We start from the raw sequence: 72,089 nt of genomic DNA, 5'->3' as shown, positions 1-72,089 counted from the left end.
GGGATTCATTTACCAACTGATTTTTTTCTTCCTTTTGAGTTTATTTCTATAATTCTTTTAGTTTCTTTGATAGGTGCAATTGCTATGGCTCGTCAGTAATAAATATCGAGAAAAAAGAATTATTTTGTTCTATCTTAGCCTATCCATTTTCCTTCAATTCCGTGGTCAGATTTTTCAGGTATAAAATGTAAATTTTTTCTTTTAGTTTAATCTATTACCAATATCTTCCTTAGTTCTGTACTTGTTAGATTTGAGTCAACCAAATTAGTTCAGGTTGAATTTTTGTTCATATTGAAATTAAAGAAATTCAGTTTGAGGAGGGTTTGATTAATGTTGCTTGAAATGCACTTGTTTTGAGTACCTATTTATTTTCTATTGGCATTTATGGATTGATCACAAGTCGAAATATGGTTAGCGCACTTATGTGCCTTGAGCTTATATTGAATGCAGTTAATATGAATTTCGTAACATTTTCTGATTTATTTGATAGTCGTCAATTAAAAGGAGACATTTTTTCCATTTTTGTTATAGCTATTGCAGCCGCTGAAGCAGCTATTGGGCCAGCCATTGTTTCGTCCATTTATCGTAACAAAAAGTCAATTCGTATCAATCAATCAATCGAATTTGTTGAATAAATAATGGTAATTAAATTAATGTGTTAATCATATAAATAACGAATAAAATATTTATCAATGCAAATTAATATTATATTCGACAGAAGCGACTATGTTTGCTAAAGAGTAATAAATCAAAGTATCTTGGCCCCCTCTCATGACCAAATATATGAGTTAATTTTTTTTAAAACAATTTTGGTTAATGTTTGATTCGTCTGGTGTCTATAATATATGATTCCGTTTTTTTACTAGATCGAAAATTTATGATGTTCAAAAAGTGGATAGATCCAATGTTACATTCAGTAAAGATTTATGATACATGCATAGGGTGCACTCAGTGTGTACGAGCCTGCCCCACAAATGTATTAGAAATGATACCTTGTGACGGATGTAAAGTTAAGCAATAGCTTCTGCTCCAAGAACAGAAGACTATGTGGGTTGTAAGAGATGTAAATCCGCTTGTCCAACAGATTTCTTGAGTGTCCGAGTTTATTTATGGCATGAGACAACTCGTAGCATGGGTCTAGCTTATTGATACGTTCCAGAAAGCTTAACTTGAATCCATTTTTTTATCTTTACCGACAAAACCCCGTACTCGAAATAGGCTATTTCTCGAGTACGGGGTTTTCTGGTCAAAGTGTGTGTAGATAAGTAGGAAATATTATAAAAATTACGCTAAACTACTAACTAACCTAAATAACAAGAAAGAAAGAAGAAATCTACTCATATCTAGTCCAAATGTGGACTAGATCTGAGCAGAGAAGGGTTGTTTTTGATGGTGTTGTTGGAGAAGAACAGATGAAAGAGAGAGAGGAGGAGAGAAAAAAATAATAATAACGATTGTTTTATTTAATACTATATATACATATATCTAGTTGTATACAAATCTAACCAGGAGATCTGAAAAAATCAGACCAAATTCGGAAGATTTGAAGTACAATGGAAAGAATCTGATAAAATTTAGGAAATTTGAATAAGTTTTTGCAGAGAGGAAAAAACGATTCGGGAATAGTACCCTCAACAATTATTATATCAAATCCCTATATTATTATTTTATGGCATATGTGAACTTTGGGTCTCCCTGTGTGTTAATTTTTTTAATTTATGCATGGATCTGTAGTTGAGAGTTTTACTTTCACTTTTAACGTACTCCCCCCGTCACTTTTATTTTTCAGGTCGAGATTTTCTCTTTTTTTTTTGCACACACAACATGTATAGTCAAATTTTGTATTCGGATCAAAATATCTTAAGTCTTTCAGAAATATATGGCAATAGATTAAGGGAAGGATCCGATGACATGGTTAGAATGACATTATCATAACATGATGAAATCTTTTTTTTTTTTACAAAATCTAAACGATGATGAATTTAAAGCTAATTTTTTGGTCTCATGTTCCTTTTATAAAATTCTACATTCCAACAAAAAATGAGCACATTCCCGTAGGTCTATTACCTTATCTTTCCGAAAGAATTAAGAGATTTGATCCAAATGCAAAATTTGATTCTCCATGTTGCGTGCAACACAAAAATCCACGAATTTGGTATCAGTGTATCATCTGCAAAAAAAAAAAAAAATTGTGTGCCCCAATAGACTATTCTTGCTAGCCAGATCGAAACACGATCTGCTACCACACTGGAAATTAAATGCGTAGAAAGCTTCATGTAGGAAACAATGCACAAAAAAAAGATTACACAATGATGAATCTCAAACAGCTAAGTCGCGGACTAAGTCGCTATTTTTAAGGCGTTTTGCGACTTTCCCTTTTGATTATGCTAGCAGTCAATTCTTGTCGAAAACCCTATACGGGATAAAACAACGGATAACTCTCTTGTTCGATTTCTCTGCACCTTGAGAAATCGAACCAACTCTTACTCTTTCTAACACTTGCTCAGAACACAAATAAATGAAAAATGTTGTATCTTCATCTTCTCCTGAAACTTATCTTTTATAACTCAAAGAAAATCAATACGATTTTAATGAAAATAAATTTTGCAATAAGTGTCTGCTAAAAATCTTCCATAACAGCCATAAAACGGCAACAATATAATTACTAAATTAATATAATTAATTAGATAATATTAAGTTCAAACACCGTTTTGAAAATCAATAGTTAAAACAGCAAAAAATTAAGTTTCTGGATCAGCAGACTTCCCAAGACCCGCAAAGCCCCGCTCTCCTAAATTTTAAATACATATAGATATATACATATATCTAGTCAAAATTTTTGGGGTGAGACTTGAATCCAAGTCTTTAGTGTGGGAGTCCAAAATGATACCACCACACTATCTCTTTAAATTTATTACAACATTACAAAACTATGTTTTTAAATATATACCCGGACACTTCCTATGTCATTTTGACAATTTCTATCTTGTAAAACATATGTTAGTTCATTCACCAATTATTTCCCATTATTTCTTGCGAGAGGTCATTAGTCTTTCTTTCTTTCATGGTTAAAAACTTAAAATGCAATTTGACTGAATTTGCTTCAAATTTTTTCCTCTTATTCTCTTCCTGTTACCCATAAAACATTTTAGGGGATGGTCGAGTTGGGCATTGAAGAGAAACACAACATGTACCTATTTCCAGGGTTAGTTTTGTATTACTCTTTATGAGCGTACAACATCTTGTATAGGACCTCGCGTTCCAACATATCACTTGTTTCATCATCGGACATCTCTTAATTGGTACACTCTTTTAAGAATCTCTCGTATAGTTTCTGTTGGCACGCTACACGGCTACAGGCTGCGGCTGAATGATTTATCTAAAAACCTCTTTTCTTGTCAACTAGTACCAACCCAGCTGACGCTGGACCATAATAGATTGATATTTTCAAATTTGATGCATTTTCTTCTGGGAAGCATATATTACAGATAAAGAGGTTCTCAATGGGACTATTTTTCCATGTGTCTCCAGGTAAGTTAACAAATCCTATTTCACATCTCTTACATCTACAAATCCTGCTAGCACTCACTTAGATAATATTCCCTTTGTCCAAAATTAATTGAGCTATTTGGTTTTAGGCTTTGTCCAATAAATAATTGAGCTATTTCACTAATCAAGAGGAAATATGTATAATTTGATAGATATGTTTATACTCGTTATATAGGTGTTTTAAAATGCTTTCCAACGGTATAAAGTATACGAAAAACCGTGGTCTAGTTTATGAGATAAATCATTTCTAAGTTTTACTTTCCTCCTTGTCTTAAAATTTGTGGAAACTACAAATAGCTCAATTAATCTTGGACGGAGAGAGTATCATTCTTCATCCTTCAGAAGAGATTGTGCAGGAAACCCTTCAAAGATCTCAACACCTAAATAGACAGATTGTAAGAATTAATGAGATTCATAATACAATGGACTTGATCATGGAGGAAACAAAAAAATGTGGGAGCAAATTTTGGGCAGCATGAAGGGCAAGTCAGAGCATTACATGCATAAATTGTTGTAAAAATTTCAAACAGTATTAGCCTAACATCTCTAAAACTACTTCAGTGGAGGTGATTGTTCCAATTGAAGATACAATTGAAATTATTACTGAAGCAAATAACATCTTTGAAGATGCAGTTAACTTGGGAAATGATGGTCTTAATGGATATTAAAATCCTGGTATGGAACATGAGAGGATTGACAGCTACAGATAAATTGGATGGTCTTAAGGATCTCATAAGAAAAATCAAGTCAAATATATGTTTAATACAAGAAACACACATGATGAAAATGATTGATATATTGGTGGATCAAAAACATTTGGGGCAATGAGCATCATAAATGGAGAGACATACCATCTCAAGGCTTGCCAGGTGACTTATTGTCCATCTGGGATGATAACTTGTTTGATTGCATAGATGAAGTAGCAGGGCCTAATACTTTGTCTCAAACGCTCAAATGAAAATCATATAATTATGAGTGGTTTATGAAAAATGTGTATTCTCCTTGCACACATCGGGAAAGACGGGAATTTTTGAAGAAATTGAAAATTTAACTGGATGGGCAACTGATCATTGGTGTATTGGAGATGATTTTAATGTTATTAGAAGAAGAAGGGAAATAAATAAGCTTGGTGGTTCTAGAAGAAACACAAGCTTTTTCAATGATTTAGTGGGAGAACATGCACTGCTGGATTTGCCCCTTGATGGAAGATCATATACCTGTAGCAATATGCAACCAAATCCACTACTCTGCAGGCTGGATAAGTCATTGTTTCACCTCAATTTGAAGGTAAATTTACTTTCATCACTCAAACTGTCTTGACTAGAGCCTTGTTTGGTCATCCTCCTATTCTACTCACAATATCAAATATCAAATGGACCCATCAACAAACCACCTTTTAGAGTAAAAGGCTTTTGGCTCCCACATCCAGATTTCTTCTCAAAGCTTACTTTATGGTGGAACACTATGAAGTTTCCATGGTCTTCTAGCTTCATACTAACCTAAAAACTTCAAAACCTATTTTTTTCTTCTAAAATCTTGGAACAGAGAAACTTATGGTCAGGATGATACTGAGAAGTCAGAGCTTACTACCCTTATAAGAGATATAAACATACTCGAGGATAGTGTGGCTTTATCTACATTGCATTTTAATGAAAGATCTGAATGAAAGGCACAACTCAAGCAAATAAATTCTGATAATGCTACAAAATGGTTGACTAGAGCAAAAACACAACACTTTAAGGAGGGAGATGTTAATGTTAAGCATTTTTATTCTCTAGCCAATGTAAGGAAAAGAATGAATACCATCCAAAAAATGATTATAAATGGTGCAGATGATTTTTGTCATGAGAACATCAGGGAGGAAATCTCAAATTACTTCATTAATCTCTTTCAAGACAATCATAAAATTATACCACAAATGAACTCAAAATTCTTCACCAAAATCACTGTGGAGGAGAGCATGGATCTAGAAAGATTAATCACTAAAGAAGAAGTTTGGGAGGTTATTCAACACTTCAAGAACAACAAATCTCCAGGACTAGATGGTTATAACATGGAATCCTACAAGGTAAGATGACAAGTGATAAAATCCGATTTCATGGTAGTGATCAATGAATTTGAAGAATCAACTGTTCTTTTATCAGTCTAATCCCAAAAAAAAGATCAAGTAGGTACACCTCAAGAATTTTGACCCACTAGTATGGTAAGTAGTGTATACAAAGTCATCTCAAAGATTATCATACAAAGACTCAAAAAAGTACTTCCCAAATTAATATCTGAGAATCAGTGAGCTTTCATTGAAGACAAGCAAATTCTGGATGGTATTCTAATAGCAGGTGAGATGATTGATTCTAGATTTAAGTCAAAGAAACCAAGAATTCTTTGTAAATTAGATATTCAAAAGGGTTTTGACAATGTGAGTTGGCATATTATCAGTAGTGTACTTCAAATCTCTGGATTTGGTGAAAATGGATCAGCTGGATTGAATTGTGTGTTACTGCATCTCAACACTCTTTGTTGATAAATGGCAGTTCAACCAAAAATTTCAAGCCACAAAAAGGTCTCAGACAGGGTGATCCATTATCACCATTTCTGTTCATTCTAGTTGCAGAAATATTCTTGAAAAAGCGGGGTCTAACAACTACACCCAATATTTCGTTCGTCAATCTGTATGGACTAACTTCAATATAATTCCGTGAGAATCAACTAGACATTCAGGATCAATCAAGGAATTATATCCAAGAGTTGTATCTTTATTTCTCAATTGCAATCGAACGGATAGAAATATGTGAGCCCGATTGATATGATAAATAACTTGAACGGTATCAAAAACCAATGTTCAAGTATCAAGCAATTACTACCTAACAAACAAGGTCGTATTTCCCAATTGATTGAACTACGTACAACTTGTGATATTTCAATTATATAAACAAATATAACACGGAAAATAAATAACACAGACACTAGAAGTTTTATGAACGAGGAAACTGCAAATGCAGAAAAATCCGGGGACCTAGTCCAGATTTGAGCACCACACTGTATTAAGTTGCTACAGACACTAGCATAGTACAAGTTAACTTCAGACTGGAATGTAGTTGACCCCTAACCAAGTCTCACACCGATTAAGGTACAGTCGCGTTCCTTACGCCTCTGAATCCCAGCAGGACTCTACGCACTTGATACCCTTAGTTGATCTCACCCGCAACTAAGAGTTGCTACGACCCAAAGTCGAAGACTTTATAAACAAATATGTATCCCTGTTTGAGGGTGAAAATGATTTCGGGTGTGTGGGTGAGAAACGAGTTTAAACCCTAAACAATGTACTGCAAGGGAGTACTTTAGATTCGAGAGATCAATCTGTACAAATCCGGCCTAAACCAAGAAATGGTCGTTCCATACTTGCTTCGGTCACAAAATGAAGGATAAGGGTTGGTTTTGGGGAGGGAAGCGAAGAGAGTGTTGAGACCAGAATAGTTGATTCTGGAAGAATAGTTGTTTCACGACTTGTATCAGAAAGTGGGAAGCTAACAGATGGAAAGCTAGCAAATATTTTCTGAGTGTTGTATCCTTCTGACCTGAACTTGTTGTTCCGTGGAAATAAGTAAGACCTATTTATACAAGTCGAAGTGAAACGTACTCTGGTCTCGTAAGAAATGGAAAACGTATGAGTAAATGGGAGGAGGTGGTAACCGGTAACGCCTGGAATTGATTTTCCATAAAAGAAAGCGTTTCACCATTACTCCCTGTATTTACTAACCGCCTCATTCTTATGACACTGTCTTATAACGGGCGTAGTGTAAGCCGCACGCTGTAAACCGCCAAACCAATACCCAATGAGCATCCCCCAGATTGTGACATGTGTTGATGTCTCGAGTGTTTTCGTGAAAAACATGTAGGATGTTGTTGTTCGGCAAGTTAGGCTTGGGAGACTTGCCGGCTCGTTGGTGACCTTCGACGGTCGAGATTTTGCATCTTGAGAGGAAGGGTAGCCGTTGATTATTGCAACCCTTCGTTTCATATCCATTGACATGAAAGCATGGCCGGTACGGATTTAATATGGCCTAGTTTAGGCGCGGCCAAAAGTTAGGGTTTTGGCTTTGTTTGGGCGCGACCAAACTAGGGCTTGGCGTCAGGCCAAAGGTTGTCATGCGTTAGCTGGTAAACTTGGACGGCTAAGGTCTGCATCTTAGATGGAAAAGTGGTCGTTGATCTTCGCAAGCCTTTGTTTTGGTAGCCGTATAGGGAAAGCCGGCATGGTATGGCGCGACAAGGTGGTTGGCATGCCATTGGCACATGTGGCATGGCTGGCATGCCTTGGCGCGGTTTTGGCGTTGGGACCAAGGTTACCATGTGTTGGTTGGCGACCTTGGACGGATAAGATTTGCATCTTAGATGGAAGGATGGTCGTTGATCGCCACCAGCCTTTGTTTTGGTAACCGCATAGGGAAGGCCGGCATGGTATGGCGCGGCAAGGTGACTGGTATGCAATTGGCACATGTGGCATGGCCGGCATGCCTTGGCGCGGTTTGGGCGTGACCAAAACTAGGGTTTTGGGCCAAAGGTTACCATGCATTGGTTGGCGACCTTTGACGGCTAAGATTTGCATCTTATATGGAAGGATGGTCGTTGATCGTCGTAAGCCTTTGTTTTGGTAACCGCGTAGGGAATGTCGGCATGGTATGGAGCGGCAAGGTGGCCGGCATGCCATTGGCACATGTGGCATGGCCGGTATACCTTGGCGCGGTTTGGGCGTGATCAAAACTAGGGTTTTGGCGTTGGGCCAAAGGTTACCATGTGTTGGTTGGTGACCTTGGACGGCTGATATTTGCATCTAAGATGGAATGGTGGATGTTGATTGTCGCACGCCTTTGTTTTGGCAGCCGCGAAGGGAAGGCCGGCATGGTACGGTTTATGCGCGGCAAGGTGGCTGGCACGGCATGTCATTGGCACATGTGGCATGGTCGGCATGCCTTGGCGCGGTTTTGGCGTTGGGCCAAAGGTTACCATGCGTTGGCTGGCGACCTTGGACGGCTAAGATTTGCATCTAAGATGGAAGGGTGGTCGTTGATTGTCGCATGCCTTCGTTTTGGAAGCCGTAAAGGGAAGGCCGGAATGGTATGGTTTAGGCGCGGCAAGGTGGCTGGCACGGCATGCCATTGGCACATGTGGCATGGTCGGAATGCCTTGGCGCGGTTTAGGCGTGGCCAAAAATAGGGTTTTGGCGTTGGGCCAAAGGTTACCATGCGTTGGTTGGTGACCTTGGACGGCTAAGATTTGCATCTAAGATGGAAGGGTGGTCGTTGATTGTCGCACGCCTTTGTTTTGGCAGCCGTGAGGGGAAGGTCGACATGGGATGGTTTAGGCGCGGCAAGGTGGCTGGCACGGCATGCCATTGGCACATGTGGCATGGTCGGCATGCCTTGGCGCGGTTTTGGCATTGGGCCAAAGGTTGCCATGCGTTGGTTGGTGACCTTGGACGGTTAAGATTTGCATCTAAGATGGAAGGGTGGTCGTTGATTTTCGCACGCCTTCGTTTTGGCAGTCGTGAGGGGAAGGTCGGCATGGTATGGTTTAGGCGCGGCAAGGTGGCTGGCACGGCATGCCATTGGCACATGTGGCATGGTCGGCATGCCTTGGTGCGGTTTAGGCGTGGCCAAAACTAGGGTTGTCGTGGTGTCCGTGCGCTTTGTAGTGATAGTTGTTGTCGTGGTGTCCGTGTTTCCATACTGAGAGTTTCAGTATTTTCTGATGCGCGTTCGAGCAACATAGTGAATTTTCAGAAGAGTTTCATCTCGACTGAGAATTCTTGATTTTTGTTGGAATGAGCATGTATGCTCAATTCATTAATATTTTGAAAATATTAAAATAAAAGTGTTTTAATATTTGAAACTGCCGTGAGAGGCTAGCCAGTCGTATGACTATGTTTGCTTTTCGTTCTTCGTGATTTGAGAAATATTTGAGAAAATATGGAGAAATCCTGAATTTTGTTCAAACCCGGGAGTTTCATGAATTGAGGAAAATAATAATTATGGAAAATTAGGGATTGCAAGGTGTGGGACCGGCCATGGACGGACGGCTAGGTTGCCCGGTCCGCACACCTTTCCCAAATTTATGATTTTTATTTTTTATGAATCCTTAAAGTTATGGAGAATCCATGAGTTTTTGTTGAAAAGGAGGAGTTTCGTGAGATTAGGGAATAATAATAATTATAAAAAGCTAAGGATTGTGAGGTGTGGGACCGGCCATGGCTTAGGCATGGCCGGACGGCTAGGTTTCCCGGTCTCGCACACCTCTCCTTATTTTATAATATTATTTCGTGAATCCACCAAGTTATGGAGAATTCACGAGTTTTGCAAAAACAAGGAAAGTTGCTAAAACCAAGGAGTTTTCGTGAGTTCACGAAATAACAAGAAATAAGGAAAATAATGGGAGAGGCACGGACCGACCATGGCTATGGCACGGCCGGCCGGCCGGCTGGTGGTCCCGGCCTTGGGCGCCTCTTATTATTTTATTAATATTCATTGTTTTCTCCTGTTTTGCGAAGGATTCCTCATTATTTCATATTTTTGGACACTCGTTCGTGCATCCGGGTGCTCAGTCGTGCATCATTGTCGAGTACACTCGCACCATTTTTGTGGGGCTTACTCGGTGATGGTACAGATGCCCGGTTGTTGGGTATTTATTACTGATTTATGAAATTCAGTGGAGAATAATTCATGAAGCTGAGTAATAAGATGAGTAGTTATTTATTATCAATCCATAAAATCAGCAGCGGATTGGACTATGGATTCAGAATAATAAAATGATAATTTCATCACCATCTCATGGAATCGCAGATTTGACCATAAAATCGGAGTAATGAAATGAGCGGTGATATTACCATTCCATGGGACCGTGGTGATTCGACCATGAAATCGGAGTAATATCTATTACCATTTCATGAGATCAGCCGTGGATTCGACCATGAAATCGGAATAACATCTATTACCATTTCATGAGATCAGGCGTGGATTCGATCATGAAATCGGAGTAATACATTTATCTATTACCATTTCGATCATGAAATAGGAGTAATGAGATAAGATAGATTATCTTCTAGGAATTCAGTGGTGAGTATGACCTAGAATTTAATCTCTTGCGTATAGTCAGTAAATCAGCGAGTGTTGCTAATGTCCCGAAGACGTTTTGCCCTCTCAACATTTCATGTATGGAGGACCGCCTGAGTCTATACACGAGTCTCTCTACATAGTCAGGAACAGTGAGTATCACCGTTCTGAAGACGTTATTGCTCTCAATATTACGGAGAACCGCCCAATTGTTCTTCTATGTAGAGATGAATTCCTCTATGTAGTCAGGGAACAGTGAGTGTCACCGGCATCCTGAAGGCGTTAAGATCTCAATCTTACGGAGAACCTCCCAATTACGTTATTCTACATAGAGGCTATGATGAAATGCCCGGTGTCGAACGCTCCGGAGAGGCCTTTCGAGCGACATATGCATCATACTTCGTAAAACACGAATCGTCACATGGATCCCTGAAGTCGTGTCAAAAACATGCAGTATCATGATTTTACGGTTTTGACCTTTGTTGAAAATCCACCATCTACAGGGTTCTCCATTAAAGCCATTCAGATATCGGATTTACAATTTGCAGATGACACTCTTATGTTTCTAGATGCCAAATAAAAAAAAAAGCTGAAAATTTGTGGCTTATCCTTCAAATTTTTGAAGCTATCACAGGATTAAGAGTGAATTACAACAAGAATTCAGTCATGAGCATAGGTGCAGATCACAAAATACAAGGAGTTACTGAGATCTTAAAAAGTAAAATTGAGTCACTTCCTCTCAAGTATCTTGGCATGTCATTGGGTGCTACTTCAAGATGCAGTGTTATTTGGGATCCAATCATTGAGAAATTTCAAAAGAAGTTAGATCCATCGAAGAGGAAATTCTTCACCAAAGATGGTAGAGTATTGTTGATCAAAACCTCTCTTGCTAGTCTACCCATTTACTATATGTCCATTTTCCAAATGCCAGCAAGTGTAGATTAGAAACTAAATCAAATCATGAGGAATTTCCTCTGGGGTTCTTCTGCTGAAAAAAGGAAGATAAATTGGGTGGCTTGGGATAGAGCTAGCAAGCCAAAAAAGTTGGGTGGGTTAGGAATTAGAAATATGAAACTTACTGAAAATGCGAGGGTCTAACAACCACACCCAATAATTGGTTTGGCAATCTGAGAGGACTTACTCCAATACACTTTCTAGAGAATCAACGAGACAGTCAGACTCAATCTAGAGTAATGTATATCAAAGAGTTTTAATATCTCTAACTCTTAATTCAGTTCGCACTCAGCAAATAGAAATCTGCGAGCCCGATTTAATATAAGAGGAGTTACTTGAATGTTACCAAAGAACAATGTTCAAGTGTCAATCAACGTAAATCAACAACCAAAAGTTGGATATTCTTATTGATTGATCTTAACGAACAACCTGTGATATTTCAATTATACAAAAAAAAATGCGTAAAATAAATAACAAAGACACCAGAATTTCGTTAATGAGAAAACCCAAATGCAGAAAAAACTCCGGGACCTAGTCCAGATTGAACACCACACTGTATTAAGCCTCTACAGACACTAACCTACTACCAATTAACTTCGGAATGAATTGTAGTTGAACCCTAATAAATCTCACATTGATTCAGGGTACATTTGCGCTTCTTACGTCTCTGATCCTAGCAGAATACTACGAACTTGATTCCCTTAGTTGATCTCACCCACAACCAAGAGTTGCTACGACCCAAAGTCGAAGACCTGATAAACAAATCTGTCTCACACAGAAAAATCGATAAGATTGAATAAATTTGTCTCGCACAGAAATACCCAAGAGTTTTTGTTTCGTCTATTCATAAATCAAGGTGAACAGTAATCAATTGATAAACCGGACTTATATTCCCGAAGAACAACCTAGTATTACGAATCACTTCACAATAATCTAAATCGTATGATGATGAAACTAGATATTGTGGAATCACAAACGATAAGACGAAGATGTTTGTGATTACTTTTGATCTTGCCTAACAGAAAAATTAATCTCGATTCAATTATTTCAATTGTACTCAATACGATAGAATCGGGCAAGATCTGAACACGCAACTACAAGAGAAATAGTTGGGTCTGGATTTACAATCCTAATGAAGTCTTTGAAGTCCTTAACATACAGGGTCTCGATAGAAACCTAAGGTTAAAGGAGAATCGACTCTAGTTATGAAACTAGTAACACACAGGAGGTGTGGGGATTAGGTTTCCCAGTTGTTAGAGTTCTCCTTTATATAGTTTTCAAATCAGGGTTTGCAATCCAAGTTACCTTGGTAACAAAGCATTCAATATTCACGTTAGATGAAAAACCTGATTCAACCAAGCTAATATCTTGCAACCATTATATCGAACTTAGCTTGTTACACACAAATGAAATGTACCCTCATTTAGATTTATGTTACCGTACTTAAACGTGTACACCATGTTGGTTCACAATAGTTAACCGAGGTTAGCCATATGATTACTCTCATATCAACCTTATTTATCTTAACCATAACTAGTTCAAATGACTCAAATGAAACTAGCTAAAGAGTCGTTCAATTGCTATATTCTCATATAAGTATACAAGAACACAATTGAATCAAAATCGATTTGATTCACTCGAATCAATACATGAACATTATAGCCACGGTTTGCAAAGATTGCATTCCTTATATTTATAAATGTTTAGGTTCATGTACAACCGGTTTTAGAAAGCAACCACTTAAATATCCATACGGGTATGCGTACTTAAGTAACCGGATTTGAGTTTGTTTTAGTTTTCAAACTCAGCAGAAATTCACAGACATGAACTTTCCGCCAGTATGTGTACGGGTAAGCATACTTTGGTAACTGGTTTGAGTTGGTCTTGATTTCCAAACTCAGCGAAATTCACGGACGTGAACTTCCGCTAGTATGCATATGGGTACGCATACTTAGCCAGTCTCCATCAACCATTTAGTACACACAAGTATGTATACATTTGTTTCCCGGTTTTGGACTTATACACAAATGCGCGAACACACTATATTCTTATATCCAAAGATGGTTACATGATTCTAAGCTCTTTATTTCAATCATTGAAAAATTCTTAGAGGATGACAATAGCCGTTTTCACACGTTATTAGCATCAAAGCAATTTTCAAGATATTGAAATAATCATTATCGAAACATTCCAAGTCTACACCAAATGATTGTATCACACCAACCATGTAAGATGTTACTCGGCAATTTTCTCATGATATAAGATGAACTTGGTCGAAGAAAAAGCTTGCCAACACATATTTAGAGAAATATGTAAGCGAGATAAACTCAGCTTGAAACCTCAAATGTGTATATAAAAAACTATATCGTAATACGACTTATGTCTCAATATAGGAGATAGAGTATAGATATACTTTCCAAGTGATAAATGAGTTCAAGTCTCCACATACCTTTTGTCGATGAAGTTCCACAAGCTCCCCTTAGTAGTTCTTCGTCTTCATATGATGAACGCCGTGAAAACTAAGCTCAACTACACAATTTATGTCATAGTCCGAGACATCTATAGATAGGCTAGAAATAAAGACTTATAGTTTTGATCACTAACATTGACAAACATGCTTGAAATAGCAACGCATGCGGGTTCGACCGAGCAGTGCTCTAACAATCTCCCCCTTTGTCAATTTTATAGACAAAACTATCAATACATATGGATTACAAAATAAATAAAAATTGTAGCTTCTCATCCAAATTCTTGATCTCCTTCGCATCTTCAACACGACTCGAAAACTTTGTCGCTTCCAAGTACTCCATGATTGTATACGTGTTCAACTCAACATCATAGTTGTTGAAGATCTGTAGCGATAACAATGAGAAAACAAATGCTCTCAGTCATTGTTATACCGTGTCATAGTATTATTACACATCATCAAAGTTCAATTGTATCACAACTTTGACAACAATACTATGGTGATATGTATCACTCTCCCTTAGTCAATACTTCATCTCAACATCAAAACCACTCCCCTTTACATAATGATCTGTAAACCATATGTATTTGTAGTATGAAACTACACATTAATTATCCCCCTTTTGTCAATATAAATTGGCGAAGGTACGAAAATTAGTGGGATCCTCATGAAATTTTCATAGAGTTACTTCATGACCAAAAGAGAATACTATACCAACTTATTTAGATGCTATCATAAAACCGAATCTAAATGGATTCATCAAGAAGTTTATAAAGATACAAGATAACTCCTATAATATTCCACACCCGCACTCCCCACAAAGATTTGGCAATTAAGCACAAATTCAAAAAGAACTCTCCCCCATAATATGTCATTCCCGAAGGAACAACAAACGTGACCTTGCTTTTACAAGAAAAGAAAGATTTCTTTGGATATAACCAAATCACATGAAAGACATGAATTTGTATCCAAAACATTCAATTGAAATAACCACAAGAGAACCCATGGATTGTTCAATTGGAATACACAACTAAATTAACCACAAAAATGATAAATTCAATTGACCATGCTCAATCATAAGAGAACTTACGGAGCAACACAGTATATGCACAAAAATTGTGGATCGGAGATCGACCGATACTACGTAATACACAAGGATTCATTCTATTTTCCATCACTATTTGCACAATGACATATAATAGACATAATCCTTGTAAACAAAATTTTTATCCTTTTTTTCATCAAATAATGACATAAAAGGCTTTAACTTTTGTAATGTCAAAAGTTCATTCTATCTTTTATCAATACTTTCATACTGACATAATATAAATAACTTTTGAACAAATATGGGACAGTCACAGGTTCACGGACGTAAACAACATATTTCATAACAATTTGCAATATATAAAATCATAAAGATTAAGATTGCAAAAATCATCTTCCAAAAACTTAGAATTTAAATAAATAAATCTAAAAACATGAAGATGAAAACGTTGGACATAGATATGTGTACTCACAATAATGGCTATTCCAAACCCTAGTTTTTCTTCTAAGACACAAGAAATAAATTCTCATAATAAGATTTACTACATATTGAGACTTCTGAAGAATTCTTTATCGTCCCCGAACTCCTTGTCGTCAACAGCCTTAGGTACATACGGTTCATGGAGAAAGGAGTTAATTCCAACAAACCTTCTAGGCTGAAGATGTCGAACCATGGCCTTCTGAATTTCGAGAGTTCTCATAACAACAACCTTTATTTGTTGAATCTCCTTCCTTGTTTCCTTCAACTCTTCAAGAACACTAGAAAACTTCTGAGAATTTGAAGGAACTTCTCTTGGCTTCCTCACATTCCTTCTTTTTCTTTTCAAAGTTGGAGGTAACGAAGATTTCTTTTTTTCCTTCATGATTAATGGTTTAACAATCATATTAACATCTTTTCCATCAGAAGACATGATGCTTGGAGTTTCCATGAGTGTATGGGTTTGTGAGAGGAAATCACAATTTAAGCTCAACAAGCAGTCTTAAGATAAAAAGAGTTTCAAGGAAGGAAAAGGGAATGTAGGGTTATGGAAATTTTAACCACACTAGTTCACGCACGCACAATTCACGACCCTAAAGAGAGTAGAATTGTCGAGAATAACCCTCTTTTATTGATTAAACAAGAAAGTCTCTTCCAATATCAGTAAGATATGAAAGAATTCTAAATCTTGAAAAACAGACAAAGCTCAAAAAGAAAACAAATTTGAAACCATTTTTCCTTTTTAAAAGCCTGAAGTGTGCAGAATCTTGCCTCTTTTAATCAGGCACATGAGACAAGATGCACTATCCAACACAACTTAAGTTGTGCTGGGATGGACAATAATCTGTCCATCACATCCCTTTTGGTTGGAATTCATAGAACCATGTCTATTAAATTGTTCAGACCATACTCTTTTCTCTAGTCGTCTTGACCTATCTTTGGAAACCAACTTCTTTGAAGAGGATAAAATCTTAAATACGTCAACGGTTTTTTGAACAACTTTAAGCTTGTTTGCTAGGCGGTTTGCTCTTCGTTGAAGTTTCTTGACATGTCTCATCTTGTGTTTATACTTGGAACACTTTGAAAGTTCATGACCTTTGAGTAAACAATAAGAGCATGGCAATGGGTAAGATGATTCAGACGCCCGAGATGTGCAAGATGCTAGGCACAGAGTGAAACCTGAAAAATCAGACAAAGAGTTCCAACAAAAAGGTTAATTTTTTCTTCCAGATTGGTTGAGTCTTCTTCTGGAAGAATATCGAGATTGATGTATGTATTGCGACATTTATCAAAACCAATATCTTCACAAAGAAGTGCAACACTTGATTTTTCGTCTTCATTGGAATCATAGTGATTAGACATTTCATCAAGAGTTGCAGCAAGACCTTTTCTCCCACTGTATTTTCTACGGTTTGGACACTCATTTGCAAAATGACCAAAACCTTTACACTTAATGCACTGAGGCATATTGTGACGGACCAGAGAGTCTGGACTTCCAAGAAACAGGGTTTCGACCCGCTTGATAAGCTTCGACTCCCTGATAGGCACTCAAGAAACCGGACTTTCAAATTTTTGGAACCAATTCGCATTTAACCTACAAAATGTTCATTGAATTATCCCAAAAACAACAGACTTGAGATCCTGCTAAACAAAAATCTTATTCGTCTCAAGGTTAGAATTCTATGAGCATATGTCCCACACCATAATACTCATAAAACTCCACGAGGGATCCAATTTCTAAAAATATTAAAGATAAGAGTCGGCCAATTGCCTAAAATAAAATTTGGTCAATTGCCAACCCAATAACTTATACAGCCAGTTGCCAAAATCAATACGGGCCAATTGCCCAAAATAACAGACGGCCAGTTGCCAAATTAACACGTGCCAATTACCCAAAATAACAGACGGCCAGTTGCCAAATTAACACGTGCCAATTGCCCAAAATAACAGACGGCCAGTTGCCAAATTAAGGTAGTTCTGGTTACCAGCCATCACTAGCCAGTTGCCCATGATATATTCTCGCCAAGGTTGCAATCATCTCCAAATGGAAGGTATGAACCGCAAAGCATCAACCAACCCTTTCCAGACGATATGAACAACCTTTTGGGATTGTGCTGAACCGCATAGCGGCTGCCTATGTACCCTCTCCGTTGCTCGAATGGATCAAGCACGACCGTAGTTCGTCACATTTGTTTGTTTAGATAGTATGAACTGCACCCCTTAACAGTAACTATCTCTATCTTACTACATTACCAACGGTACCGTATAAAACTGCATACAAGTCCCAACTCATTTCATGGTATCAATAGTTTAGCAACAGTGCACCGATATTCAAAGAAAATAAATACAAAATATAACCGAAGTAGCAACCGTAACCACATGTACAAATTAGCAAACAAGCTAAAGTAATATAGTGAACAAGCTACATCTACCCATATTGGTTTAGTTAAGAGTTTCATCAATTTTCACTCAAAAGTAAAAAATAAATATACATATACAAGATAGGCTCGTCTCGGCAGCCATTTCCCTAAAATGATCTGATATAGCGCAAGTAAAAATGACCTTAATCACTTATAGAGACATAAGAGTGTACATGATTCACCGTCACTCTAAATTATTTATTTCTGAAGCTAAACAAACTGTGAGGTTCAATTGTCTATTGTCTACGTGTATATATCCACGCGGAAGGATATTAAACAAAATAGTAAAACCATAAATATTGCTGCCATTTCCCTATTGTCGCACCATCTAAGAACAGAATGAAAATGCATTTAAAGGAAAAATCAATATGCTGAGAAGACCATCTATCCATCTCAGAAATCGAACATTGACATTATTTAAAGCCAACAACGAGGATATAGTAGCTCAAATCGGACATGTGTTCATCCCACAACCACATTCAAGTACATGTACAAAATTTATATATAACGAGGTCGGAGTCCAAGTATCCAAATATTATTAAAGCTACCATTACATTTCTCATTGGTGACGCATCACCCCTGACATATATATCTGCCGAGTTATGCTGTCAATGAAGTTTAGAAAGCATATCATGATCAAACTCAAAGTATTAGCTTGATTGCAGTAGAAAGCAAGTGCCCAAACTCAGCATCATAGAAAATGACCAAGTAAACTAATCAGCTCGTAAATTGAAATCCACATCCTAAAAATGTCTGAAAAGGTTCCTAAGGCCAAGCACCATATTGCACATTTAAATCTCAGTATGAACAAATACAAAGAGTTATTGTACTATATTATGTTTCTGCTATATAGGTTGTAATACTTGGTTAAAATGAATCAAAGAAACATTTCTTTTCACTGAATTGAACTCAATCTCCAAGCATGTGACCATAGAATGTGAAAACTAGAATCTGTGAATGTCATCACATAATAATGAGATATGAACGAAAAGGCAGAAAAACAAAAGTACCAGTGATAGCATAAGCATCAACGCCCGATGATCCATCTCATTTTTTTTGCCAGCTCTAGCACAAACTTCTAACGACGTATTAATAGCTCTTCCGACTAAAAAGATCACGAAAAATATACTTTCCACAAAGATGATCAATGAAAATGAAATACCCAAAATATTTCACTTGCATATTAGAATCAGTAGCAACTCAATTAACGGGTTTTACATTTTTTGGGTTTAACCCGTTGGCTTAGTGAGATATACTAACTCCGTTTCAGTCCCTCAAAATAGAAATATACTTTTCATCCATTAGGTTGATGTGTCTCTTTTCCAAAGAATGGATCCAAGTTTCATTTGAGTCTATGCATCTTTCAATTTATCCGAAGTATCAATGAAATTAATAAAAACCACTAAGTGGGATAGAAATCCATTAAAGGAAATGGATACGCAGTTCCATCATAAGAGTAATAAATTTAAGAAAATTCACATTTCTTAGTAAGAACCTCATAAACGGATGAGCAAGATTGAAGACACACATTTTACATATACTTTTACTATTAAAAGTTAAACGCCATTTGATTCAACCAAATATTAATTCTATTAAGGCACTTGCAAGGCTAACTCAAGTTGCCTAATTCACTTCATTCTCAATCCCCACTACATGTGCAACTCATGATCCTAAAATAAAGTATGGATATATAGTTAACTGGATATAGCACGGGGATCAAACAAAATGTATAATCTAAAATGCTATTTGACACTTGGAATTTGCAAGTCATATAGAGAAGTATATAAGCCAAAATCATTTGCACTAGGTCCATAGAGTACACTGATATGTACATGGTTCATATGGATGGTGATAAATAGAATTATTAAACTTGAGCATCTCATCAATTGGAGTTAAATCCACAAACCAAAATACTGAGAGTTGTTGGTTATTAATTCAAGTTGAGCATCTCATCTATATGCTAAAACGTTCATAGAAGTTCAAATCTTGGTTAACCAAATACAAGACAATAATTATAAAACCAGCTAGAACCATTCTCATAAACGCAAAAGGTTTTACCTTAATTATCTCACATGCAAATAGATGTATTAAATCGTAAACAGTAGCCCAAAAGTCAAATAGCTCATGTAGAGAACAACCCCTTTTTTTTATTTACCAAACTTCTCTTAGACCTTTCATCAAACACATGCAAGCTGCCGCATGAAAATACATGTGAAATGGTAAATTAGAGGCTCTGATTTTGACATGTATCAACACAAAATGAGAAGCACATAGCAAAGGGCTTGAAAGCTTAAAGGATGCAAACTGAAATTATTCTTTGGGCTAAGAGTACCATACCGTGTCTGCTTCTCTTTGCTTGATTTTAATTGAATTCATAGATCAATTCACAGCAAGAGTTGTCTTCCTACAAAAATCAAACTTAAGCCCTTTAACCAGATCTTGTTTATATTTCCAACTCTCTCTCTCTCTCTCTCTCTCGGCAGTAAATTTTTGAAAAGAATAAACTTCAGATTGCATGATTTTCTTTAGCCCTGGCCTGAATCAAAACTCCAAAATTCTAAAACAACAATAATCAATAAATGATACCCCAATCCAGAAAGCTACAAACAAGATCCATCCTTGGTTAATCTCTCGAAGAAATTTTCAGTCTCTTTTGATCTCTTTATTTTTTCAGCTACCTAATATAAGCAGAGAAGGGAATAAGAGAGAGAAATTAGAAAGGAAGGGAAGATGGGGAAAAAAAAATCCTCTCCCCGAAAGAAGATCGAGATTGAGTTTCCTCGGTCTTAAATTTTTATCTTCCAAAACATGACATGTGTCCTGCTGCATGTTTAGCTATTTTGGCACGCAAGCATGTCATTAAACTACCAACTGCTCCTCTAAGAACAACCTTATTTTTGCTTTTGGGCAGACTCATAATGTCAAAAGCATTTTATCATTTTAATTTGGGTCTCTTAAGCATTCTACCTCTAAAGGGTCGAGCTAAACCCGATAAATTTAAGATGTTAACATCAGCCTCGTCAGTATCCATGTTTTTAGGAGGAATGTAATTGTGAGTTTTAACTAATGACCTAGGTTTGTATCTGGAAAACTGTTTACTTCTCTTCAATAGAAGATCCCTAAAATGTCTTGTGATCAAAGATAATGACGTTTCAAGATCTTCATCTGATGAATCAGTCTTAGAAAGATCACCCTCAGAGATACAAACATTTTTAATTTTATCAAGTAAATTAGTGTTCTTTTGTGCTTTGAAGGTAACATCCTTTTCGTTTTTGGATGTATGCTCATGATCAAAGATCTTTAGCTTTCCAACCATCGTATTTTGGGAGAGAGCATCAAGGTTATTTCCTTCAACGATGGCATGCTTCTTAGAATCGTATATAGATGGCAGCGATCTGAGAATTTTCATCACAATGTCCTTTTTAGGAATAGTCTTACCCAATGCAAAAGATGCATCAACAATTTCAGACACTTTTTGATTAAACTCATCAAATGACTCTTCATCTGCCATACAAAGGTTTTCCCAATCGGAATTTAGGTTTTGAATCCTAGCTTCCTTTTCACTGGAATTCCCTTCGAATACGGTTTCTAAGATATCCCAAGCATCTTTAGACCGAGTGCACGTAGTCACATAGTGCTGAAGATCTAGGATAATGGCATGTGTGATGGCATTCAAACCGTCAGAGTTTTTCTTTGCAGCAAGTATCTCAGCAGCGTCATATGCACCAATATCCATAGGAACGGTCGCATTCCCTACTTCCACAACAGGAACATCATAGCCATTAACTACATAAACCCATGATTGAAAATCACGCGCTTGAAGAAAGGCACGCATAGCAATTTTGCACCAAAATAATTTGATCCATCGAAGACGGGTGGTACGTTATAGAGATAGCACTCCTGTCCATATCAGAGCGCTACAAACACAGACCTATGAGGTCTTTAATGTGTTTGCCTAATTACCATTTGAAATGCGGCGGGTCTAACAACCACACCCAACAATTCTTTTGGCAATCTGAGAGGACTTACTCCAATACACTTTCTAGAGAATCAACTAGAAAGTCAGACTCAATCTAGAGTAAAGTATATCAAAGAGATTTAATATCTCTAACTGTTAATTCAATTCGCACTCAGCAAATAGAAATCTGCGAGCCCGATTGAATATAAGAGGAGTTACTTGAACGGTACCAAAGACCAATATTCAAGTGTCAATCAATGTAAATCAACAACCAAAGGTTGGATATTCTAATTGATTGATCTTAACGCACAACGTGTGATATTTCAATTATATAACAAAATATAATGCGGAAAATAAATAAAACAGACACCATAATTTTGTTAACGAGGAAACCGCAAATGCAGAAAAACCCAAGGACCTAGTCCAGGTTGAACACCACATTGTATTAAGCCGCTACACACACTAGCCTACTACCAATTAACTTCGGAATGGACTGTAGTTGAACCCTAATCAATCTCATACTTATTCAAGGTACATTTGTGCTCCTTACGTCTCTGGTCCCAGCAGGATACTACGTACTTGATTCCCTTAGTTTATCTCACCCACAACCAAGAGTTGCTACGACCCAAAGTCGAAGACTTGATAAACAAATCTGTCTCACACAGAAAGTATATAGGATTGAATAAATCTATCTCCCACAGAAATACCCAAGAGTTTTTGTTCCAATCTATTGATAAATCAAGGTGAACATGAACCAATTGACAAACCGGACTTATATTCCCGAAGAACATCCTAGTATTATCAATCATCTCACAACGATGAGAGATGAAGTGTTTGTGATTACTTTTTATCTTGGCCTATCGGAGAAATTAATCCCAAGTCAATTATTTCAATTGTACTCAATACGATAGAATCGGGAAAGATTAGAACACACAATTACAAGAGAAATAGTTGGTTCTGGCTTTACAATCCCAATGAAGTCTTTGAAGTCGTTAATCTACAGGGTCTCGATAGAAACCTAAGGTTAAAGGAGAATCAACTCTAGTTATGCAACTAGTAACACAGAGAAAGTGTGGGGATTAGATTTCCCAGTTGCTATAGTTCTCATTTATATAGTTTTCAAATCAGGGTTTGCAATCCAAGTTACCTTGGTAACAAAGCATTCAATATTCACCGTTAGATGAAAAACCTGATTCAACCAAGCTAATATATTTCAACCGTTAGATCGAACTTAGCTTGTTACACACAAAATAAATGTACCCTCATTTAGGTTTATGTAACCGTACCTAAACGTGTACACCATGTTGGTTCACAAATAGTTAACCGAGGTTAGCCATATGATTACTCTCATATCAACCTTATTCATCTCAACCATAACTAGTGCAAATGAATCAAATGAAACTAGTTAAAGAGCCATTCAATTTTTATATTCTCATAGAAATATACAAGAACATAATTGAAGAAAAATCAATTTGATTCACTCGAATCAATACATAAACATTATAGTCACGGTTTGCAAAGATTGCATTCCTTATATTTATAAATGTTTAGGTTCATGTACAACCGATTTTATAAAGAAACCACTTAAGTATGCATACAGGTATGCGTACTTAACCATATTTGAGTTTGTTTTAGTTTTCAAACTCAGCAGAAATTCACGGACGTGAACTTTCTGCCAGTATGCGTACGGGTACGCATACTTTAGTAACTGGTTTGAGTTGGTTTTGATTTCCAAACTCAGCAGAAATTCACGGACGTGAACTTCTGCCAGTATGTTTACGGTTACACATACTTAGCCAGTCTCCATCATTTAGTACACACACAAGTATGTATACATTTGGTTCCCGGTTTTGGACTTATACACAAATGTGCGAACACATTATATGCTTATATCCAAAGACGGTTACATGATTCTAAGATCTTTATTTCAATCATTGAAACATTCTTAGAGGATGATAATAGCCGTTTTCACACACTATTAGCATCAAACCAATTTTCAAGATATTGAAATAATCATTATCGAAACATTCTAAGTCTACACCAAATGATTGTATCACACAAACCATGTAAGATGTTACTCGGCAATTTTCTCATGATATAAGATGAACTTGGTCGAAGCAAAAGCTTGCCAACACATATTTTGAAAAATATGTAAACGATATTTTAGCTCGACATAAACCAAAAGAGGGTGGTGCCCAGAAACAGTTTTTTGTTTATCGTGTTGCCAATTTCGATGGGCTAAATCTAATGTCAGCCATATGGCTTGGTCTAGACCCACTTAGCTCCTGCTTTCTTTAATTTAAGGAGCATAAGGCTGGTTCTAAGCACACAGTAGTACACACTCTATGATTCAGAATATCACACCGACCGACCTCTCTCTTATTTCCCCCAAACTTAAAACCCTAAAACTACCTGGATCAGTCCAGTAATGTTGAATGGTGATAATGAGAGGTTTGGCCATAAAAATGTCAAACTCTAGTTGCTGAAGTTAAATAGGTCCATTTTTTGGGTGGGAATCTGGTAATGGAGGAAGGAACCCTCACATGCAGTGGAGCCACAATCACATTACGATTTCTTCTTGTAATACAAAATTAAAATTGTTCTTGATTTCTTTCTTTGGCTGGCTCTTTTTTTGCCTTAAATTTAGGGTTTATTCGGTAAGATTTAGGGCTTGCTTGTCTCTGGCTGCTTTGATTATTTTGTTGTTTACCACTGCTGTTGCGAGAGGAAGAGGTTCAAGGGGTCGTGGTGATGCAGCGACACCAACTGGTGTTAGAGGAAGGGGTTCAACAGATGGTGGTGCTACAGGAAGAGGTTCAACGGGTGGTGGACCTGGTGGTGCTGCTAGAACTATATTCCATATATGTAGCTTTAACAGCTATGGGTAATTCTATATGCCTAGATTCTTTTGCAAATGATTGTAATTCATAATCAATTTTATGGGTAATTCTATACGAGGGATGTTTTTTTTGTTAGGCAAATGATCTATGTATCATAAAAGGATGAAGCTTTTGGATAATGGGTGCTTATGGCTTTTAGTATATTTTTCATGTCTTAAAAAACTTTTCTGTTCACTCTTTAAATTGTTATGAATTACAACTGAATTATAAATACAGGGTGATTTTTTGGAAGTAGTCTGGTTGGGATGTTATGCTATACCTTACTAGGACTATGTATAGGAGACTGGGAGTTTGTTCTGTTATTGGTCTTGCTTACCTTTAACTTTGCCTAAATATAAATGTTATAAGTTATGTCTTCTGCTTTCGTGTTTTGTTCTTGGAAATGAGATTGGTTCAAGAGATTGACCAGTCTGATTTAGACTTGAAATTTAGTTAATTTGCTTGTCGTGTCAATCATAAGATCAGTTGGCATGGATACAGAGCATGAACTGTATTAATTGTTGTGTATATCATGAAGAAGGTGATATCGACTTTTTGTTTGTTGCGTCATTGTGTGTATATATAATGAAAAAATTGATATCACCTTTTTTTTTTTTTTGTAATATGAACTGTATGGTTGGATGATCTATATCATCGAGGTGAATTAACTATTGATTGCATACCAAATAGTTCGTGTGAATTTGTTCTCTTCTTTGTACTTATTAATCATATGAAAATTGTGCAGGCACTAATTGGGTGCATAAACATTCCCAGCCGGAAGTCTCGTCTCAAACTATGCAGAGCATTAGGGTCACATAAGGCTCTAGAGTGGGATTCCCAATTAGGATGCCTAGCAGTTTTCCTGGAAGGCAGCCCAAGGCTTCGATGTACAATGATACCGAGACAAAAGGAAATTTTTTGCGAGAGTAAGGCAGAACCTTATCCATTTCGTTTCTTAATCAGGTGAGCTCTTTTGTTACCCAACTTGATGTTCTTTCGGTTATTAATATGTTAATTAGAATTTTTGGTAATTTATACTTATTTATTTAGGTTCTTTGGATCAAGTCCCATAAAGTAAACTAAGATTTAGTTGTATGGTTGGAATGTGAATAGGTGGAACTATACTGATCTTGAGTATTTTGATTTGGCCTATATCTCTTCTTGTAGTTTTATCTCTAGCCATGGCCATTACGTCTATACAGTATAGATGCACATGCACTAACATAAAACTATTTTACAGATAGAAATCAGTGTTTACGATGCTAGTTGAGTTCACCAATGATCAAACTCCGAGCTAAGTATCTTAGGCTGTTCTCGCTCCTAAAATCATGTACGTTAGCCGGTTCACAGGCTCAAACTGGATGTATTGCTTATTTAGTGTAGAAGTTCCTTTCTAATTTCGAGTCTGGCTTTTGTGTTGATTAGAGTCTTGTCTTTTCGCTAATATGCTGAATTTTCTTCAGTGTCTAACAGGCTGTTTTCTGAACAGTTGGTTCCTCTTCTTCTTTTTTGAGTTTTGAGGGATTCCCAATTTATACATATGGTTTCCATCCTTTGTTCCAGTTGAAATTATCGTAAAGAATCACTTTTGGTATTTTCAGTGGATGTGCTTTGATGAGAATTACCGGTTAGGTAGGTGACTAATGACAATGAGCGAGGCGGATTCCAACATAAAAAGAAAAGATTAGCATATATAGTTTATGTCTATTTGATCAGAGAAACACAACCCAGGTTTAACTTTCTATAACTGTTTGCAGGTACAAATTTGGGGAGGAAAGCAGTTATGTCAGATAGATTTCGAAGGAAGCTCAAGAATTGTGATAGCAGCATTAATCACTGGATAAAAGCTAAGCATTACAAGAGAACTCACTACACGTACCGAAATTAGTGACTCCACTTCTAAATATGCTGTAGTTAATTCATTACAAGAGAATTCAATTCTGGGCTACAGTTATCCATCTTGGGCGTCTACAGTTTGCTTGTGAACATTTCTTGGACATTTAGAAGCAAAAACACAGGTCGGTTTCATAGTTATACATTACGTTTCTGTGTTTCTTTGGTATCTTTCCGAAAGAACGTTTTGTAAATGAATACTAGTACTTAGTTGTGAACCGACTGTTGTAGTATCCATGTTATAAAATGTCAATAATAGGGATCTCATGGGCTATAAAACCATTCAGTTAGTTAATTTTTTGTCTATTTTGATAGAATTTTTCTTTGTTATTAATAGTTTTGACCAGCCTTTTTTGCAATATACAAATAAACGTAATTGAATAATTCTCATATTTCGTTTTGAACAGTTTCAGTAGGAACTTGCTCCTGATTCTGCAACATGTAAATTACAGAACCAAGTTTGTATGCCAACTGTCTTATTTTTTACTTTTTAGCCAAGCTGCAGTCTTCTCATTTAATTTGCCATTTCAGAGAATAATTACGGCAAGCTAAGAATTTACTGCAATAAAATTTAAGCAAAAGATATTGCTGGCTACATCAGCAAACATGACCCATAAAACCACTCTCAAACTATACAATTGTAAAAAGGGCAGGATGAATAATACAATTATCTTTTCTTTTCTGTATCTTTGTACAGGTCAGACGTATTAACAAACTACCCTAACTAATGAAAAAAGAATGCAATCTAGATAGACCCCCTAACTAAAGAAAGAGCAAAAAAAAAAAAAGCTCGGCTGGTAGGCATACCAAGAACTACCCCAACTCTTTCAAACTGATAACGATCACAAAGATGCGGCTAGCCAAAAATCCACGATAGCCTCCTTATAAAAACGCAGCTGGTGCATAACAAGAACTACCCCAACTCTTTCAGACTGATAACGATCACCAAGATGCTGACTAGCTAAAAGAAATCCAATGATACCTCCTTACAAAATCACCACTGGCCAGCAGCATCTAAAAAAGTTCCACACTTCCAATATTGCAGTAAGTTAGAAACAATGTTAGTCTTCAGACTTAGTTTCATCATCTTCAAACTTCATTTCATCATCTTCAAACTTAGTTTCTGTTTGGGGTTCCATCCCTTCCATCTGTGGTGGCTTTAACAACTGCGCTCCTGCTAAAGTCTCAAAGTGGTGATTATTTTGGCTCAGAATAAGGTTATATGAGTGTCCGTGGTTATTTTTTTGGCTATCAAGAAGACGATACCGGTCAGTGTCAGTGCTGGAGGGGGGTATATACTGTTCGAGTATCTAAATCTGAACCGGCATAAGGTGGTTGCTGCCTCCATTTCATGCAGTTCTCATCAATGGAGCCCTGAAAACTTTGCTCATGATGAATCATATTGTTCGTCGGAAAGTTAGGTAAATTTAGAGTACTGTCTATACTATGATAACTTGGGAGAAATTCAGCCGTCATGTAGTTCGTCTTTAGATCACCTCCAGAATAAGGTTGGTTACGCCTATTGAAGGTTTCTATGGCATTATAATCTTGGCCATTCAGAAACAGTTGCTGCTCCATCAGTCCCGGCAGATTGTTCATATAATGATCTCTCATCTGGGACTGATGAGGTATATAACCAGCTTTTGTCACAAACTCAGAATAATCTGGTCCGAACCTGCCATTGCTTAGTAAAGAAGGGTCAATTGTGCGCGTTGGTCTCCCTAGTTGACCATCCTGCATACCGTGATTTTGAAATTTATTTGAGTACTGGATACCGCCATGCAATAAAGGTGCCAAGTGTGATTCTGGTTGATTCATAGGCGTATTCAGATTACATGCAGGATAGCCTTGTGATTTTCTATAACTCTGGCGGTATTTCTGTGATAGGAATAATATGTAAGGTAAAAGATAAAGGCAAGCATATCCGGTGAACTAACCTTAAAAGGAAAATCAAACATAACCAAGGACATACCTGAAGGTGGCTAGCAACATGTTCTCTTTTAAGCCCGGGAACATTCATTAGCTGGAGAATTTTCTTTGGAACAGCCTCTAAATTATCAAGTAACACAAAAATATTCAGCCTTTATGAATATTGCAAACAAAACTAGACGAAAATGAAACAAAACTCCCTAAGGCACATTGCAAAAATACGAAAGGTAAAGGGTAAGAATTGTACTTTCAATTCCAAGCTTTTCTATGACTGCGTCAAATTTCCGATTGAGTTCGTCAGTCCAGACAATTCTTGTTTTCTTTGCCATAGACATACCACTGGTATCCACATCCTTGTCGATTGCCTCCCCATTTTTCCTCTTCCTCAAGGATTTGCTGTTTCCTAAAGCTACACCGAAATCTGATGTTTCTGGTGATTTGTGGTGGCATTCACATTCACACGAGTGTTCTACTCTCATCTTTCGGATGATCACATGCTTAAATATAAGTTCTATGTCCTTTCTTTCAATCGGCTTAATTAAGCAATCACATGCTCCTTCAGTGAGACACTTGATGACAATATTATTGTCGTCCTCGCTTGACATCATCACTGCATATTATATTCTAGTTAAAGACAAAGCTATGAAGATAAACCGAAACATATGATATTACGGTTTAATTTATGTATAATGGACTGATACTTACTGACCACAGGTATATCCATTTCTGCTAACATGTGTTTAAGCAGCTCCAAACCATCCATATTGGCCATATGTACACTACTCAAAACGATATCAAATTTGTTTCTGGCAGCTTGTAGAGTAGACAATACGTTCTCAGCTTGAAGCTTACTATATGTGGTAACTGAAATACCATACAGATAAAACCAGTTATTATGTGTCCAACTCACATAATCAAAACCAGTTATGTAATTATCAAGAACGAAACATAGAACAATTACTAAGGTTGATTACCTTGATAGAGAAGTTCTTTAAGCAACTTTTCAATATGTTGAAGAAACTCAGGATCATCATCAGTAACCAAAACCCGAACACCTTCCGGAAACTTCTCTGGTAGCCCTTCATTGGTAGGGTTTTCTTTCTTCACCACTTCATGTTGTTGTGTTTCTTGTGAACTTTCTTCTAAACCTCTACTCATTATTCTTCAATATATATATATATATATATATATATATATATATATATATATATATATCTAAAAACAATTTAAAAAAATATCAAAAAAAAGAAAACGATGGTTATTACAATTCAGGACTAAAAATAATCAGGATTTGTTTACTCTTTAATATGGATCTAAGTCTCCTCGGATTCCATGTAACACTAGGAGAAGAAAACAATATGAAAACTAGCAGTTCCTTTACGAAGGAATCTCTGAGAAAATGGTACTCTTAAGTTTTTTACCTCTGAAAATACCAAATTTACTGCTTTATAGTTGCCCTTTTTACCGCGCAAGTAAAAAAATTTTCTCCTTTTAGTCAATTAGGATATACAAGAATCCCTTAAAAAAGGGAATTTTGTTTCTGGTAAACCGACTTATGATAGGTTTCCTAGAACAAGAAAATACCCGCACAAAAAAGGGTAGGGTGCTAATTATAGTGCTTGCTTGGGGCGCAAGTATAGAAGATTTCCTACATATATATAACTGGATTTCTCTTTACTATAGAGAGGCCGGTTTGTGCACTGTAATAACTGAAGAATAATAGAGGTTTAAGAGAGGTTGTCAATGGAGATGAAGAGAACAACAATTGGAGGAAAAGGGTCATCTCTTACTTCATCATCCGTTTACTTCATTGCAAATGGAGTCAGTTAGGTAAAAATCGATGCATCGATACTTGAAAAATTAATATCTTCATCAGAATCACTACCTCTTTCAGAAAAACCACTGCTCAATATCTCAAACCCTGTTAGAAACTTAACAGCAATAGAAGCACGTGCATGTCTTGTTGTTCTTGTAAACAAACTTATCATCACCAAAATTGGAATTCGTTCTGTTCTTCCCATTCTCATTACTGATGCCCTAAATGGAGAAGGGGGCCGTTTAATGGCAACTGCAAGATGAAACTTAGCTTATATAAAGACAACTCTCTTTATTGATGTTTAGAAAATCTCTCAAAACTAAACACAAGCTCTAATCTTGCTCATATGATCAACCACAACTTTGGTGATCATATATATATAGAACTATGAATTCCTTTTCCTAGTCCTATTACCTTATTACATGTCTTTCCTTTTCTTAGAACTAGATGACTTCTAATTCCCTTAGGATTACATCAATTTCCTAATCTTGTCCTAACCAGCTTGTTAGTGACTTTTATGTTGAAGTTTAACCAAAATTCTCCCCGTTAAGCTTCAACCTTACCCGTGAAATATCTTGTACTCCAATCAGTTGTCTCATTTCTTCAAACTTGATCCGAGCTAATGCATTTGTCAATATATCTGCTTTCTGCTCAGTTCCAGGTATGTGTTCTACGTTAATGATCTCCTTCTCGATGCATTCTCGTATGAAATGATACCTTTTTTGAATGTGTTTCGTCTTCCCATGAAACACTGGATTTTTAGTGAGTGCAATTGCAGACTTATTATCAATCTTGATAAGAACTTTTTCAGGTTCTCTTCCTTCGATTCCACCCAACAGTTCTTGAATCCATATTGATTGTTTAGCTGCTTCTGTTGCATCCATAAACTCAGCTTCACAGGATGAGAGAGCTACTGTGTCTTGCTTCTGTGAGCACCATGTGATAGGTGCATCTCCTAGGTAGAAGATATGACATGTCGTACTCCTTCCATCGTCTTGGTCAATATTATGACTGTTGTCACTATACCCAACAATTCCTTTTGATCCTCCTCGACCATACTTCAATCCGCAGCTGATTGTTCCTCTTAGATATCTCAATATCTGCTTTATTACATCACCATGAGACTTGCGTGGACTCTGCATATAACGGCTTGCTACTCCCACTGAGAAAGCCAAGTCTGGTCTTGTGTGTAACAGTATCTAAGGCAGCCAACATTTCTTCTATAACTGGACCAATCTCACTTCGTCTTGTACCTTGAACTTTAGTCCAAACTCCATTGGTATCTTAATTGGATTACAGTTTCAAGTCCTGCTTCTTTCAAGAATTCTCCTTGCATAACTTCTTGTTTAATCTGAATCTCAGCTGGATATCAACGAAACCAAGTCTGTTTCTGTTGATTGAAATAATTTCTTCTCTACATGCTTGTGTCCATTTAGTCGAGACCATGCTTCCTGAAAATTCCTTGGTTCATCAGTAACAGAAAGTAGCATAAATCACATTCTCTGCAGCTTGAAGAACATAATCCTCCAGATCTGTGGCTTTTGTATTTTGGTCTTGTTGATTTTCGCAGTGGAATGGGTTGAGTTATTTTATCGATCTCCGCTCTCTTCTTCTTCTTCTTCGACTTCTCGTTAGTCTCATGTTTTCATTATGCTCTTCTTCTTCTTGATTAACAACATTGTTCCATTGGTATTGATGATTATGGGTCCCTTCGCCTTCATCAATTACTTGACCCCATCTCGCAGGAAACATTCCTGGATCCGTACTTGGTCCATCATTAGTTTCTTTTCCAGTTCCAGTTTGGCTTTTTCATCGAATACCACATCGACACGACACTCTTTCGTTGTTGGATTGAATAATCTTAAGCTTGGATCCGGCTCAATTCCGATTCACAAGAGTCTGAGATCGATCATCCAGTTTCTTAAGTTGCAGAATCAACTTTGTATGCTTTGCAACCAAACACTCTTAAATATCTATGTTTTCTCTTTCACAAACCATATGGAGTCTCTTTCAGAGCTTTCGTAGGTATCCTGTTTATTAGGTTATGTGGAGTGTCGGACACGCTTCGCCCCATAGATATTAGGAGGTACCTGCATAGCCGGAAAGAACCAAAGCTTATGTATCCGAACCTTGCGTGCCACGTCCATGTCTGCGTTCCAGTATCATATTCAGACAATGGCCTTCCAATCATAGAAAGATCTTGTAGAGCGATTCGGTGAGCGTGAGACTCGAACTAAAAGTCTTCCACGTGGGTCATGAAACGGGTGAGATCTTGTTCGCATAAAATCACATCCAACTTCTGTAGCTTGTCCTAAACTTAGAATGTTGCTTGTAAGTTTGGGATGAAGTAGATGTTTGTGACAAGCTTCTGTTCTCCTCGGTCTTGCTCTGAAATAGAATTGATCATTTCCCTTCAATTTCTAAAGAAGATCCATCACCAAACTTCACTTGTCCTTTGATTTTCTCATTGAGTTCAGAAAAGTAGTGTCTCTTACCAGTCATGTGATTGCTGGCTCCATTATCTAAATACCAGATTCCTTCTTCTCCATCCTTTGATTCGTAGTTCTTTCGTATTAGTTTCCCTTCGTTTAAGAATACAACTTCGTGCATGAAAAGAGTTGTATCTTCTTCCCTTGTTTCATTCTTGTTTGTTTCTTCCATCTTTTGTATTCTTTCAGGGCATACAGAGGAGAAGTGTCCTGGTTTATCACATCTGTAACAAATAATGTTTGATCTATCCTTCTTTTCTTTCCCTTGGTTTTGATCATTCTGACTTGTTGTTCTATCTTGTGAGTTAAACCTTCCTCCCCTTCCTCGGCCTCTGTTTCCTCTTCCACCTCTTCCACGACCTCTTCCTCTTGTCGCAGAGTTTTGTTGGTAAGAGTTTGTGTACAAGAGTTTTCCTTGAGTTTCTCCATTGTTTTCTTCATCAAGGATTCTTTCTTCATATTCTTTCAATCTTCCAATTATATCTTCATAGCTAGCCTTCTTTAAATATAAGACTTGTTCGAGAGAAGCTATGATATGAATATACTTGGATCTTGGTAAACTATTGAGAAACTTCTTTACCAGTTTATCTTCATCAATGGATTGTCCACGTGACGCAGCTTTTGAGGCTATCTCTGATAGATTTACTGCAAAGCTATCAATAGTATCAGTGTCTTTCATCTTCACTCTTTCAAATTCAGACATTAAGGTTTGCACATAGCAAAGGGCTTGAAAGCTTAGAGGCTCTGATTTTGACATGTATCAACACAAAATGAGAAGCACATAGCAAAGGGCTTGAAAGCTTAAAGGATGCAAACTGAAATTATTCTTTGGGCTAAGAGTACCATACCGTGTCTGCTTCTCTTTGCTTGATTTTAATTGAATTCATAGATCAATTCACAGCAAGAGTTGTCTTCCTACAAAAATCAAACTTAAGCCCTTTAACCAGATCTTGTTTATATTTCCAACTCTCTCTCTCTCTCTCTCTCTCTCTCTCTCTCTCGGCAGTAAATTTTTGAAAAGAATAAACTTCAGATTGCATGATTTTCTTTAGCCCTGGCCTGAATCAAAACTCCAAAATTCTAAAACAACAATAATCAATAAATGATACCCCAATCCAGAAAGCTACAAACAAGATCCATCCTTGGTTAATCTCTCGAAGAAATTTTCAGTCTCTTTTGATCTCTTTATTTTTTCAGCTACCTAATATAAGCAGAGAAGGGAATAAGAGAGAGAAATTAGAAAGGAAGGGAAGATGGGGAAAAAAAAATCCTCTCCCCGAAAGAAGATCGAGATTGAGTTTCCTCGGTCTTAAATTTTTATCTTCCAAAACATGACATGTGTCCTGCTGCATGTTTAGCTATTTTGGCACGCAAGCATGTCATTAAACTACCAACTGCTCCTCTAAGAACAACCTTATTTTTGCTTTTGGGCAGACTCATAATGTCAAAAGCATTTTATCATTTTAATTTGGGTCTCTTAAGCATTCTACCTCTAAAGGGTCGAGCTAAACCCGATAAATTTAAGATGTTAACATCAGCCTCGTCAGTATCCATGTTTTTAGGAGGAATGTAATTGTGAGTTTTAACTAATGACCTAGGTTTGTATCTGGAAAACTGTTTACTTCTCTTCAATAGAAGATCCCTAAAATGTCTTGTGATCAAAGATAATGACGTTTCAAGATCTTCATCTGATGAATCAGTCTTAGAAAGATCACCCTCAGAGATACAAACATTTTTACTTTTATCAAGTAAATTAGTGTTCTTTTGTGCTTTGAAGGTAACATCCTTTTCGTTTTTGGATGTATGCTCATGATCAAAGATCTTTAGCTTTCCAACCATCGTATTTTGGGAGAGAGCATCAAGGTTATTTCCTTCAACGATGGCATGCTTCTTAGAATCGTATATAGATGGCAGCGATCTGAGAATTTTCATCACAATGTCCTTTTTAGGAATAGTCTTACCCAATGCAAAAGATGCATCAACAATTTCAGACACTTTTTGATTAAACTCATCAAATGACTCTTCATCTGCCATACAAAGGTTTTCCCAATCGGAATTTAGGTTTTGAAGCCTAGCTTCCTTTTCACTGGAATTCCCTTCGAATACGGTTTCTAAGATATCCCAAGCATCTTTAGACCGAGTGCACGTAGTCACATAGTGCTGAAGATCTAGGATAATGGCATGTGTGATGGCATTCAAACCGTCAGAGTTTTTCTTTGCAGCAAGTATCTCAGCAGCGTCATATGCACCAATATCCATAGGAACGGTCGCATTCCCTACTTCCACAACAGGAACATCATAGCCATTAACTACATAAACCCATGATTGAAAATCACGCGCTTGAAGAAAGGCACGCATAGCAATTTTGCACCAAAATTAATTTGATCCATCGAAGACGGGTGGTACGTTTATAGAGATAGCACTCCTGTCCATATCAGAGCGCTACAAACACAGACCTATGAGGTCTTTAATGTGTTTGCCTAATTACCATTTGAAAATGCGGCGGGTCTAACAACCACACCCAACAATTCTTTTGGCAATCTGAGAGGACTTACTCCAATACACTTTCTAGAGAATCAACTAGAAAGTCAGACTCAATCTAGAGTAAAGTATATCAAAGAGATTTAATATCTCTAACTGTTAATTCAATTCGCACTCAGCAAATAGAAATCTGCGAGCCCGATTGAATATAAGAGGAGTTACTTGAACGGTACCAAAGACCAATATTCAAGTGTCAATCAATGTAAATCAACAACCAAAGGTTGGATATTCTAATTGATTGATCTTAACGCACAACGTGTGATATTTCAATTATATAACAAAATATAATGCGGAAAATAAATAAAACAGACACCATAATTTTGTTAACGAGGAAACCGCAAATGCAGAAAAACCCAAGGACATAGTCCAGGTTGAACACCACATTGTATTAAGCCGCTACACACACTAGCCTACTACCAATTAACTTCGGAATGGACTGTAGTTGAACCCTAATCAATCTCATACTTATTCAAGGTACATTTGTGCTCCTTACGTCTCTGGTCCCAGCAGGATACTACGTACTTGATTCCCTTAGTTTATCTCACCCACAACCAAGAGTTGCTACGACCCAAAGTCGAAGACTTGATAAACAAATCTGTCTCACACAGAAAAGTATATAGGATTGAATAAATCTATCTCCCACAGAAATACCCAAGAGTTTTTGTTCCAATCTATTGATAAATCAAGGTGAACATGAACCAATTGACAAACCGGACTTATATTCCCGAAGAACATCCTAGTATTATCAATCATCTCACAAACGATGAGATGAAGATGTTTGTGATTACTTTTTATCTTGCCTATCGGAGAAATTAATCCCAAGTCAATTATTTCAATTGTACTCAATACGATAGAATCGGGAAAGATTAGAACACACAATTACAAGAGAAATAGTTGGTTCTGGCTTTACAATCCCAATGAAGTCTTTGAAGTCGTTAATCTACAGGGTCTCGATAGAAACCTAAGGTTAAAGGAGAATCAACTCTAGTTATGCAACTAGTAACACAGAGAAAGTGTGGGGATTAGATTTCCCAGTTGCTATAGTTCTCATTTATATAGTTTTCAAATCAGGGTTTGCAATCCAAGTTACCTTGGTAACAAAGCATTCAATATTCACCGTTAGATGAAAAACCTGATTCAACCAAGCTAATATATTTCAACCGTTAGATCGAACTTAGCTTGTTACACACAAAATAAATGTACCCTCATTTAGGTTTATGTAACCGTACCTAAACGTGTACACCATGTTGGTTCACAAATAGTTAACCGAGGTTAGCCATATGATTACTCTCATATCAACCTTATTCATCTCAACCATAACTAGTGCAAATGAATCAAATGAAACTAGTTAAAGAGCCATTCAATTTTTATATTCTCATAGAAATATACAAGAACATAATTGAAGAAAAATCAATTTGATTCACTCGAATCAATACATAAACATTATAGTCACGGTTTGCAAAGATTGCATTCCTTATATTTATAAATGTTTAGGTTCATGTACAACCGATTTTATAAAGAAACCACTTAAGTATGCATACAGGTATGCGTACTTAACCATATTTGAGTTTGTTTTAGTTTTCAAACTCAGCAGAAATTCACGGACGTGAACTTTCTGCCAGTATGCGTACGGGTACGCATACTTTAGTAACTGGTTTGAGTTGGTTTTGATTTCCAAACTCAGCAGAAATTCACGGACGTGAACTTCTGCCAGTATGTTTACGGTTACACATACTTAGCCAGTCTCCATCAAGCATTTAGTACACACACAAGTATGTATACATTTGGTTCCCGGTTTTGGACTTATACACAAATGTGCGAACACATTATATGCTTATATCCAAAGACGGTTACATGATTCTAAGATCTTTATTTCAATCATTGAAACATTCTTAGAGGATGATAATAGCCGTTTTCACACACTATTAGCATCAAACCAATTTTCAAGATATTGAAATAATCATTATCGAAACATTCTAAGTCTACACCAAATGATTGTATCACACAAACCATGTAAGATGTTACTCGGCAATTTTCTCATGATATAAGATGAACTTGGTCGAAGCAAAAGCTTGCCAACACATATTTTGAAAAATATGTAAACGATATAATTTTAGCTCGACATAAACCAAAAGAGGGTGGTGCCCAGAAACAGTTTTTTGTTTATCGTGTTGCCAATTTCGATGGGCTAAATCTAATGTCAGCCATATGGCTTGGTCTAGACCCACTTAGCTCCTGCTTTCTTTAATTTAAGGAGCATAAGGCTGGTTCTAAGCACACAGTAGTACACACTCTATGATTCAGAATATCACACCGACCGACCTCTCTCTTATTTCCCCCAAACTTAAAACCCTAAAACTACCTGGATCAGTCCAGTAATGTTGAATGGTGATAATGAGAGGTTTGGCCATAAAAATGTCAAACTCTAGTTGCTGAAGTTAAATAGGTCCATTTTTTGGGTGGGAATCTGGTAATGGAGGAAGGAACCCTCACATGCAGTGGAGCCACAATCACATTACGATTTCTTCTTGTAATACAAAATTAAAATTGTTCTTGATTTCTTTCTTTGGCTGGCTCTTTTTTTGCCTTAAATTTAGGGTTTATTCGGTAAGATTTAGGGCTTGCTTGTCTCTGGCTGCTTTGATTATTTTGTTGTTTACCACTGCTGTTGCGAGAGGAAGAGGTTCAAGGGGTCGTGGTGATGCAGCGACACCAACTGGTGTTAGAGGAAGGGGTTCAACAGATGGTGGTGCTACAGGAAGAGGTTCAACGGGTGGTGGACCTGGTGGTGCTGCTAGAACTATATTCCATATATGTAGCTTTAACAGCTATGGGTAATTCTATATGCCTAGATTCTTTTGCAAATGATTGTAATTCATAATCAATTTTATGGGTAATTCTATACGAGGGATGTTTTTTTTGTTAGGCAAATGATCTATGTATCATAAAAGGATGAAGCTTTTGGATAATGGGTGCTTATGGCTTTTAGTATATTTTTCATGTCTTAAAAAACTTTTCTGTTCACTCTTTAAATTGTTATGAATTACAACTGAATTATAAATACAGGGTGATTTTTTGGAAGTAGTCTGGTTGGGATGTTATGCTATACCTTACTAGGACTATGTATAGGAGACTGGGAGTTTGTTCTGTTATTGGTCTTGCTTACCTTTAACTTTGCCTAAATATAAATGTTATAAGTTATGTCTTCTGCTTTCGTGTTTTGTTCTTGGAAATGAGATTGGTTCAAGAGATTGACCAGTCTGATTTAGACTTGAAATTTAGTTAATTTGCTTGTCGTGTCAATCATAAGATCAGTTGGCATGGATACAGAGCATGAACTGTATTAATTGTTGTGTATATCATGAAGAAGGTGATATCGACTTTTTGTTTGTTGCGTCATTGTGTGTATATATAATGAAAAAATTGATATCACCTTTTTTTTTTTTTTTGTAATATGAACTGTATGGTTGGATGATCTATATCATCGAGGTGAATTAACTATTGATTGCATACCAAATAGTTCGTGTGAATTTGTTCTCTTCTTTGTACTTATTAATCATATGAAAATTGTGCAGGCACTAATTGGGTGCATAAACATTCCCAGCCGGAAGTCTCGTCTCAAACTATGCAGAGCATTAGGGTCACATAAGGCTCTAGAGTGGGATTCCCAATTAGGATGCCTAGCAGTTTTCCTGGAAGGCAGCCCAAGGCTTCGATGTACAATGATACCGAGACAAAAGGAATTTTTTTGCGAGAGTAAGGCAGAACCTTATCCATTTCGTTTCTTAATCAGGTGAGCTCTTTTGTTACCCAACTTGATGTTCTTTCGGTTATTAATATGTTAATTAGAATTTTTGGTAATTTATACTTATTTATTTAGGTTCTTTGGATCAAGTCCCATAAAGTAAACTAAGATTTAGTTGTATGGTTGGAATGTGAATAGGTGGAACTATACTGATCTTGAGTATTTTGATTTGGCCTATATCTCTTCTTGTAGTTTTATCTCTAGCCATGGCCATTACGTCTATACAGTATAGATGCACATGCACTAACATAAAACTATTTTACAGATAGAAATCAGTGTTTACGATGCTAGTTGAGTTCACCAATGATCAAACTCCGAGCTAAGTATCTTAGGCTGTTCTCGCTCCTAAAATCATGTACGTTAGCCGGTTCACAGGCTCAAACTGGATGTATTGCTTATTTAGTGTAGAAGTTCCTTTCTAATTTCGAGTCTGGCTTTTGTGTTGATTAGAGTCTTGTCTTTTCGCTAATATGCTGAATTTTCTTCAGTGTCTAACAGGCTGTTTTCTGAACAGTTGGTTCCTCTTCTTCTTTTTTGAGTTTTGAGGGATTCCCAATTTATACATATGGTTTCCATCCTTTGTTCCAGTTGAAATTATCGTAAAGAATCACTTTTGGTATTTTCAGTGGATGTGCTTTGATGAGAATTACCGGTTAGGTAGGTGACTAATGACAATGAGCGAGGCGGATTCCAACATAAAAAGAAAAGATTAGCATATATAGTTTATGTCTATTTGATCAGAGAAACACAACCCAGGTTTAACTTTCTATAACTGTTTGCAGGTACAAATTTGGGGAGGAAAGCAGTTATGTCAGATAGATTTCGAAGGAAGCTCAAGAATTGTGATAGCAGCATTAATCACTGGATAAAAGCTAAGCATTACAAGAGAACTCACTACACGTACCGAAATTAGTGACTCCACTTCTAAATATGCTGTAGTTAATTCATTACAAGAGAATTCAATTCTGGGCTACAGTTATCCATCTTGGGCGTCTACAGTTTGCTTGTGAACATTTCTTGGACATTTAGAAGCAAAAACACAGGTCGGTTTCATAGTTATACATTACGTTTCTGTGTTTCTTTGGTATCTTTCCGAAAGAACGTTTTGTAAATGAATACTAGTACTTAGTTGTGAACCGACTGTTGTAGTATCCATGTTATAAAATGTCAATAATAGGGATCTCATGGGCTATAAAACCATTCAGTTAGTTAATTTTTTGTCTATTTTGATAGAATTTTTCTTTGTTATTAATAGTTTTGACCAGCCTTTTTTGCAATATACAAATAAACGTAATTGAATAATTCTCATATTTCGTTTTGAACAGTTTCAGTAGGAACTTGCTCCTGATTCTGCAACATGTAAATTACAGAACCAAGTTTGTATGCCAACTGTCTTATATTTTTACTTTTTAGCCAAGCTGCAGTCTTCTCATTTAATTTGCCATTTCAGAGAATAATTACGGCAAGCTAAGAATTTACTGCAATAAAATTTAAGCAAAAGATATTGCTGGCTACATCAGCAAACATGACCCATAAAACCACTCTCAAACTATACAATTGTAAAAAGGGCAGGATGAATAATACAATTATCTTTTCTTTTCTGTATCTTTGTACAGGTCAGACGTATTAACAAACTACCCTAACTAATGAAAAAAGAATGCAATCTAGATAGACCCCCTAACTAATAAAGAAAGAGCAAAAAAAAAAAAAGCTCGGCTGGTAGGCATACCAAGAACTACCCCAACTCTTTCAAACTGATAACGATCACAAAGATGCGGCTAGCCAAAAATCCACGATAGCCTCCTTATAAAAACGCAGCTGGTGCATAACAAGAACTACCCCAACTCTTTCAGACTGATAACGATCACCAAGATGCTGACTAGCTAAAAGAAATCCAATGATACCTCCTTACAAAATCACCACTGGCCAGCAGCATCTAAAAAAGTTCCACACTTCCAATATTGCAGTAAGTTAGAAACAATGTTAGTCTTCAGACTTAGTTTCATCATCTTCAAACTTCATTTCATCATCTTCAAACTTAGTTTCTGTTTGGGGTTCCATCCCTTCCATCTGTGGTGGCTTTAACAACTGCGCTCCTGCTAAAGTCTCAAAGTGGTGATTATTTTGGCTCAGAATAAGGTTATATGAGTGTCCGTGGTTATTTTTTTGGCTATCAAGAAGACGATACCGGTCAGTGACTGGAGGGGGGTATATACTGTTCGACGTATCTAAATCTGAACCGGCATAAGGTGGTTGCTGCCTCCATTTCATGCAGTTCTCATCAATGGAGCCCTGAAAACTTTGCTCATGATGAATCATATTGTTCGTCGGAAAGTTAGGTAAATTTAGAGTACTGTCTATACTATGATAACTTGGGAGAAATTCAGCCGTCATGTAGTTCGTCTTTAGATCACCTCCAGAATAAGGTTGGTTACGCCTATTGAAGGTTTCTATGGCATTATAATCTTGGCCATTCAGAAACAGTTGCTGCTCCATCAGTCCCGGCAGATTGTTCATATAATGATCTCTCATCTGGGACTGATGAGGTATATAACCAGCTTTTGTCACAAACTCAGAATAATCTGGTCCGAACCTGCCATTGCTTAGTAAAGAAGGGTCAATTGTGCGCGTTGGTCTCCCTAGTTGACCATCCTGCATACCGTGATTTTGAAATTTATTTGAGTACTGGATACCGCCATGCAATAAAGGTGCCAAGTGTGATTCTGGTTGATTCATAGGCGTATTCAGATTACATGCAGGATAGCCTTGTGATTTTCTATAACTCTGGCGGTATTTCTGTGATAGGAATAATATGTAAGGTAAAAGATAAAGGCAAGCATATCCGGTGAACTAACCTTAAAAGGAAAATCAAACATAACCAAGGACATACCTGAAGGTGGCTAGCAACATGTTCTCTTTTAAGCCCGGGAACATTCATTAGCTGGAGAATTTTCTTTGGAACAGCCTCTAAATTATCAAGTAACACAAAAATATTCAGCCTTTATGAATATTGCAAACAAAACTAGACGAAAATGAAACAAAAGACTCCCTAAGGCACATTGCAAAAATACGAAAGGTAAAGGGTAAGAATTGTACTTTCAATTCCAAGCTTTTCTATGACTGCGTCAAATTTCCGATTGAGTTCGTCAGTCCAGACAATTCTTGTTTTCTTTGCCATAGACATACCACTGGTATCCACATCCTTGTCGATTGCCTCCCCATTTTTCCTCTTCCTCAAGGATTTGCTGTTTCCTAAAGCTACACCGAAATCTGATGTTTCTGGTGATTTGTGGTGGCATTCACATTCACACGAGTGTTCTACTCTCATCTTTCGGATGATCACATGCTTAAATATAAGTTCTATGTCCTTTCTTTCAATCGGCTTAATTAAGCAATCACATGCTCCTTCAGTGAGACACTTGATGACAATATTATTGTCGTCCTCGCTTGACATCATCACTGCATATTATATTCTAGTTAAAGACAAAGCTATGAAGATAAACCGAAACATATGATATTACGGTTTAATTTATGTATAATGGACTGATACTTACTGACCACAGGTATATCCATTTCTGCTAACATGTGTTTAAGCAGCTCCAAACCATCCATATTGGCCATATGTACACTACTCAAAACGATATCAAATTTGTTTCTGGCAGCTTGTAGAGTAGACAATACGTTCTCAGCTTGAAGCTTACTATATGTGGTAACTGAAATACCATACAGATAAAACCAGTTATTATGTGTCCAACTCACATAATCAAAACCAGTTATGTAATTATCAAGAACGAAACATAGAACAATTACTAAGGTTGATTACCTTGATAGAGAAGTTCTTTAAGCAACTTTTCAATATGTTGAAGAAACTCAGGATCATCATCAGTAACCAAAACCCGAACACCTTCCGGAAACTTCTCTGGTAGCCCTTCATTGGTAGGGTTTTCTTTCTTCACCACTTCATGTTGTTGTGTTTCTTGTGAACTTTCTTCTAAACCTCTACTCATTATTCTTCAATATATATATATATATATATATATATATATATATATATATCTAAAAACAATTTAAAAAAATATCAAAAAAAAGAAAACGATGGTTATTACAATTCAGGACTAAAAATAATCAGGATTTGTTTACTCTTTAATATGGATCTAAGTCTCCTCGGATTCCATGTAACACTAGGAGAAGAAAACAATATGAAAACTAGCAGTTCCTTTACGAAGGAATCTCTGAGAAAATGGTACTCTTAAGTTTTTTACCTCTGAAAATACCAAATTTACTGCTTTATAGTTGCCCTTTTTACCGCGCAAGTAAAAAAATTTTCTCCTTTTAGTCAATTAGGATATACAAGAATCCCTTAAAAAAGGGAATTTTGTTTCTGGTAAACCGACTTATGATAGGTTTCCTAGAACAAGAAAATACCCGCACAAAAAAGGGTAGGGTGCTAATTATAGTGCTTGCTTGGGGCGCAAGTATAGAAGATTTCCTACTATATATATAACTGGATTTCTCTTTACTATAGAGAGGCCGGTTTGTGCACTGTAATAACTGAAGAATAATAGAGGTTTAAGAGAGGTTGTCAATGGAGATGAAGAGAACAACAATTGGAGGAAAAGGGTCATCTCTTACTTCATCATCCGTTTACTTCATTGCAAATGGAGTCAGTTAGGTAAAAATCGATGCATCGATACTTGAAAAATTAATATCTTCATCAGAATCACTACCTCTTTCAGAAAAACCACTGCTCAATATCTCAAACCCTGTTAGAAACTTAACAGCAATAGAAGCACGTGCATGTCTTGTTGTTCTTGTAAACAAACTTATCATCACCAAAATTGGAATTCGTTCTGTTCTTCCCATTCTCATTACTGATGCCCTAAATGGAGAAGGGGGCCGTTTAATGGCAACTGCAAGATGAAACTTAGCTTATATAAAGACAACTCTCTTTATTGATGTTTAGAAAATCTCTCAAAACTAAACACAAGCTCTAATCTTGCTCATATGATCAACCACAACTTTGGTGATCATATATATATAGAACTATGAATTCCTTTTCCTAGTCCTATTACCTTATTACATGTCTTTCCTTTTCTTAGAACTAGATGACTTCTAATTCCCTTAGGATTACATCAATTTCCTAATCTTGTCCTAACCAGCTTGTTAGTGACTTTTATGTTGAAGTTTAACCAAAATTCTCCCCGTTAAGCTTCAACCTTACCCGTGAAATATCTTGTACTCCAATCAGTTGTCTCATTTCTTCAAACTTGATCCGAGCTAATGCATTTGTCAATATATCTGCTTTCTGCTCAGTTCCAGGTATGTGTTCTACGTTAATGATCTCCTTCTCGATGCATTCTCGTATGAAATGATACCTTTTTTGAATGTGTTTCGTCTTCCCATGAAACACTGGATTTTTAGTGAGTGCAATTGCAGACTTATTATCAATCTTGATAAGAACTTTTTCAGGTTCTCTTCCTTCGATTCCACCCAACAGTTCTTGAATCCATATTGATTGTTTAGCTGCTTCTGTTGCATCCATAAACTCAGCTTCACAGGATGAGAGAGCTACTGTGTCTTGCTTCTGTGAGCACCATGTGATAGGTGCATCTCCTAGGTAGAAGATATGACATGTCGTACTCCTTCCATCGTCTTGGTCAATATTATGACTGTTGTCACTATACCCAACAATTCCTTTTGATCCTCCTCGACCATACTTCAATCCGCAGCTGATTGTTCCTCTTAGATATCTCAATATCTGCTTTATTACATCACCATGAGACTTGCGTGGACTCTGCATATAACGGCTTGCTACTCCCACTGAGAAAGCCAAGTCTGGTCTTGTGTGTAACAAGTATCTAAGGCATCCAACATTTCTTCTATAACTCGTTGGACCAATCTCAGCTTCTTCTTGTACCTTTGAAACTTTAAGTCCAAACTCCATTGGTATCTTAATTGGATTACAAGTTTCAAGTCCTGCTTCTTTCAGAATTCTCCTTGCATAAGCTTCTTGTTTAATCTGAATCTCATCTGGATTATCAACTAGAAACCAAGTCTTGTTTCTGTTGATTGAAATAATTTCTTCTCTACATGCTTGTGTCCATTTAGTCGAGACCTTTGCTTCCTGAAAATTCCTTGGTTCATCATTAACAGAAAGTAGCATAATATCACATTCTTCTGCAGCTTGAAGAACATAATCCTCCAGATACTGTGGCTTTTGTATTTGTCTTGTTGATTTTCGCAGTGGAATGGGTTGAGTTATTTTATCGATCTCCTCTTCTTCTTCTTCTTCTTCTTCTACTTCTTCGTTATTCTCAGTGTTTTCATTATTCTCTTCTTCTTCTTGATTAACATCATTGTTTCCATTGGTATTGATGATTATGGGTCCTTCGCCTTCATCAATTACTTGACCCCATCTCATGTGAAACATTCCTGGATCCGTACTTGGTCCATCATTAGTTTCTTTCCAGTTCCAGTTTGCTTTTTCATCGAATACCACATCTCGACTCACTATCACTCTTTTCGTTGTTGGATTGAATAATCTGTAAGCTTTGGATCCAGGCTCAATTCCTAGATTCACAAGAGTCTGAGATCGATCATCCAGTTTCTTAAGAGTTGCAGAATCAACTTTTGTGTATGCTTTGCAACCAAACACTCTTAAATGATCTATGTTTGGTTTTCTCTTTCACAAACTTTCATATGGAGTCATGTCTTTCAGAGCTTTCGTAGGTATCCTGTTTATTAGGTATGTGGAGTGTCGTACAGCTTCTCCCCATAGATAATTAGGTACCTGCATAGCCTTTAAAGAACCAAAGCTTATGTATCCTAACCTTGCGTGCCACTTCCATGTCTGATCTTCCAGTATCATATTCATACACAATGGCCTTCCAATCATGAGAATTATCTTGTAGAGTCTATTCTGTGAGCGTGAGACTCTAACTAAAAGTCTTCCACGTGGGTCATGAACTGTTAGATAATCTTGTCGCATTCTAAAATCACATCCAACTTCTGTAGCTTGTCCTAAACTTAGAATGTTGCTTTGTAAGTTTGGGATGAAGTAGATGTTTGTGACAAGCTTCTGTTCTCCGGTCTTGCTCTGAAATAGAATTGATCATTTCCCTTCAATTTCTAAAGAAGATCCATCACCAAACTTCACTTGTCCTTTGATTTTCTCATTGAGTTCAGAAAAGTAGTGTCTCTTACCAGTCATGTGATTGCTGGCTCCATTATCTAAATACCAGATTCCTTCTTCTCCATCCTTTGATTCGTAGTTCTTTCGTATTAGTTTCCCTTCGTTTAAGAATACAACTTCGTGCATGAAAAGAGTTGTATCTTCTTCCCTTGTTTCATTCTTGTTTGTTTCTTCCATCTTTTGTATTCTTTCAGGGCATACAGAGGAGAAGTGTCCTGGTTTATCACATCTGTAACAAATAATGTTTGATCTATCCTTCTTTTCTTTCCCTTGGTTTTGATCATTCTGACTTGTTGTTCTATCTTGTGAGTTAAACCTTCCTCCCCTTCCTCGGCCTCTGTTTCCTCTTCCACCTCTTCCACGACCTCTTCCTCTTGTCGCAGAGTTTTGTTGGTAAGAGTTTGTGTACAAGAGTTTTCCTTGAGTTTCTCCATTGTTTTCTTCATCAAGGATTCTTTCTTCATATTCTTTCAATCTTCCAATTATATCTTCATAGCTAGCCTTCTTTAAATATAAGACTTGTTCGAGAGAAGCTATGATATGAATATACTTGGATCTTGGTAAACTATTGAGAAACTTCTTTACCAGTTTATCTTCATCAATGGATTGTCCACGTGACGCAGCTTTTGAGGCTATCTCTGATAGATTTACTGCAAAGCTATCAATAGTATCAGTGTCTTTCATCTTCACTCTTTCAAATTCAGACATTAAGGTTTGCAGACGGGCTTCTTTAACTCGATCAGCTCCGAGATTACGTGCCTTTATTGCATCCCAAATTTTCTTTGAAGTTTCTTGTTCACCAACTTGTAGAACAAGACATTCTGGTATTGCTTGAAAGAGTAATCCAATGGCAACATTGTTTTTGTCTGGGTCCAATGTACCAGGATCAATTGTTTCCCAAACTTTGTAGATTTTCATCAGTACCTTCATTCTCATGGCCCATACTGTGTAGTTTGTGGCGTTGAGGATTGGAACTTGTATTGATGGTGGCGTGAACTGTTTTGCACCCACAATGGTGGTTTCGTTTTCCATGGCTCAGAAAACAAGCTCTGATACCAATTAATGGCAACTGCAAGATGAAACTTAGCTTATATAAAGACAACTCTCTTTATTGATGTTTATAAAATCTCTCAAAACTAAACACAAGCTCTAATCTTGATCATATGATCAACCACAACTTTGGTGATCATATATATATAGAACTATCACGATGGGAAAAATATACATATACAACTGGAGATTTACAACACTTCACTATACATCGTATAAAGTCCTATGTTTTACAACTGGTTTCAAAGAAAGAGTTGTCGTATATCATCACTACCAACCCTTAGGAACAAGGGGTTGCGTTAAGAAAACAAACGACAACTCCTTTAGCAAAACTGTTGTGACGACATTTAGGTATAACAACTTTGTTTCATAAGTATAGTGACTTAGACTATCACAATTCTCACAAGTGTTGTTGAAGAACACAAAAATATGATAATGAAAAATACGTTAGAGGGGAGATTCGAACATGAACCTAATGCATGGATGTATAACTCATCAACCATCCTTACAGTTCACAAGTTTAGGTTTTTTCTTTTTTTAATAGATACCTATAACAACACTTATAAGTGTTGTTGAAGTTAAAATATAGAATGTGGGAAAAAATTAGGTTTGGGGGATTCGACCCTGAGCCTCGTATATGGAAGTCTACACCACTAACCATACCTACACTATCACAAGTTCTGTAAAGTTGGTGGTTCTTTAATATACTATTATGACAACCCTTCATAAGCGTTGTAAAACAAAATATAATGCTCAAAGGCGACTGAGCCGCAAAGAGCGCGAAGCATTCTCTGTAACCATATATTTTCTTCTCTGTAAATAATCACATACATTCTATAAGACCACCCACTTTAAGCAAAACATGCAACTGGGGAATTATGGCAAAAGTATACCATCAAATTATAAGTTAGAAGGGAGGGAGCATATATATACGAATATAAGCAGATGTAGAGAAAATATGCACAAGTTGAGACCCAGGAAGAATTTAAGTGGGCAAATATAGCAACCATAACAACTGAAATGTCTCATTTTCTCTCCTCCTTCATCCGGCCTTGAGACCGACAATGAAATGATATATCATTTACATTGGCGGAGTTAAAAATGGTGTTATAAAAGTAACTGAGCTAGCATTTTATAACTAAGCACACAAATGGAGCTGTTAACTGTCTTTTTGCAAGAAAAATACTAGTATTAGTAAAGAAAATACAACCAGAGTATGCAAGCTGCATTCTTACAACCTGCAAACCTGTACATATGAGAACAGTGGTCTGCACTCTGCACGTTTCTGAAAAACATTACCATCTCCAAACCGATATTCACACACAAATGATGATAACAAAAGCAGCCCCGAATTACCAACAATAGAACATAGAGTTTGATAAGTGATAAATACACAAGCCAATACGCGCAGTCACATAGCACACACTGCAATACTGATATCAGCGAAAAAACACCCCATGTGCGGCAGTAGCATGGATACATCAAATATCGATAGAAGTGGCGAGTGATAGCAGCTACTGCTCCATACTCATTCTCAATAGAAGCATACTTCACAAAGAAATATCTTGCAATATTAATTAAAAACTCATACAGAACTACACACTCAGCTGTAGCAAGAAACTTGAGAATAGCAGTTGAAGTAGATTACTGAGAAGGCAAATAACACCAAATATTGCTAAAGTAAGAATACAATACCGTAAAAACAATAAACTACTGATCTAACTTGTGAACTTTTTTTTCTTCTTCTTTTTGTTCTTCTTCTTTGTCGGAACCACTATGGTATATTCCCCATCTTCTCTTAAGTAACTCTCGCTCTCGTCATCCATTTGGAAACCAAGAGTTGAAGTATCCACTGGTTGGAAATTTGTGTCATGCTTTTCATTGTATTCCTCTAATTCATGGAAACCCCTAGGCGGTGGTTTCACCATCACATACCAGTTAGATGTATTTGACTCTCAAGAATAGAAAACTTGTCGCGCTTGCTTTGCTAAAATGAATGGATCGTTACAGTATTGGTTCTTATGCTGCTTTAAATTGACTAATGTAAAGCCATCTTCTACCTTCACACCAAAATTGGTGTGAGCCCAATCACATTTGAATATTGGAATTTGAAACATATGATTGTAGTCCAACAATAGAATTTCTTCTAAAACACCGTAGAACCCACTAGCTTCTGACAATCCTGCAACTAAGGTTGTTGATTCAATTGAAACTCCACTGTTTTGTGTGACTCTCTTAACATCCTTCGTAATAAACCTAGTGTCATTGATAAGCAAGCCTTTATATGATATGCAGTTTTCTAACGGCCCATATGACAACCATTCTACCGTGTGTGATATTGGCATGCCTTGTTCAATTTGCATCTTAACCGACAAATGTATAATATCAGGACATAAGAATATAACTAAATTTGTTATCTAAGCATAAGAAGTTAGATTTATATGATGGTGTGCCTAACATGGATTGTTCTATGTGATAGAATGAAACAAAATCACACGCATTTGTGTTTTTTGTAGTAGTTTTCCGCAGCAGCAAAATGTCCAAGTGTTTAAACTATACTAAGATGCATAATCTGACTAAGAGTGGACTAAACATACCTTTTGTTGAAACCAATCTGAAAATGTGTCAGACTGTATGGAATTGAGTTGGTCTTCACTAGTAATTGCCCTCCCAGCAGGAGATTTTAACTCGTCCATATGCATAAGACAAAAATTAAAATTAGAAAATGAAGTATTAATTGACAACCATTTTTAATAAACGTGAACATCATACTTACATCATATATGGGTCAATTTCGGGTGTGTTAAAAAGCACATATCTGTGAGCTATCTTTAACTTCTCACTATCCATACGCACTTGGACACCTTTAGAAAGAGGACGTGCTGCCGGTGTGGAACCATTTTGAGTGTTTTCGTTACGCCTTTGCTTTACTCCTGTTTCAGCTGCTTGGGCCTTACGAATATCAAAATACCTAACACACTCCATTCCAAGATAACACTCGGCTATACAAGCTTCAGGTTGTGCATAATTCTTTACATATTCTTTGAATGTCTTCATATACCTAGGAAAGTCGAGTATGCAACAGTTACTAGTTAATTAAATATTAGTATCTCTAAGATACAAAGGGCATAACTTTCTACACGAAACCAAAAAACAGAAGTAATATAAATTAAATTGGCATACCTTTCAAATGGATACATCCAACGATATTGTACAGGTCCACATAATCGCACTTCTCGAGCTAGGTGAATTGTCAAGTGCATCATGACATCAAAAAGTGACGGAGGGAAGTACCTCTCCAACATACACAAAGTCTCAGCAACTTCTACTTCAAGTTCTATTAATCTATGGAGATCAACTGCCCTTTGGCATATTTCGTGAAAATAAGAACATAACCTGAAAATTGCCTCCCTTGGCCCTACAGGTAAAAGTCCTTGCAAAGCAACGGGTAATATTTGTTGCATAAGAACATGGTAATCATGAGCCTTAAGAACACCTAAGCAACCATCTTTTGAGAAATGCTTTCTAAGATCAGAACTAAAACCATATGGAACCTTTAAATTTCTCATCCTATTATAATATAGCCTTTTCCTTGTCATTTAAACAGTATGGTGCTGGTGGAAGGATCGTTTTTCCATTTATCTCTACTGGATGTAATTCTGGTCTTATTCCCATACTCTTCAGATCATTGCGGGACTTTAGACCGTCTTTTGTTTTGGACTTTATATTCAATATGGTACCAATAATACTCTCGCAAACATTTTTTTCTGTATGCATAACATCAATATTGTGCCGTAGTAATAAATCCTAGGAAGATGGAAAAACCTAACATTAGTAATTAATTCTATAAAGAAATAAAAGATCAGACATTTAATCTATGTGAAAGTTATAATGTCATGCTGTCGAATCTTAGGTAAGTAATTAATTCTATTATAATGTCATGCTGAAAAAAACAGAAACAAAATGCTCATTATACTGAAAATATACTATTATGTGTCAATTATGGTGCAATCAAACTGATGCTGCCGATGCTTTATCACATTGGGAAAAGTACTCAGATGCATTATACTTCCCAAACACTATATCAAAAGAACGAGTGTGCCATTTAGATTGCATTTGTTGATAATGTGAAGTTTAGAGGCTAACATGGTGCAAAGCAGAAGAACCCATAGCCAAATATCAACAAGTAAGTTTGAAGTTATGGAACTAACCTTCCAGTAAGGCAAGTCGAAGAATATTGACCGTTTGTTAAACACCCGAAGTTCAGTTTCATCATCATTTGCACCAGAAATAGCCGCATCAGCAACAACATCCCTTTTCCGCTTCCCGCATTTAGAATTACCCACATTTGCACTTGCTGCCGCACTACTCTTGCCCTTATTCTTCTTCTTTTGCTCTTTCTTTTTCCTTATCTCCTCCTCGTTCTTCTCCTCTTTCCCAAAATCATTTGTAATACTATTTTGACATTCAAGTGCCGCAACACCAGACATAACAGGTGGCTTTTCCTTCCTCTCAATCTCTCCATTAAACCAGTCTTTTTTCTGCCGAAGAGGATGATTATGACGAAGAAATCTCCTATGATTCAAGTAGACAGTTTTACGACTAAATGCCAACCAGTTTGAAAGTGTATTTTCACCGCAAAGAGGACAGGCTGCCTTCCCTTTATACGTATATCCAGATAAATTACCATATGCAGGGAAATCGTTTATTGTCCACATTAATAACGCCTTCAAGTTAAAATCTGTTTTAGTAAACGAATCATATACCTGCACCCCTTTCTCCCACAACTCAAAAAGATCATCAATCAAGGGCTGCAAGTATAGATCAATGCCATTACCCGGTTGTTTTTTTTCCTGGAATCAGCATGCTCAGAATTATGTTGTCACCTTGCATACACAACTGAGGGGGAAAATTATCAACCACGAGCATCACTGGCCAACAACTGTGGGCTGCGGAAAGATCACCAAATGGTTTAAATCCATCAGCAGCAAGCCCAAGATGCAAACTACGGGGATCTGAAGCAAACTCGGGATACTTTTTGTCTATGTGCTTCCAAGCCAAAGAATCTGTTGGATGACGCATCTTCCCATCCTTACTCTTATTCGTCGCGTGCCATATCAACTGCTCAGCCAGTGCTGCTGATTGAAACAATCTTCTCAATCTCGGCACAATGGGGAAGTACCTAAGCACCTTCACCGGTATCTTCTTTTGCGGCTTGTCTATCATTTCATCATCGTCCATGTTAGATGTGTCTGCCTTCCACCTAGAATAATGACATTTAGGACACTCGTATGCATCTTTCAAATCTTTTCTAAACAAACAACAATCATTAATACAAGCATGTATTTTCTGGTAAGTCAATTGATAAGATTTCAGCAGATTTTTCACTTCATATGTTGAGCAAGGAAGACAATGATCTGGCGGCAACAAGGAACCGATTGTCTTGAGAAGTTCGTCAAAATATTTCCTAGATAAACCATTTACTGTCTTGTGCCTATACAATTCAACATTGATGGATAACTTTGTGTGTGTTTTACAATTAGGATATAACGGTGTGTCCGCCTCTTCCACATGGTTTTCCAAACCCTCATCTTGCACAGGTTCATGTCCCTGATCGATATGTGCATCAGCTTCAACAGCAGCATCTATATGATATGATCCCCTTGTTGCTCCCTCTTGGTGTACATCAGTAGAAGTGTGTATAGTCTCCTCGTGAAAAACCCACTCAGTGTATGTAGGATCCCAACCTCGTTTCAGCAAGTGAAGATGCACTTCTTTCGGAGGAAGTGGGAAAGTGAGATTCTTACAATCAACACAAGGACAACTGAATTCAGAAGGATTTCCAAGTCTCTGACAAACGGTATCTATGAAATTCTTCAAGGCCTCCTGATATGGAAGATCACCCCTACATGAAAGAACGACGAAATAATTAATCACGGAATAACACAATAAAAGAGGGAAAACCAATGTAAAGAATGTAATATTCTACAGTGAACAACAGATTAACCTTGGCCAATGAACCCAATCTTTATTCATAATTTTGAATGACTTGAATCTGCAAATCTGTTCAGTTCTTCAATCCAGTTAAAAAAAACCTTTCAATTTCCCTTCTCAACCAACACTGGAGCCTTCTTTGGTTGGAATGTTGAATTTATTAAAGATTAATGGCACCTAGCGCAATCAAAATATGATAACCAGCATAAGTAACCACAATGGATTAACAAATCATAAGATATTTACATATACAAAAAGGGGATTGAGAATACATATTCCAGAGTGAGGTACTGATATGCATATTTAGCTAGCATATAACAGCCACCTTGTTTAGTTTTTTATGTATATAGATATATTTCGAACTAGTATAACCATCCTCGTCTAAATTGAGTACATCAGACCACATGTGTAACCATTTGCTACTAAGAGTGCCTCTACAGCCTACACGGGAAAAGCTTTAGACAAACTGGCCAATCAAATTGAAATCAAGTCCTTCAAACAAACTATTCGCACTGTTTAGACAACATATGTCAATACTAGTTAATCCAGTTCAACTTCCCTTCAATGAACTACATATGTGAGTACTAATTCTAGACATTCAACACATTGGAGCAGGCAATTCTTATTCGGCAAGCGGTATGAGGGAAAAGTCACTAAACACAGTCGCATGAAATTTATATAACATCAATCAGACAAATCAGGAGAACATTTCCTCATATCATGCACAATTTGAAACGTTATATGCTTCGACGTGGGGAAAATTAAAATTAAAAACCAAAGTAAACAGCAAGAGTCTGCGCAAAAATGCCGCAGAATAGGTCACAGAACTGCGAACCTACAGTTTTCAGTTTTGATGAAGTCTTATATCTCAAGGGCCAAATCTCCTAAAAGACTTGTTATGTTTACTGTCATCAAATTCATGATGACAAGCAATCACATCACATCTACATTGGATCAGAACAAAATTGAACTCAGAACACACAAATGGAGCAATTGAAAACTCTCTAGAATCATGAAACCCTCTTTTCTTCATTACTGTCATGCAAATAAGAAAGGAGCAAACTACCCATATTGTTGATTTTAGTCAAATTTTAAACCAAACCCATATTGTTCTGTGTTGATTATCACAAAAAGAACATAATTTAATGCAAACTACCAAAATTTAATGCAACTACTCAAATTTAATGCAAAAAAGTCACTGAAAAAAACCTAATTCAAAAATCAAAAAAACAATATACCCTAAATTGAGCTTTGGTTACAAATCGATCTTCAACTTCGGGAAATTGGTGGAGGTGGTTAGTCGAGATATGGGTTACAGATCGATCTTCAACATTGTGTGGTGATGATGAAGTTGGTGAAGTAATCTACTGAGATCGATGAAGTTAAAAACGATGGTAATGAACGGAGCTGTTGGAGTCGTAGACGATGAAGTTGCCAGTGGTTTGAGTGATGGAGGTGCTGTTGTACCGAAGTGATTTGAGTGATGGTGGTTTGAGTAATGGTGGCTTGAGGTGAAGTTTCTCCGTCGAACACACTGGGGAGAAGGGGGGCCGTTTAATGGCAACTGCAAGATGAAACTTAGCTTATATAAAGACAACTCTCTTTATTGATGTTTAGAAAATCTCTCAAAACTAAACACAAGCTCTAATCTTGCTCATATGATCAACCACAACTTTGGTGATCATATATATATAGAACTATGAATTCCTTTTCCTAGTCTTATTACCTTATTACATGTCTTTCCTTTTCTTGGAACTAGATGACTTCTAATTCCCTTAGGATTACATCAATTTCCTAATCTTATCCTAACCAGCTTGTTAGTGACTTCTATGTTGAAGTTTAACCAACACCGTTTGCACTAGAATCTCTTGATTTTGGTTCTACATTAGGGTTTTTAGATTCTTTATGTAAAGTAAATGATAAAAGAATTGAAGATGTAGGGGTAACTGATGACGAAATAACTAGTATCTGCATTGATTAATTTTTGAATAGTGCTGCGGATGGTAAAAGAATTGAAGATTGCTGTTCGTCTTCTTTGAGTAGTGTTGCGGATGCTATCGCGGCGTTATCTTGTGAGGCGTCAAGCGCTGATGTATCTGCATTGATTAATTTTTTGGATTCTGGTGATGGGTTTTCGGATAAAGATATGGTTGCTGTTGCTAGTGATTTTAATGTTTTACTTACTGGATCGAAATTGGTTGGCAAAAATGGTTCCAAGGCTGTGTCTGAGATACCAGAGGTGCACGGGAGTTTAAGGGAGATTGTTAAGCAGGTACACTCAACAATGCGCGTGAAATTGAATAGTAGTGTGGGAATTGATAAGGATGGTAAATTGAGTAATGTGAGGGGTGGGAAACAATTGTGTTCAACAATGAAGTCTTTGTCGTCGGCGCTGATATATCTAGGCGAGAGCAGTTTGTGTCGGGCGGAACTAGTGGCAAGATATCAAGATGTTGATATACATTCCGAGCTGTTGGAGATGTCTAGTACTTTAAAAGATGTCAGGAATAATATTTATTCTGAAGAGAATTCTCTTGGATTGTTTCACGAGATAAATAGATTAGTGGCTACAGTTCGTAACATTCTTGCATGGGAAGGAGCGTTGGCGATACTTTCACTTAACACTATGGAGTTAAAAGAGAAAGCTCAAGAGGTCCACGTTGTGCCTTCAAGTGTTGAAACCAAAAAAGGGAACGCAGATGCAGAAAAAAAGAACCAAAAGCAAAAGAAGTTTGTTTCGGGAAAGGGAACTGCTGTTATTAAGCAGCTCCTTAAGAACCGATTGAATACTGATGGTAGGGATACAATTGAGAATTTGGAAATGTTGAATGAATGGGTACGAGATCTTTGTTTGTTTTTCGAGCCGAAAGATCCAGAACTTGACACATTCTTGAAGAAATTGAAAGAGATCGTTGCAGGTAATGAGTCTAGAAGACTTCCCAAGTTTCCCAAGGGGACTCGGGATTTTGGAGAAGAGAAATATGCCATTAGGGACAAAGCATTGAAAATCATTGAAGGGGTGTTTAAAAAGCATGGAGCGACGGGCCATAGAACTCCAGTTTTTGAATTGAGAGAAACTCTCATGGGAAAATATGGCGAGGACTCGAAGCTGGTTTATGACCTTGCTGACCAGGGTGGCGAGCGATGTTCTCTGAGATATGACCTGGCAGTTCCATTTGCTAGATATGTAGCCATGAATGGTATTACGTCAATCAAAAGGTACCAAATTGATCCGGTATATCGAAGGGAAAACACATCCAAGGGCCGCCATCGCGAATTTTACCAATGCGACTTTGATATTGCTGGTGATCAATATGAAACAATGGCACCTGACTTCGAGGTTATTAAAGTTTTGACCGAACTACTGGATGAGTTAAACATTGGCGAGTATGAGATAAAATTGAGTCACAGAAAGTTGCTGGATGGAATGTTGGAAATTTGTGGAGTTCCGCCAGAAAAGTTCAGAACAATCTGCTCCAGCATAGATAAACTGGATAAGAAACCCTTTGAGCAGATCAAAAATGAAATGGTGGAAGAGAAGGGCTTAACTGCTGAAGTTGCAGATAAAATTGGTACTCTCGTACAGAAACGTGGGCCTCCATTGGAGTTGCTGTCTGAGTTGAAACAGGACACCCAGTTCGGATCTAGTCTTGCGCTGAAGGATGCACTGAAGGATTTAGAGATTCTTTTCGAAGCATTAGAACAATCAGAATGCATACACAGAGTGGTTTTTGACTTGAGTCTTGCAAGAGGTCTTGACTATTATACCGGGGTTATATTTGAAGCTATTTATAAAGGCACTACACAGGTTGGTTCCATCGCAGCTGGAGGGCGTTATGACAATCTTGTAGGAATGTTTTGTAATAGGGAAGTCCCAGCAGTTGGTGTCAGCCGTGGCATCGTGCGAGTCTATGACATAATGGAAGGGCAGCAGCAGCTTGAGTAGGATGGTAACCAGTCGATTCGGGCTGCAGAAACAGAGGTTTTGGTTAGTATTTGTGAAGAGGGTACTCTGGGGCAAGCAGAATAAACCGTGGGGTGCTAACATAAAAGCAGAATTCATGGTCCACAAAAAACTAACGAAACATACCGATCGAGCTAAAAAGTCTAGGATCCCGTTGATGGTGATAGTTGGTGATCAAGAAAGAAGTGCCAACCAAGTTAAAATTAAAGACATGCAAGCCAACAAGGAGGATTCGGTTGACAGGAATAGTGTTGTCAAGGAAGTGCAGAGGCGGTTGAAGCCAACAAAGAGGATTTGGTCAACCTGTGCTCCGCAGTGGGCGATAATGATTATTGTTTTCTTGTGCGTTTTTTGTTTGTTATTTTAAAATTATTTTTATGGTTTTTAGATGCAGTTAATTTCTTTGTGTGCACGAATAATAATCAGGATAAGTGCACAAAATCAAGTTTCATGTAGATGCTTTCAATTGTGAACGATGATTTGTTAACTGAGTGGATTGTGACGAATAGCGGAAGCTTAATAATTGAAATAGAAGAAGTTTAATTCGAGATATTAGTATTCAAGCCTATTTTTGGCGGAGTCAAATAATATAATAGAATGTTGGGTTACTAATAAGGTAATTGTTTTATGGGACTAGTATTTTTACCCTCCGTTTTGAGGGGATGTATGGCATTTAGTGTTTGTTTGGTTTTTCTTAATCTCAGTTGGTTCTTTGTTCTTTTTTTTGATTGATCGATTCCAAAATCGATCTCCTTTTTCTATGTCGGTTGTATTTATTGGTTGAGGTATCCTTTAATACCTCTTTTTCAATGAATATTTTCCTATCGACCGACCAAAAAAAAATCGAAATTGAAAGAAAGAACCTAAAAATCAAGATTCTTCTTATATATCTGAATATATACCCAATCACTTGGAAATCACAAAAATATATAAAAAACATCTAGTTGAAGCCTTATTCTAGTAAGCACGGTATAAAGGAATCGAAAACTCAATCTTCATTGCAAGCACTATTAGGTTTGAAGGAATCTAGTCAATGCGGGTTGATGTCCGGTCCAGGTACCAAGCCCGAACGCGTTGGACAAATGTTAGACCAAAACCTAGTCCTGGGCAAAATCTGAGTACCAAAGTTCAATTATCCTTAGGGAAAAATACGGTTTAATCCAAAATCCCATCCAAATAAACTAGTAAGTCCTAACCCATTCAATTAGGTACAAATTAGTCCTTTATTATGGAAAGTACATAAACAACCTTCCTGGTTTATAATTTAGTCCAAATATTTGCAGTTTAATCCAAAGTGACTCACGATGATGTCAGCAGTTTTAAATAATATAAAAAAAAATAAATTTTATATTTCGAACCGTTTGTCCAAAATTCGCAAATTTTATATATCCGGAAAGCTCTTTCCGAGAGCTACAAAAAGAGTACCCTTATGACTATATAATTCTCATTTTTAAGAAAAACTTAGTTTGCATTGGTGTACAAACATGTACACATCTACAAAAATACAACCTGTTTACAACCCAAACTCATTACCAACACCAACTCCAACGCTCAACCACTCTTAACCCTGCTGCTGCAAACAACTACAGCACCTCAACCATTCAACTCAAATTTTTTATCTGTTTTGCAGCTTTCCAATCTTAGCTGCACTTTTCTGCAACAAAACTACCCATCCAACAACAACATAAATTCCTGCTCCTCAGTACCACCAACATCACACATTTCAGATTTCGGTAGAGCAATTCCATCGGCATTTCGTATTTATTCACCATATCACCACTTCAGAATTCTACCATCAGTTACTCAGTTGCACCATTCCTTGTACTGCAACATAGAAGCAAACCCATTCATCCAAATTTCCCATAGCATCACTTGCAATTGCTTCATAACCAACTACAGCACCTCAACCATTCAACCATTCATGATAGTCAGCCTGCCACTCTAGTCTACACAGGCTGACAAAAATACCAAACACACCAAGCTCTTGCTGAATAACGGTATGATTTCCATAGGATGGTTTAGCAGTTAACCTGAATCCAAGAAAAAACAATAAAGCATAAGAAACCACAGCTTTAAAAAAAAGTGATAACCTTTCACTAACAACCACATAAGAAACAAAGCAAAGAAAATGATGAAAATAAAAAGTTAAGCAGTTATAAATTAAAGAGACACAATCCATTTGGTCCTAACTGCACAAACCTAATATCAACAAATACGAACCAAAGTTTCCATTCCTGAAAAATCAGTCACATGATGCAAACCAAATTGGAACATACTAGAGTTCAATACAACCTCCACAGAAAAAACATAACTCTCAAAAAATGCATAAAGCTGATTGATCATTCATAACCACACACAAACCTATTTTTTCAAGGGAATTACATAGGTACACCGCTGTAAAACACAAGAAACCTACTTTTTCATAGAAAATACACAGGTGCACTAGTGTACACCCCTGCCAAACATGCACTAAACCCGATCACTCATAACCACACACAAATCTTTTTCATAGAAAATACACAGGTGCACCAATATGTACACCACTGCAAACATGCATAAAGACGATCGTTCATAACCGCACACAAACCTACTTTTTCTTGGGAATTGCACTAGCGCACCAATATGTACACCCCTCCAGAATATGTATAAAACCTACTTTTTCATCTAAGATATCCTAATGCACAAAATTCTATTATCAGCTGAGACCAACATTAAGGTGGGCATCAAAAAGGGAACCAAGTATACAATTAAACCAAATATTTGTCACCCAGTTGCAACATCTTGGGTTGCAAGCATAGAAGCATGAGGCGAGGACTCATCTTTACTAGCTTTGACCTTCATTCCCCTGCAATGGAGAGAAATAAAAAGGTTGAGAATTTGAGACACATATTTTACTAATGATCTAATGCCTAAACAATCATTTGATCCCCATCCACATCAAACTTTTTAACATATGAGATAAGCAAAGGACAAGCATAGAAACAAGGCTCAAACATTCCTGGGTGAACATATATCTCATAATAACAACATAAACATAACTACATGCATAGCACTCAAAACTACTGGATAAATCAAGCAAAATTGTGAAATAATTAACTAAAACAAATTCATACCAGAAATAAGAATCATAGTTTCCCTTCCTAACAAATCTGTCACATGCCACAAACCAAATTGGTACATATTATCGCTCAATACAGGTGTACAACTATGTGTACATTAAAAATCAACATGTGTGAAATTATATGCACAATAACAATAAATAGGTGTACACATTAACTAACAGGTGTACAACAGTGATGCGTGTCGTAAGTGCAACAAATTAATTAAGATATTTTCCACTAATTAACTAGTAATATAGCGGTAGTAAGAGATCGTTCCCACAAAGAGTTGTGCAATTGATAGGTTATTTAGTTCAGCAAAATAATAAAAGAAAAAGGGGATTGTTCGATTAAATTAAACTAAAAAGAATAACAAAGAAAGCAAAGATGATTAAGGAATTATTCGCCGCCGTTGAACATAAAATACTCGTTTATTCCATGTTAATTTTCTATTATCACCAACCGTAGAATAGCAATAAGCTCTGCTATCCCCGGAATTCCTATTGTCACTAGATACGGAAGCGCTCGACTACCAGATTATATCCATCTGAGCCACCATGAATAAGCTCTCAAGGTGTAACCCATCGAATGCATTACGTTTTGTGAATTAGGTTGATCCTAATATCAGACGCATAAGCTCGGTCCGGTTACTAGTGTCATCTCTATACACAATTGATTAACAGAATCCCCTCTGTCAGTTTTTGCGATGTACTACTTGTGTATGAAATTGAGTGACTATTACACCACCAATCCTAAAACTAGTAGAAGAATTATCATTAGGTTAATTCAAATGGCCAGTTGAATAACCCGGTAATAATCTTAGACAATAAAAACAATAGAGATAATCAACAAGAAAAATCAACTTAAAATGAAACTTGTAAAAATAATTAAAGTTTCATTACTCAGGACTTTGAAATCATCCGTAATCAGTGAAAATCAGCTACACATGAATTTACTAAAACCCATAAAAAATAGATATAAAAGTAGAAAAAAATAGGTTGGTTTCCAACTAAAGGGGTAAACCCTAAAATATAAAATAAAAACCTTTCTTCTCTCGTTTTTTTGTATTTTTCTCTCTCTGAAAAGTTATGTTTTCTGATGCTCGGCTACTTGGTCTTATATAGGTTTTCCCACCGACCCTCTTTCACCGATAATCCCTTATTTGATAAGGATTCATAAGTCGGTCAACAATGTTTACGAGCTGGAGAAACACATGTACTGCGATTCGATGTAACAAGGAGCTGTGTAGTACAGTAAAAATAGATTTCTAATTGGCTGATGGTTTAGTGGGATTTGTATGAGCCAATGGTGTTCCTTTAAGAATCAGTTTACACCAAACTTGATATCTTGCTTCATACCAACTTCCCACTTTTCCAGCAGGCGACAAATATTTTCACTTGCTCGGAAATCTTCCCACATTTATCATCAACATCAACTAGTTTCTCGGTCACGAAAACTGGTTTCTAAACCAAACACGAGTTCCACTTCCCTGTTCCGTATCAACTGCTTGTTCTTGCTCGGTCCCGACCAATCTTTCATCACTGTCAAGCTCGAGTTCCAACTTCGAAACCCCATTCTCTCTGTTCCATCGCAGCAGCGAACCATTAATCGTCTGCCATGATCATCACGATCAAACCATGATCCCTGTTTTGTAATCTCCAACGGTTCCTGCCTGCCTGCTCGCGTTATCTCAATCACGGAAAAGCCTGAGCACCACTGCCTTTCATCAGCTCGAACTCTTTCTTCTCCATCTTTAATCATGACAGCAAACATTTATCGGTCATCACCACCTCCTTTACTGGAAGCAAACTCCAACCCATGATTAATATTCTCATTTCTCCATCATCGATATATATCACTATTCTAACTCACAGACTCGTGCTCACCGTCTCCTTCGTCTCTTGCTTGCAGGGCTAAGTACAGCTCCACCAGTCAGTAACCATTAATAATGGCAGCAGTACCTTCTTTCGAGCTCTGTTTCCTTCAAACTCTCGCTGCCATCTTCTCATGGTAACAGCACCACTATTCTGTGTTCCTCCTTATCATGTTATTCCCCTCACTACCAACCATGCAAACTCCAGAGCTCAAATACAATAGTTGATGTGATCATCTCATTATCACCGTATGACTGATCATGGGAAGAAAATGAAGGTGGTAGCCCTTAGTAAATTATCCGGGTGCCTTTAACATGTTTGAGTTCTGGCTTCCCCCTAATTAAAAGACCATACTCCCTTTAGCAGTCCTTTTGAAACAGTTCACCCCTTATCAGAGTGACTGCCCCTTAACGTACAGTGGGGTGTCAATAGCATGTCCTGAAAAATGACCATTTGCCCTTGTAGTCTTCTAAGTTCTTGTTTTGCTCATAACTTCTTCATACGAACTCAGTATGACTCCGTTCTTTCGCCATTTATATCGTCTTCTTGCCCTCTACAAGATGATGACTAGAAATCCTCAATTTGAACGAGTTTCTCTTTGTCTTTTGGCCCCTCTCCACTTATAGACTTCACTTTTGTAGTTATTTCCACTTATTTTTGGATGATTCACCTAATGAAAGACAAATACAAGAAACCAAACGTAATATACAATAATTTGCAACAATATAAGCAATTACTAGCATGGAATTGACACTAAATATATGTAAAATACGCACTTATCAAATTCCCCTACACTTGGCTTTTGCTAGTCCTCGAGCAAACTACCTAAAGAACAACAACTCAATGTCTTCGAGGATACGGATACACTTAGAAAATGCAACATGCCTTAAAACCCCCAGGTATCCCTAGTGGACGAGTTATAGTCTCGTGAGGGCTTACGAGAGTTATACCCACAAAACCTACTCTAACTTCAAAGCGTTTCAGCGTCCCAAGCATCCAAAGAGTTATGGGGACATAGAGTTTCTGCATGCTAGTAATAAGAAGTTAGAAATACTAAAGAACATATTCTCATTCTTAAATGTTGAGTGAGAAATAACCACACCATAATGAGAGAACACGTGTTTGAGAGCGACCAATAAGCATTTCGCCTTGACTTATGCCTCACTTAAAAGGATTTTATGAAAATTGCACTCAATAAGACGGCTTTTTTATGGGTCTCACATGTGTGCAGGTAGGAAGGAAGAGAGAAATCCTACACACGTTGAATGGTGGGAAGGAAACCTTCCGAAATATTTCTGGAGACCCCATAAGATCGTGGGAAATAAAAGACTTTTTCTGATGATCTTTAAGAAAGGAAATCAACCATTATTACGAGGATGGGAGTACTTACCACCTTCACATCCGATCGACAGTAATGATAGCACCAATCTCATAGCATCCAATAGAAACGTCTTCCTTCGGCTCGTCTTCTTCATCTTCTTGATCTTCGGTCTTTAACTGTGGATGATAAACTCTTTAATTTCATAGAACTTCGACAATTTGTAAATCTTTTCCTCTATTCCTTGTCGCTTGAAACTTCTTTATATATTTTTCTTCCTCATGGATTTATTGATGAAATAAGAACCTAAATGCAAATCTTTTTGTATATATCTTTCTTTTTTTTATAATAAGATTGCAACTACAATAATAAAAATGAAATAAAATTAACATGGCCCACTTGAATCTTCACAACTTGTATCGTCTCCGTATCATAAACTTCAGTTACTCTCATCTTTTGATTTTCTTCGCTCTTGTAAATAAGTATTCAACTTTGATATAGAATTTCGCTCCTTATTGTAAGTCTTCAACATGTATTTAGAAATCTGCTCATTGTATGTTCCTTTACTTGGATATGAAATTTTCTCTTCCTTGTATTGTTGCTTGTAAACCTTGAACGTCTTCAACTTTCCTTGTAGATATTGATGTCGCTCCCTTGTTGACGATGATGGTGTTTCTATGGACTTTTTATTGGCGAGAGAGAGAATGGTGTTAACTGCAAATCAAACTACAAGAAGGTGGTTTTCATCTATAGACGTCACCCTCATGATTGACAAAATTAGCACTCAAGAGATCAAAGAGTATTGCTTCTATTGGTGGGAGGTTGGGTAGCTCACCATTATACCCGGAATTAACGTACGGTGACACGCACTCAAAAGAAAGCTCTTTAGTCAGGTACTAAGAAATTTGGTATGGTGCCTCTGTTGATATGAAAATAGGTAGTCTCCACTAATGATTGATCAGCAACTCTAATAATGCATTTCTCCCTGCTCCTCAACTGCATCACAGGTATGATTAAATCCATTATTTAACACTCTAACAAGCAAGAAATCCGAACGTAGTTCCCTAACACTTCCAAGTTCAGTTATGTCATTCAGAATTCTCTATGTAAACATACCTAGAAGTATGCTAGTGACTCTAAAATCTCTACAAGTTGGAGGTTTTTTATGCAAAATTTTGAAAAATCGACTCAAAAAGGCTAAAAACTCTATATGCAAAATATCCAAACACTCCCCCACACTTAAACTTTACATTGTCCTCAATGTAATTGACTCGTCCTAAGTAAAGTCAAGGTGGGAAATCCTAATATGATATGCAAAAGAAGAAAAATAAAAACAAAAGGATAGAGAATACAAACCAATGGTTTTCCTCCCACGCGGCGCTTAGTTTAACGTCCTCAGCCTGATATTCTTGTTATCGGCTATACACCAACAATCTGAAAATCTGGTAGTCTGCCCAGAAAATAATCTGCAATTCTAATAACAGCTTCATGAAAATATTAACATAAGATATAAATACAGAAGCTATCACTTTATTGAAGTTTCCCCCACACTTAGTCCTTTTTACACTCGGAAGTGGATAGAGAACATAGAATTCGGGAACTTCAAAAGGTTCTTCAGCTTGGTGAACCTGCACAATTCTAGAATCAAACATATTAAGTGGTGGATACTTAGAAGCAAAATAATCCGTTAAAACTTTGGAAGCACACAACTCCAATCCTAAGTGAGGTATTTTCCTAAAAGTTGAGTTAATAACTCTTTGAGAAGCTACTCCAATTGGATGGAAAGGATCAATAGATATAAAATTATGCAAAGGATTAGACAAACCTTGTATCGAATCCTCATTTCTCTTAATTAACAAAGAATTATTTACCTCAAGTATTTTGTGGTCCTCTATCAAACTTTTAATTTCTGCCTCGACCGAAATCTTAGCATCATTATATTCCTTTCCAAGCTTAATTGGGTCTTCCACAACTTTAATCAATTTGGTTTCATTCTCAATCTTCATCTCTTCAACATTCTCATCATCGGAATCGGAATCTTCCCCCAAGAAGTCTAGTTCATTGGTGCAAATCTTAGGGTCTTCCATATGAGTCTCCTACGAAGGAATAGTTGGGTTTACTTCTTGCAAATCAACCGGCCTAAAAACGTTGTAATCTGGATAATCTTCATAACGTTGATATACATTTGAGTATGTTACACCGTTGATAACAATGGTGCGGTTATTTCGAGGCTCCTCCTTTTGAATAGGCGAATGATCATTATTACAATCCAGAGCTGGAATAACTTTATCACTATCGTAAGGAATTTCCAAAGGTTGCTCGTCTTCTAAATATTCTTTGTCGTCCATAGGAATTTCGAAAATTTTTTGGTTTTGAGGCCACACTTCTTCCTCATCCCTATTTTTACTGAGTTGAGCAATTTGTTCGTATAATTTCTCTGAATTCCTTTGAATTTCTCGATGTGGTTCCTCCCAATCATAGGGTTGTTTATTTTGAAGTGATTCTTGCATCTGTTGTTGAAGCTCCCCCATCATGGTACACATTCGTTCTGCAGAACTAGAGAATTTATGATCAAAAGTATAACTATCCTCCCATCCTTGTGTTTGCTCACTTACATACCAGTCATAAGTTTGTTGATATACATGAGAGTACCCGTAAGGTTCCGTAGGATATGGATCATAGCCAAATGATTGGTTTTGATTATATCCTTGATATGGTTGGTAATTATTATAAGACTGAGATTGAAAACAATATTGATTACCGTTGTTGTATGTATAATCTTGTACTCCTTACATGTTATTTCCGTAAGGCAACATGACGATTCACAAGAAAAATATAAAATCAAACAAAAACAAACACAAGCTAAACAGATAACAAATCAATTAACAACCGCTCCCCGGCAGCGACGACAAAATTTGATGCGTGTCGTAAGTGCAACAAATTAATTAAGATATTTCTCACTAATTAACTAGTAATATAGCGGTAGTAAGAGATCGTTCCCACAGAGAGCTGTGTAATTGATAGGTTATTTAGTTCAGCAAAATAATAAAAGACGAAGGGGATTGTTCGATTAAATTAAACTAAAAAGAATAACAAAGAAAGCAAAGATGATTAAGGAATTATTCGCCGCCATTGAACATAAAAATACTCGTTTATTCCATGTTAATTTTCTATTATCACCAACCATAGAATAGCAATAAGCTCTGCTATCCCCGGAATTCCTATTGTCACTGGATACGGAAGCGCTCGACTACCAGATTCTATCCATCTGAGCCACCATGAATAAGCTCTCAAGGTGTAACCCATCGAATGCATTGCGTTTTGTGAATTAGGTTGATCCTAGCATCCGACGCATAAGCTCGGTCCGCTTACTAGTGTCATCTCTATACACAATTGCTTAACAGAATCCCTCTGTCAGCTTTTGCAATGTACTACTTGTGTATGAAATTGAGTGACTATTACACGTATCACCAATCCTAATACTAGTAGAAGAATTATCATTAGGTTAATTCAAATGACCAGTTGAATAACCCAGTAATAATCTTAGACAATAAAAACAATAGAGATAATCGACAAGAAAAATCAACTTAAAATAAACTTGTAAAAAGAATTAAAGTTTCATTACTCAGGACTTTGAAATCATCCCTAATCAGTGAAAATCAGCTACACATGGATTTACTAAAACCCATAAAAAATAGATATAAAAGTAGAAGAAAATAGTTTGGTTTCCCCCTAAAGAGATAAACCCTAAAATATAAAATAAAAACCTCTCTTCTCTCGTTTTTTGTATTTTTCTCTCTGTGAAGAGTTATGTTTTCTGATGCTCGGCTACTTGGTCTTATATAGGTTTTCCCACCGACCCTCTTTCACCGATAATCCCTTATTTGATAAGGATTCATAAGTCGGTCAACAATGTTTACGAGCTGGAGAAACACATGTACTGCGATTCGATGTAACAAGGAGCTGTGTAGTACAGTAAAAACGGACTTCTAATTGGCTGATAGTTTAGTGGGATTTGTATGAGCCAATTGTGTTCCTTTAAGAGTCAGTTTACACCAAACTTGATATCTTGCTTCATACCAACTTCCCACTTTTCCAGCAGGCAACAAATATTTTCACTTGCTCGGAAATCTTCCCACATTTATCATCAACATCAACTAGTTTCTCGGTCACGAAAACTGGTTTCTAAACCAAACACGAGTTCCACTTCCCTGTTCCGTATCAACTGCCAAACGTTGTTCTTGCTCGGTCCCGACCAATCTTTCATCACTGTCAAGCTCGAGTTCCAACTTCGAAACCCCATTCTCTCTGTTCCATCGCAGCAGCGAACCATTAATCGTCTGCCATGATCATCACGATCAAACCATAATCCCTGTTTTGTAATCTCCGACGGTTCCTGCTTGCCTGCTCGCGTTATCTCAATCACGGAAAAGCCTGAGCATCACTGCCTTTCATCATCTCGAACTCTTTCTTCTCTATCCTTCATCATGACAGCAAACATTTATCGGTCATCACCACCTCCTTCACTGGCAGCAAACTGCAACCCATGATTAATCTTCTCTTTCTCCATCATTTATATATGTATCACCATTCTAACTCGCAGACTCGTTCTCACCATCTCCTTCGTCTCATGCTTGCAGGACTAAGTACAGCTCCACCAGTCAGTAACCATTAGTAATGGCAGCAGTACCTTCTGTCGAGCTCCGTTTCCTTCAAACTCTTGTTGCCATCTTATCATGGTAACAGCACCACTATTCCATGTTCCTCCTTATCATGTTATTCACGTCACTACCAACCATGCAAACTCCAGAGCTCAAATACAATAGTTGATGTGATCAGCTCGTTATCACCGTATCACTGATGATGGGAAGAAAATGAAGGTGGCAGCCCTTAGTAAATTATCCGGGTGCCTTTAACATGTTTGAATTCTGGCTTCCCCTAAGTAAAAGACCATACTCCCTTTAGCAGTCCCTTTGAAACAGTTCACCCCTTATCAGAATGACTGCCCCTTAATGCACAGGGTGTGTCAATAGCATGTCCTGAAAAATGACCATTTGCCCTTGTAGTTTTCTAAGTTCTTGTTTTGCTCATAACTTCTTCATTCGAACTCAGAATGACTTTGTTCTTTCGCCATTGATGTCGTCTTCTTTCCCTCTGCAAGATGATGACTAGAAATCCTCAATTTGAACGAGTTTTTGTTTGTTTTTGGCCCTTTTCCACTTATAGACTTCACTTTTGTAGTTGTTTCCACTTCTTTTTGGATGATTCACCTAATGAAAGACAAATACAAGAAACTAAACGTAACATACAATAATTTGCAACAATATAAGCATTACTAGCATGGAATTGGCGCTAAATATATGTAAAACATGCACTTATCAAACAATATGTACATAAAAGTCTACATGTGTACAATTATGTACACGTTAAGAATCAACATGTGTACAACTGCGTACACATTAACAATTCAATATATAGAAATAGTTGAAAGTAAGATTTTACGTGAGACCTTCACTCAACACACATATTTGGACACATCAAACCTGTGTTTTATAATTGCATATATAACAGTATCCTATAAGAGCATGCTCACAAGTATAAGTTTAGGTGTAAGAAACCACGTAATGATTTTCATCACACAGATAAAAATCATCCTTTCAAGTATAAGTTTGCACCAGTTTGTACACCCTAGTCAAGTATAAGTTTATGGAGTTATTTTTTCACATGTGCACTAGTTTATACACCCTAGTTTCCATGTAATGCTTTTCAATGAAATCAAATGCTATCCTTGGATAAGAACCACAAATTAAATAAGATATAGTGCATTTCTTATAACATATCTGGTGTACAAGCATACACACCTCGTATAACAAGCACAATAAAAATAGTGCGCTTTTACATGAAACACATACAAATGGTGTACAAAAAATACACATATATTTTAGAAGCTGCAAGCTTACCAACAAGTCTACACCAGTTGGTCCTCCCCTAATAAACATCAAGCTTACTAGTTGACCCTACCCAATGATTAAGCGTTGAAACTACAGACTCTATCTTGTTGTAGTCTGTCATAAAAAAAGGATATATCAACACTTTAATTTTTATAAATCATCCCTTCAAAGAACTCACTACAAAGATGAACATTTCATGGTTCCTTAGCTCTACAACCAATTTAATTTGAAAAAAAATGAATTCTTTTCATATTTAAACATTCATATCAAGTCCCAACTCCCAACTTCATATATTGATCCATGTAATATCACATTGTACAAAACTGTTTTCAAATCCACTAATGCAAGAAGCTCAGATTCTCAGACATGTCGAGCAGTGTAAGTTGACAGAAAATGTACCACCTAATTTAAGTTACACAAATATATAGGTTTTAACATCCACAAAATAAGTGGTATGCTTGTTTAGTGCACTAGTTAAAAATAAAATTAGCATTTGAATTCGGTGTATGCAACAAATGAACACTTCTCAACTAAGTATATAAAATCAAAATATAATGAACATAGACGAATATCTCTAAAAGAGCTAAAATAACAAAACAGGAAAATCGAAAGTTGTTAGTTTGTACATCTATGTACGCATTATCAATAAACAGGTGTACAATTATGTACACACTAAAAATCAACTTGTGTACAATTGTGTACACATTTAAAATCAACATGTGTACAATTATATACACCAAGTTGACCAAACATTCATGAGTAGGCAAGAGAATATAAATCTTTAACAGCCAAAAAAATCCAGTAAGGTATCATAATTCATTAAGTTTTATTTCTTGTATAAACTAAAATTATTAAACATTGTCTTCACTTAACAATTACGACAACTAAACAGAATGAGCTACCTAATAGCCACCGACCGAATCTGCATTTAGGATTCATCTATCAGGCATAATAAATGTTAATCATAAGAAATAGGCTAGAATGATTTTAAATGGCATAATAGATAAATTTTTTAAAGTTAAAACGTCAAAGTACAAAAGACAAAATAGACTCCTTGTGTAAACTTCAAACCTAAGTAAAGTATATATATTTGAATCCGGATATTCTCCCCCCAAATTGACCAAGTAAATGGTCATAAAGTTTAACCTAAGCGGTAGTACACTAACAAAATAAGAAACATCTGGTCCTGATTACTTTCTTCCGGACTATGGAAAAGTTTTCGCAACAACATCACTACATTCTACAGTTCCCTTATCCTTTATTGATCTTCCTGTAATGACCACAAACGCCTTCCTCTTTACTGCCATCCTTCCGTACAACAAATGACCAGATTCATCCCCACATACCAGACCACAACTCTCACTCACATGAATTATTAAATACCATACAGACACAACTTTCTTAGTAAAAACATCAACAAATGTTTCTCGTACTCATAATTAAAATCATAGTTTCACAATTAATTTTTTTTTTAATTTAATTTATAATACGACCACAAGAAATAATTTATGTACTTACTTTTCAATATTTGGTGTGGAGATGTTAGAGCAACCGCAGTGGTGCGATCAAAACCAAAAATCAAAGATCAAAAAAAGACCAAAATTTGGGTTTAGTCCGTGTTGTGACGCAACGGTACATGATTAAAATTTCATCAGGCGGACTTTAAAAGTCCGCCCCATTTTTTTTTTGTAAAATTTCATCAGGCGGACTTTAAAAGTCCGCCCCATTTTTTGTAAATTTCATCAGGCGGACTTTAAAAGTCCGCCCCATTAAAATTTCATCAGGCGGACTTTAAAAGTCCGCCCCATTCTTTGCAACTTTGATCAGGCGGACTTTAAAAGTCCGCCTCATTCTTTTTTTTTTTTTATTTAATTAAAATTTCATCGGGCGTAATTTAAATCTCCGCCCGTTAACAAGCGTACTTTAAATTTACGCCCAGCAACAAGCGTACTTTAAATTTACGCCCGACTATATTAGAATTTGGGATTTGGTCGCGACCATATTTGGTCTGGAATTTGATCTTTGGTTGGGATTTGATCTTTACTCCGTCCCACTGTGTTACGATCTCATCCCAAATTTTTGGTTATACTCGCCCACCGTGGATGCTCTTAGGGAGATCTTGTAGCAACTTATTTGAATGCAACAGTGGTAGCTATTATGCAACTCCTTAGGTGCTCCGACACAAGTTTCTCCAGCAAACCAATCTAGTTTTTCATGATTCATATAGCTCTCCAAATCTCTTACCATTACTGTAGTAGACATGAATAGTGATTTGTGACTATGCTGATATTTTTACACAAATCCACATACACGGTAGACT

The 72,089-nt window shown here is 36.8% G+C and overlaps 2 protein-coding genes, 3 long non-coding RNA genes and 1 pseudogene across 9 annotated transcripts; 3 read left to right on the top strand and 3 right to left on the bottom strand.

The window, feature by feature from the left end:
* Positions 1-17,365: 17,365 nt before the first annotated feature.
* LOC113334395 lies at positions 17,366-20,808 on the bottom strand. Its single transcript, XR_003352762.1, has 2 exons — positions 19,029-20,808; positions 17,366-17,869 (listed from the first exon to the last, which is right to left on the bottom strand). It is a non-coding gene; the product is annotated as an uncharacterized LOC113334395 (long non-coding RNA).
* Positions 20,809-24,321: 3,513 nt separating this feature from the next.
* LOC113334396 lies at positions 24,322-27,043 on the top strand. 3 transcript variants are annotated; one of them, XR_003352765.1, is made up of 4 exons: positions 24,322-24,860; positions 25,601-25,818; positions 26,096-26,487; positions 26,613-27,043. It is a non-coding gene; the product is annotated as an uncharacterized LOC113334396 (long non-coding RNA). The 3 variants fall into 3 exon arrangements; XR_003352764.1 differs by lacking the exon at positions 26,096-26,487; XR_003352763.1 differs by having other exon boundaries at positions 26,096-27,043.
* A 980-nt stretch (positions 27,044-28,023) lies between these two features.
* Positions 28,024-29,835, bottom strand: LOC113334648 (two-component response regulator ARR2-like). The gene is made up of 5 exons (XM_026580855.1): positions 29,652-29,835; positions 29,383-29,541; positions 28,887-29,287; positions 28,721-28,795; positions 28,024-28,626 (listed from the first exon to the last, which is right to left on the bottom strand). The coding sequence occupies exons 1-5, from the start codon at positions 29,833-29,835 to the stop codon at positions 28,024-28,026; spliced, it is 1,422 nt and encodes a 473-aa protein (XP_026436640.1).
* Positions 29,836-37,816: 7,981 nt separating this feature from the next.
* On the top strand, positions 37,817-40,541 carry LOC113334512. Of its 3 annotated transcripts, XR_003352855.1 has the most exons (4): positions 37,817-38,357; positions 39,099-39,316; positions 39,594-39,985; positions 40,111-40,541. It is a non-coding gene; the product is annotated as an uncharacterized LOC113334512 (long non-coding RNA). The 3 variants fall into 3 exon arrangements; XR_003352854.1 differs by lacking the exon at positions 39,594-39,985; XR_003352853.1 differs by having other exon boundaries at positions 39,594-40,541.
* Positions 40,542-42,005: 1,464 nt separating this feature from the next.
* Positions 42,006-43,335, bottom strand: LOC113334647 (two-component response regulator ARR2-like). Its single transcript, XM_026580854.1, has 4 exons — positions 43,152-43,335; positions 42,883-43,041; positions 42,219-42,787; positions 42,006-42,124 (listed from the first exon to the last, which is right to left on the bottom strand). The coding sequence occupies exons 1-3, from the start codon at positions 43,333-43,335 to the stop codon at positions 42,378-42,380; spliced, it is 753 nt and encodes a 250-aa protein (XP_026436639.1). The 3' UTR covers positions 42,006-42,124; positions 42,219-42,377.
* A 578-nt stretch (positions 43,336-43,913) lies between these two features.
* Positions 43,914-57,984, top strand: LOC113334646 (annotated as a pseudogene).
* Positions 57,985-72,089: the final 14,105 nt, after the last annotated feature.

This window comes from Papaver somniferum, unplaced genomic scaffold (assembly GCF_003573695.1).
Source record: "Papaver somniferum cultivar HN1 unplaced genomic scaffold, ASM357369v1 unplaced-scaffold_137, whole genome shotgun sequence".
Classification (NCBI taxonomy): Eukaryota; Viridiplantae; Streptophyta; class Magnoliopsida; order Ranunculales; family Papaveraceae; genus Papaver; species Papaver somniferum.
This window is presented reverse-complemented; position numbering and strand designations above follow the sequence as displayed.

Bases quoted from the DNA above. Each gene is read 5' to 3' on its own strand.
- LOC113334648 (XM_026580855.1), bottom strand. From the start codon at position 29,835: ATGAGTAGAGGTTTAGAAGAAAGTTCACAAGAAACACAACAACATGAA. The intron at 29,542-29,651 runs GTAATCAACCTT...ATGGTATTTCAG, and splicing joins TAAAGAACTTCTCTATCAAG to TTACCACATATAGTAAGCTT. The intron at 28,796-28,886 runs GTGCCTTAGGGA...GATAATTTAGAG, and splicing joins ACCTTTCGTATTTTTGCAAT to GCTGTTCCAAAGAAAATTCT.
- LOC113334647 (XM_026580854.1), bottom strand. From the start codon at position 43,335: ATGAGTAGAGGTTTAGAAGAAAGTTCACAAGAAACACAACAACATGAA. The intron at 43,042-43,151 runs GTAATCAACCTT...ATGGTATTTCAG, and splicing joins TAAAGAACTTCTCTATCAAG to TTACCACATATAGTAAGCTT. The intron at 42,788-42,882 runs GTAAGTATCAGT...TATAATATGCAG, and splicing joins AATGGATATACCTGTGGTCA to TGATGATGTCAAGCGAGGAC.